At 30.5% G+C, this 72,089-nt stretch overlaps 6 protein-coding genes across 11 annotated transcripts in view; 3 read left to right on the top strand and 3 right to left on the bottom strand.

Annotated features, from left to right (window-relative positions):
- Positions 1-5,718: 5,718 nt before the first annotated feature.
- On the bottom strand, positions 5,719-12,063 carry LOC108324012 (pyruvate kinase 2, cytosolic). Its single transcript, XM_017556792.2, has 16 exons — positions 11,746-12,063; positions 10,770-10,866; positions 10,287-10,384; positions 10,003-10,158; positions 9,584-9,661; positions 9,196-9,327; positions 8,758-8,835; positions 8,483-8,554; positions 8,274-8,363; positions 7,949-8,093; positions 7,667-7,755; positions 7,264-7,359; positions 7,061-7,128; positions 6,725-6,824; positions 6,459-6,518; positions 5,719-6,114 (listed from the first exon to the last, which is right to left on the bottom strand). Exons 1-16 carry the CDS (start codon positions 11,812-11,814, stop codon positions 5,962-5,964), a joined length of 1,581 nt encoding a protein of 526 aa, XP_017412281.1. The 5' UTR covers positions 11,815-12,063; the 3' UTR covers positions 5,719-5,961.
- An 8,740-nt stretch (positions 12,064-20,803) lies between these two features.
- LOC108326262 (uncharacterized) lies at positions 20,804-24,525 on the top strand. Of its 4 annotated transcripts, XM_052874093.1 has the most exons (3): positions 20,827-20,965; positions 21,095-21,240; positions 22,351-24,525. In XM_052874093.1, the coding sequence occupies exon 3, from the start codon at positions 22,358-22,360 to the stop codon at positions 24,113-24,115; it is 1,758 nt and encodes a 585-aa protein (XP_052730053.1). In that variant the 5' UTR covers positions 20,827-20,965; positions 21,095-21,240; positions 22,351-22,357; the 3' UTR covers positions 24,116-24,525. The 4 variants fall into 4 exon arrangements, with proteins under 4 accessions (XP_052730052.1, XP_017415140.2, XP_017415139.2 ...); XM_052874092.1 differs by lacking the exon at positions 21,095-21,240 and having other exon boundaries at positions 20,804-20,965; XM_017559651.2 differs by lacking the exon at positions 21,095-21,240 and having other exon boundaries at positions 20,814-20,965; positions 22,292-24,525.
- Positions 24,526-26,788: 2,263 nt separating this feature from the next.
- LOC108326121 (phosphatidylinositol-3-phosphatase myotubularin-1) lies at positions 26,789-49,201 on the top strand. Of its 3 annotated transcripts, XM_052874195.1 has the most exons (20): positions 27,073-27,132; positions 27,225-27,293; positions 28,557-28,685; positions 32,123-32,197; positions 33,635-33,706; positions 34,435-34,504; positions 35,509-35,558; positions 36,823-37,112; positions 37,227-37,300; positions 37,443-37,506; positions 39,142-39,201; positions 43,036-43,135; positions 43,244-43,357; positions 44,222-44,391; positions 44,514-44,598; positions 44,792-45,019; positions 45,775-45,834; positions 45,934-45,998; positions 47,929-48,208; positions 48,403-49,201. In XM_052874195.1, the coding sequence occupies exons 4-20, from the start codon at positions 32,168-32,170 to the stop codon at positions 48,907-48,909; spliced, it is 2,319 nt and encodes a 772-aa protein (XP_052730155.1). In that variant the 5' UTR covers positions 27,073-27,132; positions 27,225-27,293; positions 28,557-28,685; positions 32,123-32,167; the 3' UTR covers positions 48,910-49,201. The 3 variants fall into 3 exon arrangements, with proteins under 3 accessions (XP_017414890.1, XP_052730155.1, XP_052730156.1); XM_017559401.2 differs by lacking the exon at positions 28,557-28,685 and having other exon boundaries at positions 26,789-27,132; XM_052874196.1 differs by lacking the exons at positions 27,073-27,132; positions 27,225-27,293; positions 28,557-28,685; positions 32,123-32,197; positions 33,635-33,706 and having other exon boundaries at positions 34,435-34,497.
- Positions 49,202-51,383: 2,182 nt separating this feature from the next.
- On the bottom strand, positions 51,384-53,366 carry LOC108325254 (uncharacterized). The gene is made up of 2 exons (XM_017558294.2): positions 53,000-53,366; positions 51,384-51,637 (listed from the first exon to the last, which is right to left on the bottom strand). The coding sequence occupies exons 1-2, from the start codon at positions 53,288-53,290 to the stop codon at positions 51,518-51,520; spliced, it is 411 nt and encodes a 136-aa protein (XP_017413783.1). The 5' UTR covers positions 53,291-53,366; the 3' UTR covers positions 51,384-51,517.
- A 2,106-nt stretch (positions 53,367-55,472) lies between these two features.
- On the bottom strand, positions 55,473-58,057 carry LOC108325150 (GABA transporter 1). The gene is made up of 7 exons (XM_017558164.2): positions 57,671-58,057; positions 57,311-57,541; positions 56,887-56,984; positions 56,606-56,792; positions 56,390-56,520; positions 55,975-56,211; positions 55,473-55,897 (listed from the first exon to the last, which is right to left on the bottom strand). The coding sequence occupies exons 1-7, from the start codon at positions 57,792-57,794 to the stop codon at positions 55,517-55,519; spliced, it is 1,389 nt and encodes a 462-aa protein (XP_017413653.1). The 5' UTR covers positions 57,795-58,057; the 3' UTR covers positions 55,473-55,516.
- An 11,406-nt stretch (positions 58,058-69,463) lies between these two features.
- The window catches only part of LOC108325239 (glucomannan 4-beta-mannosyltransferase 9), a 3,182-nt gene continuing 556 nt past the window's right edge, over positions 69,464-72,089 (top strand). Inside the window, exons 1-8 of the mRNA XM_017558276.2 lie at positions 69,464-69,784; positions 69,921-70,019; positions 70,460-70,712; positions 70,909-71,019; positions 71,106-71,242; positions 71,423-71,536; positions 71,646-71,845; positions 71,931-72,089. The exon at positions 71,931-72,089 is cut by the window's right edge and continues 36 nt beyond it. Coding sequence (XP_017413765.1) covers positions 69,464-69,784; positions 69,921-70,019; positions 70,460-70,712; positions 70,909-71,019; positions 71,106-71,242; positions 71,423-71,536; positions 71,646-71,845; positions 71,931-72,089 — 1,394 coding nt within the window. The remainder of the gene's footprint in view (positions 69,785-69,920; positions 70,020-70,459; positions 70,713-70,908; positions 71,020-71,105; positions 71,243-71,422; positions 71,537-71,645; positions 71,846-71,930) is intronic.

The raw sequence follows: 72,089 nt of genomic DNA, 5'->3' as shown, positions 1-72,089 counted from the left end.
TGTGTTTTATACATTAAATTTTTTAATTTAATTTGATTAAAAAAATTATATCTATTTATTTTTAAGGTTTAGAGACTAAAATATATCAAAATTTCAGTGACTAAATTTAATTTTGTATCAAAATTGAAAGACTAAAAATGTTTAATTTTTTAATTTTTCATTTGTTGACATGGAGGTTTAGTTAGTAATCTGGAAGGTGTAGTAAGAAAAACCTAAAAAAGCATCAAAAGATAGAGAGGTTTATTTTCTAAATATGGGTAGAAAATATTTCTTCTTGCACTCCTATAGTTTCTATCTGCATCCCTATGTTTTAAAACAACCACTCATAAATGGACTTCAAGATTACTTATTCAACAAGATTTTTGGAACAAGTTTTATGAAATTATAAGGACATGAATTCCATAATAGGATTTCTGAACAAGATTTTTGAAATAGAATTTCTGAAATATATGAAATACATTTTGTAAAGAGCTTTCTACACCAGAATTTTCAAAACAAGCTTTCCAGAACATGAGATACTTCTTTAAATGAATTTTTCGGAACAAGTTTTTTGTGTAACAAACTATTCAGAACTGTTAACACCCAAATTCGTCCGGATAAATAAATAAATAAAATTAAAAAATAAGAGAATAATAATGGTGGGTAAAGAAAAAAAGAAGAAGAAAATAATAAAATAATGTATAATTTTCAAACTTTAATACATGACACGTCACTAGAAAATATTTTTGAAATATTAGTTTAATATGGTAATAATTTGAATTAATATTATGTCAATAATTATAAGCAATAGTTAAAAAAAATATATTGATATAATTTGTTGCGTCAGTTTCTTTTAAAGAGAAAAATATGATTTTAGAAATGGACAAATTTTCTGACAATAATTATAATCAATGTCTTCAATATTATTTGATTTGTTTTTCGTGGAACCAAGACCTTTTCTTTTCCTATTTTGTTTGTTGTCAATTAATTTACAATTTAGGACAAGATTACCATAATATTATGTCTGTGTATAAATAAGCACCCTCTCATAGAAGAGGGGAGGAAAGAAAATAGAGAGATACACTCTAAAATAATAGACATAAAGAGAGTATGTGAGAGTATAGAGACCAAGGAAAAACTAGGGGAGTATTAAAAGCTGAAAATGTGTGTCATCTATGCACCCTTCTTTTTCTCTTTTTATTGTACGTTGAACTTTTTTTACTACCCGCAACCCGACCCGTCGAATAAAACTATACCCGCTACCCATGCGGGTACCCGTTTAGAAATTATCCGCGGGTATTTTAAAACCCTCAGGTATCCACAGATACCCGCAAAAAATTAAAAAAAAAATATATTTTATACATTTTTAAAATAAAATTTAAAAAAAATTACAAAAAAAATATATATAATATAATAGAAATTAAATGAAATATAAATTAAAATGTAAGTTTAATTAAATTTAACCTAATAAAATATAATTAATTTTATTTTTAATTAAATTTAATTAAAAATTATATAAGTTAAATTTTTTTATTATTTTTTGCGTGTAACGGATACCGCGAGTCGGGTAGTATACTATCCGTATCCGACCCGTTTAGAAGCGGGTATTAAAATACTCGTTACCTGTCACCTGCGGGTGGTAAATATCCGCGGATAATAACTACGCGTCGCGGATTTTATCCGCAGATACCTATGTCGCGGATTTTTTTGACATCCCTAATCACGTGGTTCGTGCGCTTCTCCATCAAATATCACGAGGCTCGTGTGTCTCTCCATCAAATATCTTGAGGTTCCTACACCTCTCCATCAAATATTACGAGGTTGAAGTATTTCTATATGGAAACAAATATTATTCAAGCAGAAAACGCGTTCAAGTATTTCTGGATGTCTTTATCATTCTCCTAGAAGAAAATATTATTCTTGATATGCTGCATTTATGCTGAGAAAATACTATTCTTGATATGCTTCATTTATGCTGCATTCATATACAATTAATTTATACTTTTTCTTTAACCGGATTTTTACAATTAAATTCATTTCCTTAACTCGGTTTTTAAAATTTGTTTTTGTTTTGATTGTATTTTATTTACATTATATTTATACTTATCCAAATATGATTGTAAATCAATATTAATTAATTTATTCAATTAAATTATTTATAATTTTGAAATTACAAATATTATAACAATTACATAAAAATGTATTTTTATAGAATAAGATTTTATAATAAACTTTAACCTCTCACAAATTTTCTAATTGAAATTTTTATTAAATTTTAATTTAAAATAAAATTTAGACTTCAAAATAAAATTTAGACAAAATTTAATAAATATTTCATTTAGTATAATTTTCTTTAAATATTCATTTGAATTAACATATAAATTGGTTTTTCTTTTTGTTTGATCCCATGAATTAACATATAAATTTTGTATATTCAAATGAAATATTTAAAGGAAAATATTTTGAAGTGTGCAGTGTAGGTAACTCTGGCCCTTCGCCTCAAACTTTGTCAAACCCTGCATCATGGATCATCACTGTTGGCGCCAACATTGTGGATCGGTCTTTTCTTGCTCCTGTTAAGCTCACCAATGGCACAGTCATTGAGGTAATTCGTTAAGTTTATCAAAGTGTGTTTGGTTTCATGTTTATGTTAAGAAAAATTGAGTTTAAGGTATGCATATTTATAGTACCTCTTAAATCTGATTGTGATTTTGAAGTGGTTATTAAAGAATCCTGCAACCTGAATGATTCATGAAAAACAAATAGACACTGATAAGACTGAGACTTGTATATATATACACACACACACTAACGCACATATATATCATCTTAATTTAACAAAAAAATTTAGAAGTTCATGTGTAGTATGAAGAAAATCATTGTCACCTATTACATTGCGATGAATCAAAAGCATTTTGTTGGAACAAGCTCCATCCCTTCATAGATCACCACGAGGCTTTCCAGTGTGCTTTGTCCTCACTCGCACACTTTCCGGGAAAACTTCCCAGAATGTCACCCATCCCAGAATTACTCCAGGCTAAGCACGCTTAACCATGGAGTTCTTATGAGTCAGGCTACCGAAAAGCAAATGCATTTGGTGATATGAGTAGTCAAATCAATTCCTTTAAGCTATCCTTCAACTGTATAGTCTCATACCTACACAGTCTCTGGATCCCTCTCATTCCGGTGTATGTTCGATTCGTCCATGTACCCCTTCCACTCGAAGCCTGCCAGGAGCCGCTCCTTGTCTGTGCCCCCTGCACCATGCCTCTTGCACTGGCAACACTCCCCGCCCTCGTCTCAGTGCCCGGGTGTCACACACTGCACACTACGACACTGCATTGCACATTGCACAACACACTACAACACTACATTGCACACTACGACAATGTTGTTCCTCAATAATTTGTGATGGCGTAATGTGCAGTGCACTGCACAATACGACACTACACTGCACACTACGACACTATACTGCACACTACGACACTATACTGCACAATGCACTACACACTACAACACTGCACTACACAGTGCAGTGCACACTACAACAATGTTGTTCCTCAATAATTTGTGATGGCGTAGTGTGCAGTGCAGATTGGAGTGCGGGTAACTCTGGCCCTTCGCCTCAAACTTTGTCAAACCCTGCACCATGGATCATCATTGTTGGCGCCATCACTATTGATCAGTCTTTTCCTACTCCTGTTAAGCTCACCAATGGCACAATCATTTAGGTAAGTTGTTAAGTTTATCAAAGTGTGTTTGATTTCATGTCTATGTGAAGAAAAAATGAGCCTTAGGTATGCATATTTATAGTACCTCTTACATCTGATTGTGATTTTGAAGTGGTTATTAAAGAACCATGTAACCTGGATTATTCATGAAAAACAAATAGGCACTGAAAAGATCGAGACTTGTATAATACTATTAATAAGAAGATTCCGATAGTGAAAATTGAAATCCTATTCATCCATCTTGTTCAATTCTTGTAAAATACAATGTCACAAAAATAAACTTGGACTACCTTCTTTACATGATCAAAAGAGCATAACCATTTTAGTGAAGGTAAACAATAGCTCAATATATCAATATTTCAAATCCAAATACTATAAATGCAATTATTTCAATATGTCAAAGCCAAATACAAGAAATTTACTAGTTTACAAGTGTAAAGAAGGTAGTCCATGTAGGAGGCATCATAAACTAGACCAGTATTTGTTGCTCTTTTTGGGACATTGAATTATATATGTCTACCGAAACTATATATATATATATATATATATATATATATATATACATATATATATATATATATACACTAACACATATATATCATCTTAATTTAACAAAAAAAAATTAAAGTTCATGTGTGATATGAAGAAAAGCATACTCACCTATTACATTGCGATGAATCGAAAGCAGTTCCATTTTGACATTCTCCTTTCCATTTTATTGGAACATGCTTCATCCCTTCATCATTGAAGCTCCTTGAGTCTTGCCATACACCTGCAAGTAAAACCAAAACAAACACACGCATGCGCGCACGCATACAGGCACACACATAACAGGTGGCATTTTCTTCCTACACCCTTTTTTTTCTTCGTGTACATCCAAAAAGTTGTAACCCATATTACCCCTTATTAAAATTATAATAAAAATTTCTACACCTCTATCAAACTTGGAAATATATTTTGTAACAATTAATTCAAAATATAAAAAACAATTCGGAATAACTATTCTGAAAATAATTTTTGCATATGGTGTCCTTGTGTAAGATTCTGCAGCGAGGAAGAATATTTTATTTTAGTCTTCTTGCTAACTCGGTAAATACTTATGGACAAAACTATCTAAAAGAAAGGGTAAATTAGTAAGTTGAGGAAATTGCAAAGTGTTACAATTTTTCATGATTGTAGGAAGACTCTTAAAACGTTATGCCTATTGAAGGAGCATTGCTTACTCCACCACCATCACAATTAGGTAGAAGAAGATTGAGTTGACATGGGGTGGAGGTGCAGCTGCTATGTTCAGGGAATATGAATGAGGTAAAATTAGGATTTGGAAAATAAATCAAAAATTCATAGTAAAAGTAAAAAAGTTTTAACCTTTGACCTAAGGATAGTTTTGAAAATAAAAAAATTTAAGGTATAGGGAGCATGCCGTGGTGGTGGAGGGAGCAACGCTTTAATATTTTTGCTTTTACTATGGGATGCAACTAGTAATCATGGGGTGCAGGAAGAAAAAGCTAGCAAAAATTCCAAATTTGAAACAAAACAACTAAAACCACTCCTTTCTACACCCCCATACCCTTTATGTGCACCTCCATGGGTGGTTAAAAGATCAAACTGCTCCTTGTTCGTTGTCACCTTTTGTCACTGTCACTCACGGCGGATTCAATGAAGAAAATGTTCCGAATTGCACATCAGAAAATTATTTTTCATAAAAAATTAATTCTTAAGCTGTATAACACAAAAGATTTGTTCTTGCGAAAACAAATTTACCAAAAACAAAAAATGATTTATGAATTACACCATCTAAAAATAATAGAATTAAAAAGTCATTTTCAAAGATAAAATGATAATTTTCAGCGGAAGGAGAATATGAGGTTGCAAAAAGAAATCCCCTACAACTAACCGAGATATCAATCAACACACTTCGCAGTAGATATCACTCCAATTATCAGCAAATAAATGAAAGAAATTTGGAAAATAATTATGTAAGGTTTTTCGATGTTCACGCCATTAATAACTCAAAACTGTGCTTGCCTATTAAAACAACCGCTCAACAAAATATCCTTTCCACTCTATATCACTCAGCAATGAACTGGATTACAGGACTCAGTTCAGCAACAAAATGAGTGGAGCAACCTCTACAATATCATCTCATTTGTCTATTATTTTTCTTTAACTAAAAATAAATGCTAAAATGAAGAGGTTCAGAAGAAGTTTTATTGTGCATCTGTGTGATCAAATTATGCATAAGTTGTAATCAATCTTCCAGCTCAATAATCTTCACAACTGAAGAGTCACCCAGTTTCTGGCAAACAACAACTCGGTCATGTGGTTTTACTATGCCAAAAGCCTTCCCATGGTCTAAAGCAACCTTCAAAATTGATTCATTTGTCCCACTTTTAGTCTCAGCCTGCACACAAATCACTAACCTTAATCACTTTTAAAACTATAAATTAGAAAGAAATGGAACATAAAATTAGAAAGAAATTGATTTGATTTTATAATAGGCGTCGTAGAGCATCTTTAATGCAGAGTTCATAGGGTCATAATTGGCCTTGGAATATCTTATTTCTGGTTGGATTAGCATTATTGTATTTCCTATTTCAATTTATATGATTTGTCTATAAGAGTACTTTGTTATATCTTCTGAGCTTTTTGAAATATTGAATTTGTACAATAAGAAAAAAAATTTAAGTGGTTTTGAATAGTTCTTTAGTTACATCATTATCTTGATGAACTTTGAACAATTCTTACCGGGTGGCTAGGATCTGCCAGCATAGGGAATATACCTCTCACAATAAGTGATTGCCTAGCCTGCCATAGGGTCACAAAAGAAACAGTTAGCAAAAAGTAATTAGTCTCAATCCAAAAAGCTAATAAAATAGTCATAAAAAAGAGAGTAAACTTTTGTATTAGTAAAGAAAAAAAAAGAAGATATGTGAAAAATAGTGGAAGGTAATGTCAAATGAGAGTAAGAAAATTTTAAATGTCAAAATACCATTATCCTATTAGTTATATACCTCAAAAGCACCGGTGAAAGTCCATTTGAGTTGATTTGTCCTCAACTGGGGAACTACAACAGATATTACAGGCATGGTTGGTCTGTACTTAGCAATCAATCTACATAGATACACAACAAACAAATAATTAATTATGTCAGCAAGACATCAAATGGCAAATACAGAACATGGCTGAGTAGTAAATGCTAATAACTTAATCTAACATATAAAAATGAAAAATCACCTTAGAACTAAAGTACTCAGAGAGAATTTGACAAATGTGAATACAAGTCAACAATCTCAGAAATGAGATGTCGTTTTAATAAAAGGAAATTATAAAAGGAGATAAAGTGAAACCTTGCAGCTCTTCCAGATGAAGTGAAGCAAATAATAACAGATGCCCTAACCTTGATAGCTGCTCGAACCTGAATGTTTCAACAAAAAGAAATTTACTTCCCAATATGTATTACTACTACACTACAAGCTAACAGAAGAATGTTGGTGGAAAAAGAATCATAAAACCAATAAAAAAAGTTTGATGGTTCAACCAAGAAGCGTACCGCTGAGGAAGCAATTGCTTCCAAGTGGCTCATTGGCTCTCCCACATGTTTTACAGCCTTCTTAAAATACAAATCTTGATTATGAACTTTCTCTGCCTGCACACAGCAGATATAAAAAACGAGGAAGTAATTATATAAGGAATGTGATTAAATTTACCATAATGAGAAAATCATAATATCATTTAACCGGCATGTTGAAAAAATAATTGTATATACACAGGGAAACTTTCAAAGAATAACAAGAAATCAATTCAAAAGCATAAGAGGATGAGATGGTGGACACTGGAAAGAATTTGAGTTACAAAGTTTTGGAAGAGAACGTCACCATAAATATCTCACAGGAATAGTTCCTTTAAGGTAAAAACGTTACAGGAATTTGTTTAAGCGAAAAACGCAAACTTACCTCAGCACATATTTTTCCAACTGTTGAAATGGTCTCTACAGGGTATTGTCCCCGAAGGGTCTCAGCTCCAAGGAGAATTGCATCGCTTCCTGATCATAAAGAAACCAGAAAACAAAATTAGACAATACTTGTGCATAATGTGATGAACATCTTAAACTAAAGGAATGTTGATTAAGACAGAAACATGCAAATGTACTAAATGCAGGAGTTCATATAATTTTCTGTTGCAATCTTTATAGAAAAATGAAGCAGGATTCACCAGTTATGACAAAAGGAATTTACCATCCAACACTGCATTGGCAACATCGGTTGCTTCAGCACGAGTAGGTCTTAGATTATCAGTCATAGAGTCCACAACACGTGTAACAACAACTGGCTTTCCAGCCATGTTACACTTGTAAATAGCAGCTTTTTGGAATAAGAAAACCTGTCATGTCCAAAGATGAATATGGAAAATTAGCATAGTTTTATTCTGGAGAGAGCAAGGAATGCTGTAAAAATCACAAGTAGACACAGATCTTCCTTCATGCTGAAAAATACTAACACACAAAAAATGGAAATATTTCATATATAACATTGGATTTTTCTGTCCAGAATAAACACTGACCTTCTCAGGTGGGAGTTCTATCCCTAAATTTCCACGGGCGAGGATGATGCCATCTGCTTCTTTCAATATCCCATCAAAATTTGTCAGTCCCTGTTATAATTTAACGGAAGAAAGATGCATTTTAGAATCACAATTAAGAACTCTACAGTATAGCATTTTTCTGTCAGAAGAGGAGAGTCAACTATTGAAAAGATTTTGAAGTTTCTTACTTCTATGTTTTCAATCTTCGCAAAAATATGCGTCTGCTTAATGTCACCCAAATTAGAGAGAAATTCACGCGCCTGCAAAATGAAAAATGTTGGCGTTTGGCCTTTTTTTTTCAAAATACTAAGGAAAACTAAACGAAAATTAATCATTGAATCACAGACGCTACAAAAACAAAGAAAATTCAGAAGCTGAAAATAGAGTCAAGAAGAATGTTAGAGAAAATAGAAAGACATATGATAAAATTGAAAGGATAAAATTTATCAGGAATGTTCCTTACATGGCAAATATCTTGAGCGTGCCTGGTATATAATGAAAGGATGTCTATATTGTTTCGAACACCCCATGTACGTATCACCTGAATTTCGTAAAACGAAAAGAGAACATTTATATTAACAAAGATAATAACAACAAAGGTATTTGCTTTATGAATGTAGGGGGAAATCAAACCAGTTAAACTCTTTGTTGTTAGTACATATAAATTATGCATTTTCTAGATTGACAGACTAACAGAAACATAAGCCATTGTACAACAGCATTAAGTAGTTTCTGCCATTGATCAACTAAAGCTAATATTTCAACAACAAAACACAGTTTAGTCCTCTCCATAAACAAGATAAAAATTGAAGCATTCAGTCTCAAAAATCCAAAGTATATTTGGTACTCAACTAAATTATATCAGCCTCGGTAATTTTTGCTCATGATTCTAGTTACGTACCTCCTTATCCTTATCAGTGAGACTAGGAAGATCAATATGAATCTGAGAGACATGGACAGTAAACAATGGTCCCGAGAGTGTGGCAGTGTTTTTTACGAGGCAGGAGATATCATCACCATTCACCTCACTGACCTGCATTTTGAAACCAGCAGCATATACATGTGGCAAGTCTGTTGTTAATGGATGATGAAAAAACCTTCTATTTTACTGCATTATTAGAGACTAATAGAACATATAAAGATAGAAAAACTAAAAAAAGAGGTTATGCAAGAAATGAGGAACGTGGAAAGAAATATACGCCCGCTAGAAATGATAAATCATTTCAAAATATATGCCAAATGCTTTTACATATATTAAGAATGTAATAATCAAACCTAGATTGCTTTACCTCCAGCCATACTGAAGCTGTTTCACTTCCAGTGAAGAGGTATTTTCCGATAAAAATAGTATCACCCTTCTTAATAGCCTGCGAAATTATGAACATATTAGTTATTAGTTAAGGAGACACCAGACAATATTTGCGAATCCTTACAGAGTATAATGGGCGTGATCCTTGTCAATCAATGCAAAGTGGTTTATGAAAGTAATGTAGAAGAAAGCCATCACGAGTCAAGAAACGCAGGAACTTGAGCGTTTGAACAATTTCAAAGTGCCATGATGAAAATTCAGAATTATCAAATACGGCATAAAAAATCATCATCCATTCTGGAGAGATATTAAATGTGGACTGACATGATTATTCAACACAACAATATTGCAAAGTGCAAACCCGGAAAACTACAAAGTACATGGAAATGTCACACTGACCTTCGATAACCCACTAAAATTTAGTGGCAAGAGTTTTGAACTAGCTTCTTTGTTTTGATCTGGAGTTAAGACAACCAATGTGTCTTCTTCAAGGGTGATTGGCTGCTCAGTCTTATTCACAATCTGTAATTCTGGACCCATAGTATCTAGCATAACCTGGCATTGAACCAAAATGCACAAGTAAATTTTTCACATCAATAACCCTCAAGAAGATATTTGATATGAATCTGTTATAAGCCACATGTATGCACAATAAATAAACAGTAAACATATGACGGGCATACCGCACAGAGTTTCTTGGTTCTTTTGATAGCAGCTCTCAAATTTTCCAATGTCTCCTGATGGTATTCTGGATCACCCCATGAGAAGTCTAACCTCGCCACTAGCACATGCGAAGAAAAAAAGAATGAGATAACAAAACACATAACTCAAGAAGATTGTAGACACGAACAAAATATAATTTTTTCATTTATTCGTAATGTGTATTTTCCCAAAGGCGAAAAGGAAAACTGCTACAAGCTAGATTGCAATAGGTTTTTGGTATTTCTTGCGCTTTTGGGAAACTACAAGGCCATCCAACACAGATAATTCTTGACTGAGCTGTTCTGTTTTTCTGACAATATAGCAAGAAAAAAAAATCAAATATGTCACATCTTATAATCCACTGCTGAAAGAGGACAAAAGATGAGATCCATATGGACAAAAATGTAACGCATTCAATTTTAAAACAAGGACCACAAGTAATAAAAGCTGTAATAGGAGAATACCAGACATTCCTGCATCAAGGCAACGGGAAATTATATCAACTGATCGTGACTTTGGGCCAAGGGTGCCAACAATTTTTGTCATCGCTGGAAAGAAAGACTGCATGATGCCATTAAAAAAAACTTCAATCAAAATCCAAATTGACAATACAAATTCCTCATTGAATATGACTAAAACTTTTTTCTGGAAATTGCATACGATTCATGCCCTTTTAAGATCTGAAAACTTTGTGCTTAAAATCCATAGCTTAAAAGACTAGCATATTTTTCTTTTGTTTTCATGGAATGAATTTGGTAGACGATGATAGTAGGACACCCCACAACCCCTCCAAAATTAAACCGATCCCACATTCCATAAATAAATAAATTAGTTATCCATTTAGCATGATTTTTCAAGTTCCTTTTCTCAAAGGTTGAAAAACCAACACCGTATCCTTGCCACAGAAACAAGCACAATTAATATTTCAAACCACAGAATCGCTTTAACTATAAACCAATATGGCTAGCAAGTTCAAACTCAATGTCATTGTCAAAATGACTTTCAATTCATCAATGACAGTCATTTTGCATATCGATCTGTTAAATTTCTTAGCAACAATCTAAAAGTTTATTAGTTTCTGATAATCACAGTGGTTAAAAGAGGATGACTTCAGAAAAACCAGCACAGCCCTTATCAACAGCAACATAGCCAGAGTAGAAATATCTTCATTTCGTCAATTATTCAACTTGATCCGCCAAATCCTCAGCATTTAGCAGTCAAAAGCAACATCACCAATTCCACACATATCAAAAGCATCATCACCAAAGTCACACATATTCCCTCCAAATACCAACACCACAAATGGGCCACCAAAAGTGTATAACTTTCTATCACAGTTCTTGGAAGTTACAATAACGGCACGGTGATTACCATAAAGAACAGAACACGCCACTTGAAAATGGAAATCAAAATGAGAGAGGGAGAAAAGGAAATGCTAACCGGCTTGGATGGCTCAAGCACGGATACCATCCGAATTGGTTCTTCGAGAAGCAAAGGACTTGAATGCATTTTTGATGAGCAAACAACACCTTACCACTGATCACTGAATCAAATCGATCAAAGCAGAAAGCAACTGTGTAATAGAGAAAGAATAAAGAAGAAATATAGAAAGTGTATGTAGTATGTATGTCTGTTCTTCAAATCTAAAAGAAAGCGATTAAAACGCCAGCTGCAGCAATCATGCAACACGCGTCCTTCAATTGCATTTACCAAAGTCTTCACGTGGGGACAGAAAGCCACAGGTAAAAGAACAGAACAGCTACTATCAATTATCAAACAGACAAATGTTAAATGGTATTCTAAGTTGAAGACTAAGAATAGTGATTTACCATTGTTTCAACTTACAACTGTTTTGCAGAAACTTGTGGTGGATTTCAGTTTAATTGTTTACTATAATTAGATTGTTTCAACTTGATGATTTTGAGGTCAATTCATGAAATCTAAGGTGCATAATGATTTTATTAAATTAAAGTAATTATACTTTTAAGTTTAAAACCCCTTATTACATTAAACATGGACAGAGAAAGTTTAATAAAAAAAATTGTACTCTTATAGAATTGTTTTCTATTACCAATACATATGGTGTAGGAAATTCTAGATTAAAAAATTAAAAACGTTAAACATATTACAAATGGAGTTGTATCATATTGCGTAAAAATCAAGGGTTGAAGGTTGAAGCCATCAAATCAATATCTGAGTGGTATTGTACTTTTTTTTTAGGTTACTTATGAATGGTATAGAAAGAAAAACGGTGGTTACCTGGAGCAATAGAAAAAGACTCCAAAATCAAGTTAGATTACATTATAAAAAAATAAAAGATAATATATTTAGAAAATAATTAAAGTAAGTTTAGATTAAAAATGAGATATAATTAAAAATTAAAAACGTTATTTATTCAAATTAAAAGTCTGTCTTATTATTAATAGATATCTATTTATAAAATAATCTTTGATTATGTCATTCATATTATAATTTTTAATTTTGTAGAATATTTTAACATACAAAAATGTTATAGATATAAATTAAAAATAAAAAATAGTTACTATAAACTTTTCATAAAAATGTATATTTTGCAATAAAAATAAAATCATTTCACAAAATTACCAAAATTAAATTATTTTATTAATTTAATAATTTTATTATTTATTTATTATAATATATTAATAAAATATTAAAAAATTATAAAGTATGCAGTTGATTTCAAAACAATGGCTGCATTGCCAATTGTATTTCTCAGATACTTTTGAATAAAGATTAATAAAAATGATAATGGATAGAAACTGTTCTAATTAAAAGTATAGCAGTATATGTATGATTGTTAGAGTTTCTGATTAAAACATTTAATAACGAATGAGCTTGTTTCAAAGTATATTTAATTAATACCTTATTTTAGTGATATAATATAAAATAATATTTTTAGTTGATAGTATTTTTTTTATGGAAGAATTTAAATTCACAATTTCTCCCACACTCCCTTCTAAATCAGAAATTGAACTTTACTACTGAAAGAATACTGAGAAGCATGTTGGATATAATTTCTGCATACAACAGTTATTTTTACTTAAATTGGATATAAATAAACTTCAATCACCTCAATCCTATTTAATGTCATTATTTTAAAAATAATTTTACTTTAAAAAAATTCTCAACGAATAAACTTAAAGTAATTTATATAAATAAAAATATTAAATATAATATTCTAGTAGTAGTAGTTTATATAATACATGTAAAGAAATGTGACAGTTTAGTGGTCAGTTACAGGTGGCGAGAGTGAGCGTTGACTTATTGACTCATTCCATTAAACAACGGCTGTCTCTGAAAACCAGTAGCCACTTTTTTCTTACACAGGAAAAGGCTGCTAAAACTCTTTCTTTTTTTTCTTTTTTTTTTAATGCAACTTTTGGCATACTTTTTGTTAGGCCAGACCAGAGAAAAACAGCAACTACATCCGACCCAATTCAACAGAATTTCAAGGTATGGATCGAGTCATAGAAATATATTATATTAGGTAAATAAAATTAATATTATAGTTGGATGAATTAGAATTTTACAGGTTTGCTTTAATTTAAATGTATATTTTAATATTTATAAATTATATTTATATTTTAATTTTTATTTCAAGATATATTTTTATTAAAATTTAATAGTAAAAATTATAGTTATTATAACAATTATTATTAAAATCATAAGTGTACTTTTTTGGATTAGAAATTTATTCTATTTTATTTATTTATTTATTTTAAAATGTTAATATAAATTTACATTTGAATAATCCATGCGAATCAATTTGTCAAGTAAATATCCGACTAATTTGGTAAATTAAATGATAGGATATAAATTTTTAAGTGTTAAATTCGAATTATATTAAATTTGCCGAATTTGATCCAACCTATAAATGTTTAGACATAGTTTTTCATCATTCACTTTTTTTTTTAATTTTTAATAAGTTATAAAATGAATAACTAATTATATATATATATATATATATATATATATATATATATTACATAATATTTTAGTAAATTAAATGGAAACGATAACGATGAGGGGTGGGGATTAGAACAGGGATGAGACAGATATATACATATTGATCATTATTTTTATATCTAATTGAAAACCTCAATATTACTTATACTTATATCCATATCCAATCAATTTGAGGATTTTCGGTCAAAACAAGAATGAATTTGAACAATATCATGAGGACGAGTTTATTTATCATTTCTAAAATATTATTGAAATATATTCTAGTACTTAAAAAAATTAAATTGTGAACCTATATATTTACCAGTAGTAAAAAATTTCAATAAAAAAACTTATAAAAAATAGTAAAAATACTAATAAAATGTTGTTTTTTGGTGGATTAGGAGTCAATCCACCTTTAATTCATCTTGAACCGTTTAACCTTTAGGTTAAGGGAATCTGACTCACTTCAATCCACTGTGAAAACAAAAACTAAATTTTTTTCATTCCAACCCCACTCAAATCCATGAAGAGTTGAATTGACTCACAAACTAAAATTCATTTTAGCATGTTATTACAAGTTGATATAATATCATTCTCATATTTATTTTTCACATAAAAAATGAAATCAACCTCTTTTGTATATAAGTTTTACACCATTTCCTTTAAGTTATAAAGATTTACATGTTCAGTCTTTTAAAGACTTTTAAAATAATTATATTACTTAAGCATTTTGACAGTATTTTTCTATTTAACTGTGCAAGTTTTCTTAAAAAATGGTTGCTTGATATCAACTATGGATATTTTATATTCTACATATTATACTAAAAGGAAGTTAAATCTTAATGATCATTTTACAGATTAAATAATGCAAACATTCTTACAAAAAAATGCACATTAAACAACGTCTTAACCTTGTATTGTAAATTTTATTAATGAGATAAATAAGTATGACGTGACAGTGTCATGTAATACCATCAATATGATGTGATGGTGTCACGTGTTAGTGCCACCTTTAAGTGTCATTCTTTTATATTCAATCTATCTTTATATTTTTGTATTCAATTCAGTCTCATGCTTTTAAAAGTTAAATTTTTTTTATCACTCCAAATTATAACTAAATTTATTTTTTATAAATATTATATTGATATTTTTATTAAATTTGACATTTTTATTAAATATTGTAAGAATTATTTTCAAACCAATTTTTTAACATATAATTGGATTCCATTTCAATGTAATAATATGGTAGTTTTAAATACTTACACTCTTTTTTAAATGAAACTTAAATGTATTTAATAAATAAAATAATATTTATAAATCATATTTACAGATATTTTTATTAGTTAAAATAAAATTTTATATATCTAAATTGTTTGGTTAATAATTACATATCTAAATTTTTTATCTATATTAATAAATTTAATATTTTTTATATACTTGAACATATTCAATCAAATTTGGACCAAACGACTAATTTAACTTTAACAAAAACTTATTTTAAGTGGCAATTTTTTTTTTGAATTTTCAAGTATTCATAGTTTAAGGTATTTTTTTTTAGTATTTTTCATCTATTTTTCTATACTTTACACTTTTATTTTAAATACCTATATTACTTCTTAAATTATGGAAATTTTTATTATTGTATTGTATTTTAGTTTTTCATAGTTTCAATAAAGAAAAATATGGGTGATTTTAAAAAAAAAATATCTACAATTTGACGCTTATTGAAATTTGTTAAAAAACAACAAACACTAATACGACGTCTTCTATTATAATGTTCAACCTTTAACAAATGTGAAAAGTCTAAAATGATACCTCAGAAAGATTTTTTTTTGTTATTGAATATTATATCAAATAAACCAATTTGAAAATGCATTTTATATTACCTAATTCGCAAAACTACCAATAAAAAATAATTAACTTGGAAAAAAGCTACTTTAAAATATATATAGGAATGACCAAATTTGTTAGACATTTTTGAATAGTTTTATGCATAACCTTTCATCTTTATTTTTACCCAATAGAAATTACTCATTCATATTTTAAAACTTAAACCTATCCTTAAAACCATTTAAGATTACTGTGAATAAAACTTGTTTTCTAAATATTCCTTAAAGACACTTTAGTCATTAAATAAGATACGTGGGTGTATATAAAATCTGAGGTACAATCCTAAACTAAACATTAAATGTTTGAACTAACCCATTATAGATTTTTCGAGTATGGTTTGTTGAAGATTTCATTAGTCTATTTATATTTTGGAGTTTTAGTTTATTGAAATATATATTTTAATTAAAAATGATAAATCATTATATTTATTAGAACTAGAATTCAAACACATTTAATTGATTGAAAAACACAATAACATAAGTCATACTTAAACAGAGATTTAATAACATTTAAATTCTATGATAATTGTTAAGAAATATAAAATTATAGCGGGTCATTTACACCTTGACTTGAAAAGAAGACTGATTATAAATTGTTGAAGAAAATGGAAGTCAATGTTTTGGAATGAGATAAAAAAATCGAATGGATAATATAAAATTTTGTGGGGTGGATAAATCAAAGGCAAAGTAAGCAGAAAAAGAAAAATCAAGGCACAGTTGATTAAAAATAATTTATGGGACCATTTTTTAATATGTGGGCCCCTTGAGGAGTACGTGGAGGCCACATTGGTAAAAGGTCACAATTCCGCGTAATTGCCACTAATGGTTGATTGTGATCTTTCGATTTCATCACTCTTACGGTGGTTTTTAGAAACTGGATTAATTGAAAATTAAGCATATGTGTATTGTTTAAAAAAAAATTAGGAAAGGATTAAGTTATCTTGTGTAATGACGATATAGGGGATGTATGAGTTTTAACCTATCCTGAAGTTACAGAAAGTGATTGTGACTTCTTTTTTTTCTGTAAATTCAAGTTAAATCCTTTTTTATAATTTGATTAAAAATATAATTATATTAAATGATAATTAATAAAAAGAAATCGTATTAAGGATTGGTGATTTTAGTTAAGATTTTTTATAAGAAAACTCAGGTTAGTTAGTGATGAATTTCATGAAATTTTTATTTTAAGTGAAATTTTGTTTTATACTTGATAACAAAGTTGTCACTTTTTAGTGACTGCGTGATTGAATTTTTGAGCTAAATTCAATGTAATAAAATTTAAACTGTAGTAATCATCCTTTTAATGGTTTTAGTTTAATTTAGTTTTGAATTAAAATTATTTGGTGTAATTTAGTTTTAAATTAAAGTTAATGTTTTCTTTTAACACTTTAGTGAAATTTGATTTTGATTTGAATTCGTAGTATCAAATAACTTTAATATAATTAAATTATTATTATTATTTATATTTAAAATTAAATTATTAATCGATATTTTTAACTATTTATCATCTCTAATATTATTTTTTACATATTAATTTATTTTAAATAAAATTAATAATTAGTTCGTATTACTATATGTTATTAGAAAAACATCTATTACTTGTAAATTATCTATTACTTGCATAATTTTCTTTTCCAAAATTTCTTAAAAAACAATTTACAAAAATATACTTGTAATTTTTATTGTGAAATAATATTCATAAAAATATATATAAATTACATATATTAAAAAAAACATTGATAGTAAATCACTATTAATATTGACATATTTTATAACATTAATAATAATATTATATATTTTTTTATCAATTTTAATAAAAAATAAATAAATTACACTTAACTCGTCAATAACTTTAATTCAAAACCTATTATTGCACTAAACTTGTCAAAAGGTGTTCGAATTCAGTTTAAAGCTAATTAACTTTGAAATCGCCAAAACCTATAATCATTTCAGTTCAAAATATTTTATATTAAAATTGTTAGAAGTGAACATAACTTCAAGTAAAATATAAAATTACTAACGACTTCCACGAGTTTTATTGTGCAAAAGTTTTAACTATTGCAAAAGTTTTAACTAGAATTACTACAATTTCTTTTGATTCCATTTAATTTAGTTACATTTTTAATCAAATTATATAGAATGAAATTGACTTGAACTTACATAAAAAACATGATCACATGTTTAATTATATAATTTTAGCAATAATTATATTCATGTCCAATATTTATTTACAAAATTTAAAACTATTCAAATTTTAAACTATTTAATTAAATAAATAATTAAAGACAAAATACATTGAATTAATCTAATATAAAACAAAACACATCCCAGGATGAAAACGGCTAGTGGCTGCATAAATATACAGGCAATCATTATTTTTTTTACACATAAAAGATGTGTATTAAGTAATTTTTCAGGTTAGGCATATTATATATATATATATATATATATATATATATATATATATATATATATATATTATAAAACATTTTAACAACATTTATTATGTATTATTATTTATTTTTTTAGTAGGTGGTGGATGGCTTTTAGATTATGTTGGATATCCATTTATATTTATTCATAAAAGAAAAAAATTATGGTAAAAAAAAAATAATCAAAATTGATGTCGGCTTTCACTCGTATTTGGCGAGCAGCAAGTTCAAACTATCTCTCTAAGAAAATGTATCTGCGCTAATTTGTTTTGAGTTTTTATTTGTCTTTTTAACTGCAAGTTGTATTATAGAAAAAACACTAAACAGTTATTTTTATTTTTCAACCTAATAATTACATAAATTTAGGAAGTTCTACAATTTGTATTAATTATTAAAATACCTTTTAAGTTACTTTACTTTCATTTAATAAATTTAAGCTTATTCTTTTAAGAGTGTAATAACATTCGCATTTTAAAAAAATATAACATGTATTTTGAATTAAATTGACGTGATATAATGAGATTTTAATTACTTTTTTATTCATTAAAAAATAATCTAAATCTAAATAATTTATAACAACTCACACGCTCAATTTACTCGCTGAGTTAGATTGTGTGATAATGGGATATTAATTGATTAAGTTAATTTGTCTATCTTCATCTTAATATTAAATATTTGTCTGATTAATTAAATTAACTTGTCTACCTTTCAGACCATTATACTATTTTTTCCTTTGTTTATATGATCAATAAAATATTTTTATATGAATTAAGTTAATTTATATTTATGTGTGATTTTTTTTATATACATTATACTTTGCTTGTAAATTGTTTTTGTATATATGTGGCCATTCCAATCTCCAGATAGAGATATAATTGATATATTATTGACCAACTAAAGTTAATTTATTGACTCGTGCAATACGTCTTCTGGTCTTTTTATTTTTCACTCTTTAAGATTAACTATTTTTTTTTTATCAACAATCTGCTTTAATAGTTATTAGTAGTAAAACTATAAATAACAGAGATAAATAACACATTAAAACTGTAAACATTTCTTATAAAAACAAAAACATTAACTATTTCCAAATGCAAATTAAAAAGTAGACGCAACGACAAGAGAAATTAGTATATTTAACATAACTATTAAACTAAAATTAATTATTCATATATCATATGTTTAATTATAATTTTTATTTCTATTTATAATTAACACGAAGTTTAAAATTAATTAGACATTATGTATAGTTGGTTTTAATTTAAAAAATATAATTATATGCTTTTATTTTTTACTATAACTCAAAGTTTTCACTGAATACACTATACAGAGAAAACGTTTAACTTCTATGAATACATCATTTAAGACAGTTTTACAAAAATCAGTAAAAGTAATAGAATAATAATACAAACATTATTAACGTATTATAATTCATTATTGAAATTACAATTTTTTATATAAATACCATTTTCTACATATTTTTAATTTGAAAAATTCATAAAAAGACTGAGTAAAACAATATAATGAATATTTTATAACATTAAATAAATAAACAACTAAAAAAATGTAATTTTAAAAATAAAAGGAATTACACAACAAATTACTTAAAGCAGTATATGTATCAATACAGTGTGTTAAACGTTACTGCTGTAATATTTAAATAAGAATAACGTTAAAAATTTAGATTCATAAGAGTATAAAAGTAAATGCAGGAACAACCGTGTGCACTAGATTCCAATCAATTGAATTAACAAATAGTAGACCAAAGTTTACTAGTCAAAGTCAAAATTGCAAAACTCAGGACTCGGTATCCTAAAGTATAAAATTGTAATTTACAAGTAGAAAAAGAGTGCTTAAGAAGATAAATCCAATAAATACAATTTACCATTTTTTTTGCAAAAAATAAATATAAACAAATGTGTATAATAAATAGTTAAAAACCAAAATTATAAATAAAATACAAAAACTGTAAAAAAAAATTTATATAAAAAAAGTATTTAATTATTTAAATTTCACAAGTAATCTTCCTAATCCATTTTAAGACCAAGTGGCATTTTAGTTATGCTTCATTTTTAAAAGAATTCAACCAAGAGAAAAAGTTTAAACTACTTTCTGTATGAGTTTGGGTAAATAATAACTGTGGAGGGTGTGAAGGGGGAATAGAAAAATAACCGAGAAAATGTGTCTTTAATTCATTTATTCATACACATACATACACTCGCTTTCTCTGCAATTTCGTCTTCTTTTCCTTTCACTGCACAACTTCCATATACTTCCATTTCTCTCTCTTTCTCTCTCTCTCTCTCTCTCTCTCTCTCTCTCAGCTCAACGATTTCTCTCGAAGCCCAAGTCTTCCTTTTTTTTTTCTTTTGATCGGTGAGTCTCTGGGTCTCCCACTGACACTTTTAATTTTTTTGTATATTAGATGCTTTAGAGCTTGCAAGCTCATTATTAATTGTGGTTTTATCTACTTTTTTTCATGGTTTCTGCCGTTTTCCTTTGTAGTTGCAGTGATAATTGGCGTGGAACCATTTCCACCCCAAAGTATATTCTTTTCAGCTTGTGATTCCAGAGTACTGTTTGTTAATAAAAAGGAAGTAAACAGAAAAGGAGGGATGGGGATAGAGAAGCAATAGAATCTCCAGATTTTGGTTCATATTCTCCTTTTTTTTTTTTAAAAAAAAAACAGTAAATATTCTTGAGCTGTAAGTGCTAGAATGAAACTATGGAGTTGATTTTAGAGCTTATTTCCTCCTTATAATTATACGCTTGGGCAAAATCATGTAAAAGGAAAGAATCTTCTTTTTCTCTTTGGTTGGGGCCTATTTCCTCTTTTTATTTTATTTTCCTTTTTTTTTTGTTGAAAATTCATGCAATCTCGCTTTGTTTTTTTCTATCGCTGTGGGTTACACTAAGGTTGATATCTACACAAGATTCTGTTGCGACTGATACTTGGTCAACTTGAACATTTTTTACTACTATTTGAAGTCAAAATTAAGAACTTGCTCAGAATTATACCCATTTTGTTTAAACCACAGTATAATTGCTATTGTTATACATCAATTTAATCTGCACAAGATATAGATATCCATTTGCATCTGCTAGATTTAGCCAAATATTCCAAGACATGGGAAAATTGGTAATTATACCATGAAGCTATAATATGATGAATTTATTTATCTTAGGCCCATCTATTTGCATCAAAATACTAAATATGACCGGATAAAGCTAAAGAGGATCATCCAATAGGCTTTCATGAGTTAGGTAAACTTCTAATAAAGCAGTCGAACGGCAAAGATAGCTTGGTTTCCAAGGGAAAAATATGCCTTTTAATTCACAAATTATCCATTGTTGTATTTGAAACATGTAGAATTTTCACAGTTGTAGAAGATGATATAATAAACTATAAAATCTAAGCACTTGGAATAGTTTGCTATGTTTGAAAGATGTTAGGTAGTCCACTGCATGCCGCATGCAGTAAGTAATAGGAAAAAACCATTTTGCATTTGGCCAAATTTAATAACCTCAAGCTCAATCTTCCGTGCCCCTTCCTTACCCTGCCAGGGGCCAGAGTAGCAAAAAGAGCCTTGTTCATATTTTGTTATATTATGCTGAGCACCATAAAGCATTTGATTCAGATTGAAATTTATCTGGATACTTAAAGCCCATTTTGACAATCTTATTTTTGTGTCATTTCTGGAGATTACTACAGAGCTATGACCAAGGACTTGTCTTAAAGAGCATTTTTTTACAATTCATAGGAAAGCAATGGTTGGTGCATCATGGTTTCGAACTCTATGGAAGAATCAACGGAAGGATGATGCTCATTCTGAGAAGGCAGTGCTTGGAGTATTAGCATTTGAAGTCGCAAGCTTAATGTCCAAGCTTGTTAACTTGTGGCAGTCTTTGAGTGATAAACAGGTTGCTAAGTTGAGAGAAGAGATAACAAATTCAGTGGGTATCAGAAAGCTTGTTTCGGAAGATGAGAATTTCATTGTACGTTTAATCAGTCTGGAGATGCTTGAGAATATGGCACACGTGGCTGAATCTGTGGCTAGGCTAGGGAAAAAGTGCAGTGATCAAAGTTTGAAAGATTTTGAGAATGCCTTTGATGTATTTATCACTTTTGGTTTAGATCCAAATCGGTGGGAGTTCACTTCCAGAAAAATGGAAAAAAAGGTAAGAAGGATGGAAAAGTTCATATCAACTAATGCAACTTTGTACCAAGAGATGGAACTGCTAGCTGATCTCGAGCAAACTCTTGGAAGAATGAAGGCTTACACCGAGTCAGATGGACCAAATTTAATTGACTATCAAAAGAAGGTTGCCTGGAAGAGGCTGGAGGTGAAGAACTTAAAGGCTGCAAGATCTCTATTTACAATATTCAGAAGGATCAACAATGTATTTGGCATTCAAGAGATAATAGATGTTGGTAAAATCAAGAATCGAAGTGCTTTGAATTCTGATCACGCTGATGGTAGTCGTTCAGTTTCTGAATCATTGCAACCTTCAGTCCAACCCTCCAGCAAAGCTCGGCCCACATTTGCTTCGGGACCTCTTGGCGCGTTTGCTGCTACATCTCGTCCAAATGGTCGAACAAATAAAGCTACCATGTTTCCTTTAGATGCTGGAGACTCGTCCACAAAGCCAGGGCTAAGTTCAGTAAAGAATAGAAGTGTCAGATTTTTCTCAGGTCCTCTTGGAAGAAATTCAAAAAAGCCTGTCCCAGATAATGGAACAAATAAAAGCAGCAAGATTTGGAACTTAAATGGCCACTCAACTGCTGTTAGTGGGAAGGAAATTAATGCAAGACATAGTCGACTGACTCAAGTAGAACCTTTCAAAGGATCTATACTGGCCGACAGTTCTTTGGTCACTGATAGCCACTCAAGCCCAAATGATGTTCTTTTAGCATCACAAAATCCCAATGACCCTAAGGCAAACCTTGTTACTCCTAGAAAAGAGGGTCATAGCCCTCAATCAACTTTCCATTACCTATGCAGGTTAAAGCCTCCATCTGAATCCCTTGGTGCTGCTTCTTTAGCCCTGCACTATGCAAATGTAATCATCATGATCGAGAAATTGGCAACATCTCCTTACTTGATTGGTCTCGATGCAAGAGATGATCTGTACAACATGTTACCGAGACGTGTAAGAGTTGCTATTAGCAGCAAACTGAAGCCATATTCCAAGGCCATGGCTTCAGCAGTGTATGATGCAGGTCTAGCGGAAGAATGGAACGAAGCAATGACCGGTATATTAGAATGGTTAGCCCCGCTTGCTCACAACATGCTAAGATGGCAATCTGAGAGAAGTTATGAGCAACATTGCTTTGTTTCCCGGACAAATGTGCTGCTGGTACAAACCCTTTACTTTGCAAATCAAGAAAAAACGGAAGCAATAATAACTGAGCTTCTTGTGGGTCTGAATTATGTGTGGAGATATGCTAGGGAGCTCAATAAAAAAGCTCTGCTAGACTGTGGCCATGGTGGGGTAGATAATGGATATTCCCAACTGAATCTATAAGCACTTTTAAGTCAAGTTCGTCGCAGGATTCATTTTTCAACAAAAGTGCAGTCCCTGCAATTGATTTGGATGAATCTTTTCAGGGAGACAAATCTTCTGGCTTCTTAGATCTCAGTGAATGTGAAACAGGTGCCCTGGAGCACGAGAGAAATACCCACATACACTGGTTTATTGTGTCAGAAATGCATTCTTGGTGAGAAATGTTCATTTTAAATATTCAGTATTATTTTTCTTTGAGGAGATCTTGCTGATTTAACTTGGATCGCATATCTCATCTTTGAATAGTTGTCCTAAGGGTGCATATTTATGAGCTTTATATGTATTAAATGTATAGTTTTTATCAGCCGGGATATTTCTATGTTGATATCTGTTGAATTCTATAAATTTCTACGTCGATATCTTTTGAATGGTGAGACACAAAGATTTCAAATTATATTTATGATATGTAAAGATATTTTCTAAATTTTATTTTTATTAGTATTTAAACAATTTTATAATGTTTTCATTTCATTTCTTGCTTTTAGACTGTTACAGACAGTAATTAAAATGATATTTTTATGACCAGTGACAGATCCAGGGGACAAGGAGGGCCCCTGCTCCCGCTATAGTTCAATCAACATTAAATTGTTAGTAATATTGCGATTACATGAAAGATATATTTTGAACTTACTATTTGATTATTTATGCGGAGAAAATGATCGAAGTATCATACTGATTCTATTGTTTGATTTAAAACAATCACTCCCAGACCTTATATTTTGCCTTCTTCATAATTTTTCTCTCCTTGTGATGCATTATTTAAGTCATAATCTTCTGCCATATCATTCCACAAATCTAATATTACGAAACTCATAGTTCTTCCCAACAAACTCAGTAGGAGTGAATTGCTAGAAACTTGATTCAATATCCATTTCACAGTTCCTTCAGGAATAAAACTTAAAGAGAAAGATTCAGTGTAAAATTTTTTCTTAAGAAATATTGAACCACATTTATTCTGTTGAGTCTATCAGTATCTTTAAACAGAATACTACCGACAGATGAAAGATTTTGTTCCTTGATAGTAGGAGTTGTTGATGGACAAGAAAAATAAGAAACTACCTTAAAAACAAAAAAAATATCATTTGACCTGTTCAAACTAAATTATAACTGGTCTAACAGCATACAAGACTTTTTCGCAGTGAGCATATTCTAAGAGCATTAATTAAGTAAACTTTCACTGGCTCAAACATCCGTTTTAGCTCAAATACAGAAAATGACTTGGTTGAGTGATGAAGACCAAGCCTTTTACAGCGCATTTCAGAGGCTCCTTTGCAATGCAAAATATAACACTACATTTATTATGTTAATTTCTGTATGTAAAATAAGTTAACACTATATTAGGAGCACTAAAAGAAGCAAGCTTAGAAACATATACAAAATTTTGCAGATAAATATGAATGCGAGAAACAACGGCAAAGTTATTTTTTCTCTTACTGTACTTTACAACCAAAAATTGATAACCACGTAGCATTTCTAAGATAAGAATGTATAAATCATATATTTAATCACTCAAGGACTTTGTTGAAACTTAGAACACCAAAGGGAGATTTATGCCGTGAGTAATGTATTTCTAAACGTACATCATCCGTTGATAGTGCATGACTTGGTTTAAATACTTCATATTCCCCTTTTGAAAGGACAACATAATACAAAACAGATTATATTATTTCAGCACTGATCTAATAAAAAATATTATACGTTTTCTATACTTTTAAGTAACGTTTTATTTTATTATAATGACGATGACATTTTATATTAGCACTTAATTTTTATTTTTTTCAACATTTAAGACTAAATCTCTCATCATAAACTTTATTCTACAATTAATGAGAGTATATCAAATGCGTGTCATGACATTGATTATATGGATTGATATCGAGGAAAATGTATAAGATATTTATAAAAAAAATAGAAATAAAACATTATTAAGTCTTATTTTCATTCAACCATCTTACACGTCATTCATTGCCAATACATTGAAAGCAATGTTGCCTTATTCATACGTTAAATTTCTATTAATTGTCGAATATTTTTTTTCCGACAAAAGGAAAGAAAACGAATGAAATTTGGAATGAGAATCTAAATTTTAAGAATTTAGATACTATAGAAACTAATAAGAGGATAAAAATATTTATGTAATTTACGTACTAAAGTATGGTACCATTATCTAATGCACTAAAGTTTTTATTTGAGTCCATCAAAAGTAAATTATTTATTTATTTTAAAAATATGCATAAACTAGTTTCAAGCACAAATAATTATCTTAAATTAATTTACAGATTCGTTTTAAAAAAATCGCGGACAGTTAGAAAACGAATAATTTTGTTTAAAATGAAAATAGATTATTATTTTTTATATAAAGAAAGAGTAATTACTTTTTTAAAAGTAGAAGTTGATTCAGGTAATATATTTTTGTTAAAAGTAATTGATTTGAAGAGAAACTGTTCTGAATAAACCCAACATATAATTAGATTTTTAATTATTTTGAAAAGTCGTAAAAAATGCATAGAAAAGAAAAGAAAAAAATTAAAGAGAATTATTTGATAAAAATTTAGAAAAACAGGGTTGTATGAATAATAGTGGAGATGGAAATATTAAAGGATGTTTATAAAGAGAAAGATAACGATAGCTTGGCTTGGAACACTGGGGCGGTAGAAGCATCACTACTAACAAACACCAACACGTTTTGTTTGGCACAACGCAACTTAATAATGTGACGCGGGAGCACGAAACTCACCATACTACACAACACCATAACCCGCTTGAACGTTTGGTACTCTTCGATTTGACGCAACCCTTTCTCTTTCTCTCTCTTTTCCTCTTACATCACTCGCCGGAGTCTAACCTCCTCCGCCATTTCTGGCATGGATGTGCCGAAGCACCGTGCCACTCGAACAACCTCTCTACGGGACGTCTCCGACTTCTCCAAGATGGAAGTAACCGGAAGCTGGGACGCCCTCGAATGGACCAAAATTGAGGTTCCTTTTTTTTCTTTTTCTTTTCTTTCATTTAACCTTGTTCATTTCTCGATTCAAACTGTTATTCACCTCTCTACGTAATTTATATGCAGCCAATTACGCCCTTCGTCTCGAATGCGAGTTTCGATTTCTTGATCGAGGCGGAGCAAGTTGTCGCCGAAGTACGCAATAATTTCTTAAACTCTCTCTCTGTTGTTTCATTTGTTTCCAAGATTTTTGAGAATTCACCGTTTGTCTTTTTTGTATTGGTAATCTTGGTTGTTTCTAGTGTTATTTGTGGAGAGGTTGTGGTTTTGTTGTTTAAAAGTTTTGTTTTGGAACGAATTAGCCTGGTTTTGATCGTGTGTTGAGTCTGCGAAAGTGTGTGGAATGTGGGGAATGAAGATAGGACTGAGAATGGTAAGGATGATTGGTTATTTTCCAGAAGTACATGTAGGGTTTAGTACTAGCTCATCAAAGATTCGTTTGAGAAACTTAAGTTGTATCGAACTCATCACGTTCCTTACCCAACTAGATAGGTTCTTGAATTTCTTGAAAATTTTATTGGGCTTAGTGGCTCTGTTGTCTTGGTTACCTCTGTATGAATACCAACGAAATAGCTTTCAGAATTTCTTGAAAATTTTATCAGGGTTTGTAGTCTTGTTGTTTTTATCACCTCCGTGTGAATGTGCAATACATTGTGGAATCACTGCATGCTGAGTTTGATGCTTGTGACCTGCAAACAATCTTCCAATTTAATATCTATATGAAAATTCTTTCCTGCAACTGATTGGCTCTGAATCATTACTGTCATGCACTCAAAATATGATGGTGCAGATATTGATTGTTATGTTGTGTGATACATCTGGTTTCTGTTTTGATTGGAAAATGTGCATTGTAATTTCGTGTTTACATGGAAACTTGTTCATAGATATTTGGTTGAGATTGCTCTGGAAATGTGTAATAATAATACACAATGAATCTTGGCTTATTACTCTTTGATTTGTGATCACGTGTTATTAGAGAACAGATGTAACACATATTGCAAGGAAAAATAAAGGGAAGCAATAAATCATCCAAGTGGGCATGTACTCAGAGCCAGGCCTTATTAAGAGCACTCAATTTAGCACCAGTACCAACACCGCTTGTATCCATGGAAGTGGCAAGGATCTACCCCTTTTGACCCTCATTGCTCTCTAGATGATAGGGTACCAGGGATGTGGGGTAAATGACTAGGATGTCGAAACTTCCTTACAGGGTTAGGGTTTCAAGCATGTCTCTCACTCTTAGGTTTCTTCCTTTTCTAGTGATGCTGATCCCTTTTCCCTCAGCTCTTTTGGGGTGTCCCTCTTGTCTTCTAGGGAATTTTGCACCTAGCATTTAAAGGCTGATTTAACTAAATCTGTCCTGTGTCAGGCCACACTGCTTAATTGCCAAATTTTCAGCTTATGTTTCAGGATACAAAGAACATTGAACTATGTGTATTGGAGGCCTGTGGGAGGAGGGTTTCATGTCATCACTCATCAAGGTGGACCTATGATGACTGAGTGTGTTGGCTGACAATGGAGTAGTAGGTGAGAGGGAGATTAATAATGATGCGTGAAATGGTGATATCACTTGCTACCATATAATAGGCTGCTGCATGCAAAGAGCAATGAAGCTGATTATCTAATCTTGCATTAATTATTTTTTAAACACCTTCATGGCTACATTCAATACCAATTACGCTATATTAGAAATAATTTCACAATTAAATTTTGAAAGAGAGGTTTAGAATTTTTACCTTTTCTTAATATTATTAAAATTACACTTAATCTTCTCTTTTGTTCAGTTCATCCTCCTCATACATGAAACCCGTTGCAGGTTTTATATCTAACTCTACTAATCTTAGTACCACCATAAGATTGAGGCATGTGGAGACATTCTTCCAAAACTAATTATCTAATACCACATAGAAGTTCTGAACTTGCTTATTTAAACTCTTTAGAGCTAAACATGGTCAATAATGATGCTTTTAATTCATAAAGACAAACTATAGTCAAATAAGTCGTGAAAAATTTAGTCATACCCGGCCTTATCAATTCTCTTTCTTTTTGAACTTCTTTGACATGGTAATTAACATTAATCCATCACAGAGTAGGTGATGATATTTCTTCTCTTGAAAGTAATTTGATGGACCTTCATGCAACGGGCAACAAATGGGGTCAAATACGAATTTTCCCTCTTGTGCATTAAAATTCTCCAACTGTCTTGTAATTTGCAGCATTATCAGTAACCACTTGCACTACATTTTCTTCTTTAACATATTCCACAACGCCATTCTGCATCTTAAATATTTTTCAGCCATTTTTGAGGTGTCTGAAGTGTTCATTGAATAAAGAAAAATAGTCCCTTTAAGACTATTATTCACCAAGAAGTTACAAATAGAAAGCCTTTTTTATCTGTCCATCGTTTAGATGTAATTGTACAACCTATTCTCTTCCGGTCATCCCTATATTCTTGAAGGATTAAGTCCATGTTGTTCATGGCTGCTTCTAGAGCTTCTTTCTAACATCATGATAAGAGATGGGGTCTTATAGTCAACTCCATATTTCCCAATCATCTCTCATTTTTTCAAAAGCTGGAATTTGAATTACATTGAATGGAATGACACTTGTGTAAAAAATTTCAGCAACTTGAGCATCAACTTCTTCTTTATTGTCTTTTTTGATCATTTCATTTTATAGTTACTTTAACTCCCCCCTTACTACTACCAACACTTTCTTTTCCTCCAAAAGAAACTATACTTTGTCTTTCTTCAACCTCCTTACTTTTTTCACGGTCTTCATTAGTTATACTCAACCTTTTCTTCAGTGAAGCTTCCTTAGCTTCTGCTACAACTTTTATTATCAGAAAATAAAATTTAGTGGTTGAAACTTGATTTTCAAGTATGTGCTGTGTTGTGGCAGTCTATAGAACCCAATATTGTGGGTTATATTAGAACTTTAAGCCTTGTTCTTTTAAAAAGATGGTCACGAGTATTTTGGCCATTACTGTTTAACGTTTATATGATGCAGTAGTTGAAGATGTTTCTTGAAGCTATTCATTGGAAGGAATGAAGTAAAAGCACAATCAGTTGAATGTTAATTTTATTCTATGGGCTATGAATCCAGACTTCTCTGTGTCTGTTATTCTATGGGCTATGAATCCAGACTTCTCTGTGTCTGGTCATGAGATCCCTTCAATGGAAATTTAATTACATGTCTTGTCCATGTCTCTACTCTTAAAAAAGAATGAAAAATTGCATGTGGAGTTAAAAATGGTTTACCTCAGTCAGTCTTCTTATTGTAAGAAGATGGGGGCAAGAAACATGTTAATCCTTGCGTGGTTTTCCTGTGAAAACAACCAGTGTATCCAAGTCAAAAAATTGAGCATAAGCTTTCTGAAGATGAGTATCAGGAATATCTTGGACTTAAATCCAATAGCCAAGCTCCATGACTAATTGATTTAGGTGCTTTTGATCATATTTTTAGTAATGGCTCCTTATACATCTCAATATCTTTCCAAAATTTCCCCATCTAATTAATTGAGCAAATGATTCCAAGGTTCCTCTCCTATTCCAAATTGTAGCCTTCTTTTTTGTCTATTTACTCATTGCTGCTTTTTCGACACATACTTGCACATATAATACACACAAACATATAATATACAGCTGAGCACCAACGTGAGCAACTCGGCCTTTTCTTCTCAATATTTGAAGTAATTATGGAGCCAAACAGGATGTAGGATAGTTCTCGGGGGAGTGGGGACTGGTGGATAGGACTCTGTGTGCAAAGTGTGGGTCAGCGTTCTGTTCCTCTCTTCACATTATCTTACTGCAAGCTCAATTTGGTAGATGACATTGCTTCCGAAAACAAACATATAGAGTTGAAGATATTTGACCTAGATATGACATGTTAAGCAATGGACTAGTGGGTTGAATTTTTTTATGTAAAAATGAACTAATATACATAAACATCTGATAAATGGTCTCCAGTTATTGGGAAAATAAGATGTTGACTAACCAATGCCTCTTATACATTACTTTATTTGATACTGCCCTCTTTAGTGCAATTGGGTTGCTAAAGAGCTAATATTTTTTCTCAACTGTTAGGTTTCTTATATACTCGCTCCATTACCAAAATTTAATGCAAATCACACTTCTATGTAATAATAAATTGCAGATCACACTTATACGTAAAAATAAAATGCACTACACTGAAAACTTTGACTAAAATACCCTTATTTAAAGGAAAATGAACACTCTATTGATTTGCTGAAGTGGAACATATTTTGAAACAAATTGGATGGTTATTTCACTATTACTTAAATAGGAAAAATCAGCTTATGGAAACCACTTCCTTTTTGTCAATAGATGGAAGATTGACTAGCCATGTATTCTAGTCTGGCAGCGGAGCGATGATAGATGTCTGTCTTAATTATGATTTTTGCAGTGATATAATAAAAGTTAAATATTTAGTTCAGTATATGCATTTTCCTGTTAATTTCCCTTGCCTTTATTTTGAGTTCATCTCTCTTGGTTTAATTTACAGGCAATTGTTTTTTCTTTGAAATCATGTTGAGCTTGAGATGCAAAAGTAATGCTTGACATATTAACTAGAATTACAAAGGATTTTTGAAAATATGTGATGCATAGAAAATGGTGCAAGACTTGGAAAGGAAAAAGAGGGATAGAGAATCTAAGCATTTGTGTACTGATAATTAAAATATGATCTGGAATTGGTTTTAGAAATCCTGACTTGCATGTACTAGAACAAAGTATACGGAAGAAAGCAACTGATTTCTCTTCAATGTGGACCTTCAGCAATGAAACAGGATGATAATATACCTGGAAAGCAAATGTTCTTAGAAATTTGTCTTTGGTGTGAACCTTTTGCTAACTTTTAATACAAGGCTTTAATATTTTAAATTCACACTTATCATGATTGAATATATTGAATGAAACTAAGTTGGTGTTGGGGTTTATTTTCAGGGACATGGTGTTGTTCTTGTTAATACAGATGATGCTGGCACATTGATGGTAACAAATTTCCGTCTTATTTTTCTGGTAAGTTCAGTTTTGTAGTACTTTCTACATAACTCCTGGATAATTCTTTACGAGGTAGTATGATGCCATAGAAGTCTTGAATTTATGATTTGGGAATGCCTGCGACCTAGAAATGCAATTAATACTCATAGGAAAGATAATATTAATATATTCGTGTGATAATTAAGAATTTTGGTTGACAAGATCATGGTATGCTGCTGGCTGAAGAATTGTTGAATTTTTATTCGGCCTGACCACTTGATAAAGAGGAAGTTTTGGAGACAGTATTAACTCTTCAGAAAAAAGTTGCATTTTAATTTCCATGTTACCCAAACCTATTGCTTTGCTGTCATAAAAAATTCACCTTACCATAGTTTTTTGTTGATTTTTTCTTCTTTCTTCCCAATCTTTTGACATTCAAATATGTATGTTGTTGGTACTGTTCATAGCACCCGACCCGACCATCAAGCCTGAAACTATAGCTAATGATTAAATCTTTAGATATATTAGGAAAAGTGGCATTTTAATTTCCACGTCACTGAACCTGTTGTTTTGTTGTCATTAAACATTCTCCTTACCATGGTTTTTTGTTGTTCAATTCTTCCTTTTCCAAATCTTTCAAGCCTGAAATATCTATGCTGTTGGTACTGTTCATAGCACCTGCCTGACCATCAAGCTTGAAACTGTAGCTAATGCATGTGTGTGAGCCTAGGCATAAGTCGTGATTACCTTTCTAGCCATGGTCGATTCCAATCTTAGGTACACCAACTTCAATTTTTACTGGTGTTAGGCTTGGATTTGTTCTGACAAGGTCAGTGCCTGCTAACTCACTTTAAAAAGGAAAAAATATGGCGAGTCCCTGAACTTTTTGTCAAATATGATTTTGTACCCAATTAAATTTGACCAAAAGTACAGGGACCAAAAATACTTTTTCCACAGAAGAACTATAAAATACAATATCAATTGTATGAAAATATGTAAAATGATTAGAAAAAGAAGACTGAAAACTGCCACTAAAAAACTGCTCTACCTAAAAGAAACTGGTTTGGAGTGTTGCATTTAATGGAGAGAGGAGAGAAAAAAATAAAGTCACTGACTGAAAGAGGAAGAGTTTATTTTTTATTGTGTGCTGGTTGATGACCCTTGATTAGTCATTTAAAATCTGACTGCTTAGTTATTTATCTTCTTTTGTAAGTCACTTATGTATAGCACTTGCAGAATCTAAAGTATGGAATGTGAATTATATAATTAGTTTATGAAACATTATTTTCTGGTGCCAAATTCTGTTTCTTTTATTGGATACAGTTGGTGGCAATTAGTTGCCTCACCTTCATCCAATATCAGGCTTATTAAGCTCCTGAGTTCTGTTGCGGATTGGTGTGCCTTTTTTGTTACCTGCCTAGTTATTTGTAAATAACCTGTATTGACTTTATTCTTTGATTTCCTTGTATTTTCTAGAGTGAGGGAACTAGAAAAGTTATTTCCCTTGGAACGATTCCACTAGCAACCATTGAGAAGTTTAACAAGATAGTAAGTTCATGCAATATTTTCTGCAAAGTATTTTCTTTTGTGTGTATATTGTTATCTACTTTAGTTATGCTGCATTAGACTGATCCAAACTTTCTCTTTGCTTGCTTCACATATATGTTGACTACAATCAGACCTATGGGAAATGAAATTTGAATAGTAATTTGGAGTGACCTTGCATAACCCTTTTGCATGCATTTTTTCAGCCTCCATTTTAATCCCATGTATTTCTTCACTTATTTTTGTTTTATTCTTTGCTTCCCCTTTCAATGCACAAATGTTCACGTGTGGACACACTTTCATAGTATTTTACATTATAATTTAGCAATTGGTCGTAGAATATATATGAAGTCTTGAATTCATTACTAATTGTTGTATTTACCACAAATACCCAAAGTATACTTAGACTGATTCATGAATGGGAAATAGAACTTTGATATTTTAAATGGTTAGTTCTATAAAAACAATTTTTTTGAATGATTCTGGATTTTTTTATTTGATTGACTTTTCAATGAGATGGATTTGCGTCATTAGGTGATATGCTCATATGAGCTCAGCAACAGGAATTATTATCTGTACTCTTTCACATTCTATTAATGTTGTGAAAATAATTATATTTATCTGGTGTTATGACTTATGAACATATGAGTGTATTTTTTGTGGCTTGATTCTGGTACCTTCTTTTGTTGCAATTATCTGGAATATCATACACCGCTCTCTTATAAATCTAGGTTGTAAAGGTTCAGTCAAATAATCGTTCTGTAGACAAGACACCAGCTCAGAGACTGCTCCAGGTGATTGGTATGCAAAAGCTCCTCTAAGTCAATATTTTCTTTTAAATATGTAATTAATGAAATAACTGTACAAGATTTGTACATAAACTATTAACTATTAAATAGAAGATTAATCTTGCAATTGATTGGAAACCTAAGTTCCCTTCACGGTTGTCTCTTTACATTCAACAATAGGCTCAAATGAAACAATGTGTTAAAGTAGCCTAAAACACATTTACAATCTTGGTTATAGACCTCTATCATACCCTGTTACTCAAGATTCCTTCAGCCTTAAAGCATGGACAGTATACATGCTTGTTCTACTTTTTGCTTAAATTCAACATATTTTAGTAGAATGAGGTTGACAAAGATTGCAATCGTTCCCCACTTAATCATATATGCTTTGATACCATGTCAAGCACCAATTTTCCTAGAAATTTTAGTCGTTAGGGAAGGCACACAAAATCGGTTTTATACTTCTGAGAACTATTGATATGTTGCAAATTTACGAGCACCATAAATTGCTTGCTCTTTTGGTATATGCATTACATGTATTATGGTTTGAAATGTTCTAATGTAATCTGTGATGACAACTTTTATTTGGAACAATGTTGTTTTGAGTTTGGGCTAAAACTGGGTATAACATTAAATTTTGATGCCTTAATGGCTAGCTAGTTAGTTCTTTCTGTTTGTGTATTTATTTTTTAATTAATACTAGTGTACATTGTGTGCTGCTTCTGTTTGTGTAAAGTGCATGGCTTAAGGATTTACTTTATGATATATATAAATTGAGCAGCTTTCTGCAATAATATTTTTTGCTTTACTTTTTTCCTTTTTTTATTAGGGAGGGGATTCTTTATACTCCACATTTGTAGAATTTTAAATCTAAATAGCTTTTTTTTTCTTTTTTTTATTTTAACTTTATTTTTTATGGAAGAATAATAATATTCTTGAATAGCTTTTTTTTTCTTTTTTCTATTTTAACTTTATTTTTTATGGAAGAATAATAATATTCTTGATTTGCTTCTGCAGGAAAAGATATGAGAATTTTAGTCTTCAGTTTCAGACCACGTACAAAACAGGTAATTCTACCTTGACAGTTTGTGTGACCTTGTAAAATGGTGCACATTTCACTCTTAGCGTGATTTTATTTACACTTTTGAAGTTAATCTTTATAAATGGTAAAAATTTCATTGACATCTCTTTCAAATGGCTGTTGTGAATACTTATAATGTATCAATTTAGTTTTCCTTTTTCCCTTCATTCCTTCATCAGGAACTGCAACCAAACACAGAAAAGTTCTTCACATGGATCCTATGTGATCATCATAAACGACTCTGAGACACACGTAATTTCAGCGAACATGGGTAGAATGAAATATAAACCTCTGTTTTCTTTTCAGTAGGTCTTTGTAGATGATCCATAGACAGGATAGATGGTTTAATTTTCTTTAGCAAGTTCTCTTCAAGATATATGCTTCTACTAATGAATTAATTGATTTTTTCATTGATATGCTTTTGACCTTATAAATTTTAGGGGCCTCAACATTTAAGGTTAGTTTTTGGTTTACGTACGTGGAGAGGGTTAACATGCCCTAGAGCCTAGTTTAAATGTTCTCAGAATTTAGAAATAATAATATATTTTTTCTATGTTACAATAATGAAGTCATTGGACCTATAGATATATGAGCCTGCTATTTATTTTAGGAAATATAGGGGCTTTATTCTTAGGAAACAAATCCTTGTAATTATGGGATTGTTTTTTAAATACATAATCCTAGTTTTAATAGCAAGATACACCTGTAATAAAGATTAAAAATATAGACATTATCAAATAAAAACTTCCTAAAATAAATAATGAGCAGCATGGTTTTGACAAATATAGAGCAAGTTTATCTTCTTACTGACTATATTCAGGTTTCTATTAACCTCTCATCGAGTTTTTTTTAATACAAAAGTTGTGGCGGTGCATGAGTTGTTTCACAACCTAGGTAAAGTGCACAACAATTAGGGGATACCTACTGATAGTGGATCATCAGCAAGAATCAGATCCAAGTCCTATACATTTGTTCAGCTTAAATCATGACTGTCCCAATTGAGCCAACTTTCATTGGCAGGAAAAAAACAAAAAATATAAGAGAAAATACGGAAATTTAATTATGTCATGTGCTAGTTTGAATTATTGGTACTCTATTAATAATTTTATTGTATTTTATGACAGAAAATATCTGAAGTAGTTGGTACACTTCACTTTAAGAGTGTTGTAGGCCTGTGAGGATGTCAGTGGATGCTTTTTATTTTCTTATAACATGTTTGGGATCTAATGTTAATTATGAAAATTTTACAGAGACGTTTGGTGTTTGATGCGCTACTGAGGTGTACAAAGCCAACAAGATTATGGGATCTTTATGCTTTTGCATCAGGACCTTCTAGGTTTAAGAACACTACTCCACTGGTCCGTTTACTAGATGAATATTGTCGGCTTCTTTGCCTAGGTTCTTATCATGCATCAATCGATATAATTGAAAATGGGTCGTTCACCTGGTCAAATGAACTATGGAGAATAAGTAGCGTGAATTCCAGTTATACAATGTGCCAGAGTTATCCATTTGCTTTGGTTGTTCCAAAGATCATTAGGTAATTATTGAGGGCAAACTTTCTACTTTTGCACTAGTTGTGATTTTTCTCTATATTGACAAGCTTGAGACCACTGAACCACTATATGTTTACCACGAATTGTCTCAATGCTAGTGATGAAGAAGTGCTCCAGGCATCCAGCTTCCGTGCAAGATGTCGACTGCCTGTAGTTTCATGGTGCCATCCATGTATGTGCAGAATCTAGGTTTCATTAAATAGTTGACACAGTTCTATGTTTCTTATTTTCCATTCTTTTCTTTTCTGTACTTTTGCCATTCGTTATTATAATTTGAGGATGGTCTTCTAACTCTATGGAATTACTGATCACAGTGACTGGAGCAGTTGTTGCACGATCTTCTCAACCCTTAGTTGGTATTATGATGAACATGAGGAGGTAATGCTTTCTGTTTATCAAATATGCCCTCTTAAAGGCAAAAGAAACGTATTGTTTTGTTCTAGGTGCATTGTCAAATGGCACTCTGGTGTAATACTGTTGTAAATTTTGTGTAAACACCATGATAAGTGCATGTGTTGCAGCTTTTGGTGGGCACAGTGTGGCGTCCATGGTGGACATAATTCGCTGGGTGCACTATCTTGTAAATTTCAAAGGGTGCACTATCTTGCAAATTCGCTGCAAACATAATTTTGTGTTTTTATTGAAAAACTTGAAAATGTCACAACCTACATGACCCATGTTTCGAATAGTTAAACTCACTGCCATTTTCACACAAACATTCCTCTAAACTGTCAGCCCATGGCCCTCTCTGCTCCATATTCCTACTCTCATGCCCTCTTTCAGACATTTATGCAAGTTTCCAATTGTTCTCAGTCAATAGGGGTCTTGCTATGTTTTTTCTGTCTATTTTTTACTTTCCATCATTTCCCTCTTTTTCCTTTTCTATTCTCTGTCGTCCTCTCCTTTCTGTTCTTCCCATCAATCACACTTGTTTGTTAACAACATTCACATACTATTTTTATAACAAAACACATACTCTACTCTCTGCTTCCTTGTTCTGTTCTAATCATACACTTTTCCACTATTTAGTTTTGATAATTTTGCTTTTTATTTATAAAATTGTTTTGAAATTTTGTTCTTTCTATTTCTCTTTCAACAAAGGCATTGAGATTCTGTTGTTCTACAAAAGTCAGTCTGATATGTATGATATTATGCCATGAGTGATACCTTTGCTATATTTCAAAGGTTTGTAGTTTATTTTTCTTAGGAACCTAAAAATTGTGATGAAAGAACAAGAAAAGAAGCAAAGATAAACCCACAAACTGACTTATTCACTATTAGCTAAAAAAACCAATGTTTACAAAGGAAGAACTTCCTTTCACACATGGTATTCCCTGTCACCGAAGTCAAAGACTTTCAATGCCAAAAAGATTGATCCTTAACACCTTCCAAAGGGAAAGTATTTTTATAGACTTTCTGAGAGTCTCTTCCCCCAAAAAAACTAACCACATAACCCCTTTTATTTCTAAGTTCATTTCTATAATACACATTCCTCTCTTTCTCTCTCTCTCAATATTTCCCTTCCAAACATCACTAGATTTGTCAACTCCAGTCATTAACTGATATACAAACATATTCACCAAATCTCTAGAGAACCAAGGATCAGTCACATGCAGCAAGCTGAGCAAATATGACTTATATGCTCCAATTTAAGGAGGACTGTTACAATTATAAAAATAAGAATCATATTTATATAATTATAGATATTAGAATCTGATTTACTTCTTTTTTACTGCATAAACAGTGAGTATTTGTTCTCTGTAGATGGATGGATTACAAGTCCATGTAGTATTGTGTTCGCTTAGTGTGTTATATTGTGAATGGAGTGAAATGTGATTTCTTTAGATATGGTGTAGTGATTTCTTCATTTATTTGTTTTATGGGGGAGAGGCGACTGTTTAGATCTTTTCTTTTCTTTCTTTTTTTCTGGATGATGCTTTCTTTAAATAAGTTCTTTTATCATAAATGAAATGAACAGAACACTGACAAGCTTTTTCATGTTTTTTCTTCCAGCAACATGGATGAAAAACTTGTGGCCGGACTCTGTAGCAAGCTAGATAATGGCTCAAGGAGGTAAGATGTATATTAATATTATACTCTTGCATTGTGTTATGCAGGCAATGTACATCCCCATTTTACCTTGTTGAATCTTCATTATAACGAATAACAGTAAGCATGATTATCAAAATCACGATTCAACTAGTAAACTTGACTTTATTTCTCACTCATTTAAACCTGTTAACTCGTTCTTAGAATGGTTTTTAAATAGGCTCATGAAAACTCGAGCAAACTTGGTTAAACTGTGAAATTGCGAGTTTAGAGGCAATTTAGTGAGTTGAGTTGGACACTAGAAATTAGCCAAAACTGCCACTAGCTTTGTTTGTTCCAGGTCAAGATATATGCAAAATGCACCAAGGGAATGATTTCATGGTTCATTGGTTCTCTTGCAATAATCTGGCTATTTTGGGTGTTGATGTTGCAATCTCCTATTACACCAATAGATCTCTCTTGGTGTCTTTTCTGCTCCGCTCTGTTTTTGTTTTGATTCTCCACCACACTTTGCCATCTTACTACTCCCATTTCTTTTCTCCACCTCAGTTTTAGGGTTGGAGGCACAACATATTAGGGTTTTATCTCTTTCATTTTTAATCCGCTCTTACAATGCTGGACCATTGGGCCTCCTTTCTTACTATATGTTGAACTGTTGGGCCAACATTTAAGTTCAACAATATTTTTTTATGTAAAGTATAATATATCATATAATCAATTAGAATAATGATAAAAGAATAATATTATTAGAAAAAGATATTTAAAATATATAATATGATAAACTAATAATGATATGAAATAAACTCTTACAAGTTTACTATGAGTTTACAAAGCTCCTACAGTTTATGTAAATGCACCGATACATGGATCAGGCTTCCGTATCCATGTCCAGGATATATCTGACACAAATACATTTGGATACGTTTCAAATACGTATCAATAAAGTGTCAGTTAGCAGTTAAAAATGATAAGAAGTGCTTCAAAAAAGTGTTGCGAAGCTAACACTATTGTTGGTGTACAGCTAATAATCCTGTTTTATGAATTTGTATTGTCCTTTGGGTAAGACTTTATTACCCGATTCTCCTAAAGTGGCCTCGGACAATTCAACTAATATATATATATATATATATATATATATATATATATATATATATATATATATATATATATATATAACGGACACAATTTTTTCTTGTAGTCATTAATTTCTTTTTAGTATTTAACTATCCTTATTTTTATTTTTTATATTATTCCAAACATTAAACAGACATAAAATGTATATTTTTTATGATTTATTCCATGAAACCAATTTCAGGATTTGATATTTGAGTACCACAATTAAAAAAAACTATGACAACAAATGTAGATAGAAATAATTCTCACTCATTATTTATAAATACATTTATATAATATTTAATAATAATTTGCAATTTTAATTTGGATTTTAAAAAAGTTATAATAATATATTGAGGATCATGTAAAGTGGGCAACAAGGGAAGTTTAATTGTTGTTATACTTGAACCTTATATTCCCAACACTTGTGCTATCATTATTAAAAGATAAACTTAATTAGTAATTTGGTATCCCTATACTTAGGACTATGATTTACTTTGTCCCTATGTTTTTTTTAACTAAATTGAGTCTCAATATTTGTTAAATAGAGTCAATTTAGTCCTTGGAAGTGTTGTGTGTCAAAATTTGATTCATTTTCTACTTGAGAACCCGTGTTTTATTTCTTCGTCTTCGTTTTATTTTTCTCCTTCCACCTTTCTTTACCTCCTACTACCTCCCATCACCTCCTTCCACCTCCTATTGAATATTCATTTTGCACCATTTTCAAATAAAACACTATTGCTTCAAAAGGTTAACCATATTTATGCAATTCCAAAACACAAAGTTCTCACTATAGCACAGCAGAGCGGGTGGGAAATGTTAAAATCTCAATTTTGTTTTTTTAACTACACCTAGTGGATGAAGGCGGAGGAAAACAAAAAAGGAAAAAAAGAAAAATAATGGTTCCAAGGTATAAGATGAAGTTGATTTTGATATGTGACACTTTTAAATAACATTAAGGTCAATTTGAAAAGGCTCAAATTGACTCTATTTAACAAATATTGGGATTAAATTGAACTAAAAAAGAGTACAGAGGCCAAACAACTAATTAAGCCTAAAAGATATCAAATCTATTTATTGTTAGTTTAAGACTGAAAATATGAGAAACAGAGCTTAAGAGATTGATTATCTCTAGAAGAAAATTACATTAGGAATATCTAGGTAATTAACGCTAACAATTCATAGGTACTACAACTGCTAACCACCTACATTAAATACCTATTTAATATGTATTCTAACTGTTCTCATTGAAGTTGTGCATACAAATTGTATGTATCAAGATTAAAATAAGTAATCTTGTAACTTAAGTCATTAACACCTATAAATTAAATTTTAATTATTTATTATAATGGATAACATATAAAAGTAATGTTTATTTTAATTTATCCAATTAAAAACTTAAAAAACATTTACATGATTATAGATGATTTTAATATATATATATATATATATATATATATATATATTTGTTTTTTTTTAAATAGAAATTAAAAAGAAAAGTTGGTGGGCCAGCCCACTAGCCCTCCCTTTGGAGGGGCAGGTCAAGATTTTTGACCCACTTTGCTCTGGCTGGCCAGCCTGCTCTGCCGTTTTTTGCAGGCCAACAACGAGCTGGGACATGCTTTGGCACCCCTAGGTCAGTAGGCTATAGACGCTCCACTTTAGGGTATTGTATTCTTGTTGGAGGTAATTTAATATCATGTAAAAGTAAGAAACAAAATGTTGTGGCAGAAGCAAAATATAGGGCAATACACTAGTTACTCATGAGTTCATATGGCTGAAAACTCCTCAAAGAACTTAAATTGGGAGAAACTTCTCAAATGCATCTTATCTGACAACTAGGCAGTGTTATTCATTACCTCTAATCCTGTCTTTCAATAGAGGATCAAACATATTGATATGGATTGTCATTTGATAAGAGAAAATTTGGAGCATGGAGACATCACCATTAGATTTGTCAACTTTAATGAACAATTGATTGACACATTCACTAATCTCTATGATGACTGATGGTTGATTATATTTGCATCAAACTAGGTACATCCAACCTATATGATCTAGCTTGAGGGAAAGTGCCGTAGTTATAGAAATAAGGAGTATCTTATCTAATCAGGGTAATAAACAAGGAGCTGATCCTGTATAATGAAGAATATCTAAATTATAAATGTATTATTAGGAATATTTTTTATTTCTTCCCGTATCACATCTTTGCTATTGGAGGATATCAAATCCCTCTATTTATTGCATTGATTTATTTTTCTCCATATAAAGAAGGTATCCGCCCTGACTTAGAAACACACGGTTTCATCTTAGTGTTTTTCTCTTCCCTACAGTTTAACACTTGCTATAAAAGGGGTTTAATGGGATACTGTAGGGGACATCCGTGAATTAGAAACTTGGGAAGAGTTGCTTAGACCTCTGGAAATATCTGGAGCTTGTGTCATTCTCATAGGGAGATATTCCCTATTAGCCAATTAAAAATTGCATTTCCTTCTATCTTTGTCAAGAGTTCTATCAATTTCCTTCCCTATCCTTCCTGGTAAAAACCACCTGAATATTTTGGCCTTAAGTAAAGCATTTCCATAAGTAATTTTACTGACATTTAACTATTCTACTGACAGAATATGTGATTATTTCTTCAGGTAGTTGTTTCTTCTTTGTGTTTGTGAGGGAGTGTGCTGGTTGTGGTGTGATTTGGTCCAATTTTCTGCATTTTTTGAAACTGCTGTCCAAATTATATTTCAGAAAGTTATATATTGTTGATGCACGGCCAAGAAAAAATGCATTGGCTAATGGAGCCATGGGAGGTGGTTCAGAATCATCGTCAAACTATTTTCAATCTGAGGTTTTGATAGGCTTGAACTGACCAGTTGTGATTTTTTGCTTTGTCCACTTATAATTATACATTTGACTTTACTTCCAAAGTACCTGAATTCTTGTTTTATATTACCAGGTAGTCTTCTTGGGGATAGACAACATCCATGCGATGAGAGACAGCTTTGTTCGGCTCCGAGAATACATGGACACTCATGGCAGAGCGTCATCAGATGGAATGTCCTCTTTCTTGGTTAGTCTGTAAATGTTTGAACATTTTACCTGTTGCGGCATTAGATGAATTGATTGGGCTATTAGAATAACACGCTTTGGAGCTGTTAGAGTAAACTGTTTTTAAAATTGTTGCGTTGATGAAAAGTTTAACGTGAATCATGATATATGCACAAAAGTATTTCTCTTATACCTCTACAAATCATCCAGTATGGTTAAACAATTTAAGAATTCATACTGGTGGCATTTCTCATACTTTTCTACTGAACTGTTTTATGTATGGTTGTTCATAAAAATCAGTGCAAAAAACTGAAAAAAAAAACTATTTTTTGTATTGGAGTTTGGATTTGATTTAAAAAATCAATCTAATCCAAACCAATCTTATAAGTACGCTGATATTTTTATTTATAAATTTATGAGATCACTTATATTTACGTTTATTTTATAAAAGTATATAAACATAATTATCATTTTTCAAGTTGTGAATTTAATAGTGTAGATTTGAAAAGTTATACAACTATTAGCTCTATAATGCTTGTAGATTAGATGCTTCATGTTTTTAATTTTTTTTATATTAATTACATATCTTAGTAATTTTTAATACTTCAAAGAAAAATGAAAGTAAGACTGAAATTGAAAATTGATCCAATCCCAAATGCTTTTAATTCGAGTCAATTGAATTGGATTGAAATTTTAAACCAAACTATTTTCATGGTGAATTAATGATTGATTGGGTCTGATGATTTTTCTTTTCCAAACTGATTTAATCTAATATTAGATATCCTCAGTTTATGATTGGCTAGGTTAATTTTGCTGGGGATCAATTAACATAGTCTGTTTCTAATTTTTTCCGAATTTTATTCTCACTGTTTACGAGTTTATTTAGAGACAAGGTGGGTCTACGTGGGGTGGTGGCAATCTAAGTAGTATGTCTGCTTCGGTATCAACCCTTGGGGACATTGGATGGTTACTGCATGTTCAGAATGTGTTGGCTGGAGCAGCTTGGATTGCTGCTCGTGTTGCAATTGAAAACTCTTCTGTTCTTGTGCATTGCAGGTGGTAGTCTGAAACTGTGGAATCTAGATTGAGAATTATCAATCTATTCCTTCTGATGATATTAAAGTTTGTTTGGTATCTAGCAGCCTTTCACCCCCTCAACTCCCTTTTGTTTAATGCAGTGATGGATGGGATAGAACAAGCCAGTTGGTTTCACTTGCTAATTTGTTGCTTGATCCATACTATCGGACATTCACAGGGTTTCAGGTAAGGGATTGGCATCACTCAACTGTTGAATATACTTCTATTTCAATGTCACCATATGAAGATTAGCAAGTTTAACTATTTGACATTCCGTAGTCAAACTATCACATTTTTTTAACATTTTGGAAAATGAATTTTGCTTTTCAAAACTACATGTTCTATTTAATTTTGCTTCAGATTTTTCTTCCTTATGCAGGCACTTGTTGAAAAAGACTGGCTTGCTTTTGGTCATCCATTTTCTGACCGGGTGGGAATGCCATCTGTCTCTGGAACTGGCAACATGCCTTTTGAGTTATCTAGGCAGCCTTCAACTGGAAATTTTGCACCATCACCCATGCACCAGTCAACAGGAACATTTTCATCACAACCTCCAGCTTCATCTCACTCCCATAACTCCAACAACTATTCTCCTATTTTTTTGCAGGTTGGTTTCTTATTTTAGATATGGATTAAATGGTTTAGGCATTAGCCCACTGCACCCAGTGGGAAGAAGGGTTCTGTTGTTTATGGGCTTCATTTAATCAACTATGTAGTTTATAAAAATTAACTGGGTTATGTTTTCTCGATTTTTCCTTCTTTGAAATCTCATTCAAATAGAGGCTGCAGTAAATGCTTCATTTTCTTTTGTAATGGCTTAAGCTAATTCTTTCAAGGTTCATATCACTACAAATATGATCGTATTGTTGTAAGCTACGAAGTACATACATTTGCCTTGCTTCAAGAATCAAATTGTGGGACATGTGTCCTACACCTATTCCTGTATCTGTATGACACGTGCTGGACAATCTTTACTAAACTTCATTTTGGTTTTCCATGCTTTTAAAATTGTATCTAACAAGGACGCTCTTCATTTTTAAATCATTTTTAAGGATGATTTTGTATTATTCACTTGAAATGATGGTTGGTTAATTTGCTTATAGTATTACACTGTGAGTTAGCTTGTACTCAAATTCATTTAATGCCATTATTGTTATACTGGCATAAAATATATTTTTCTACCAATTTCAGCTTGGCTTTAATTATGTGCAAAGTTGCATGTTTAGATTTGGAGTTTGGATGGCTATTTTGTTCTTTCTTTTTGCCTTCTATAATTGGTGCTTTACTTCGATTTGAATCTATGTTTTAACAGTTATCTTCAGTGTTTTTCTATTATGAGCTTACTCTCTTTTATTGTTTCAGTGGGTTGATTGTGTTTCACAATTATTGCGGATGTATCCTTTTGCTTTTCAATTCTCGGCGGTATGCACCCTTGAATATATATGTATTTGTTTCGTTGCATAGTTTTCTTTCTAATATCTTTTCTTTTAGTAACTTCTATTTTATTTTTCTATGACATAGGCTTTCCTGGTGGACTTCATAGACTGCATGCTTTCTTGTCGTTTTGGAAACTTCTTATGTAACAGGTACTTTGTTTGATACTTGTCTTCTCCATGGAATGGTTGTGGTCATTGACACCCTTTTTCTAACTCTTGTCACTATGAATGCAGTGATAGATAACAACGTAGTGTGAGTAGGTTTCACAAGCAATACGTAGTTTAGGATTTAAGAATGATAATTTCGTAGCAATATGGGCTTTTTGCTCATAGGCTGACATATAGTTAACAATTGTGAAAAGTTACGCTTCATTTTTTGCAGCAGTTATGTTTCACTTATCCCTCAAATTTTGTTATTTTACTGCGACAAAAGTATTCCCATAGAATATTTATAGCTGTAAAAATGGGCTATCCAGTGTACTGAGTTGGTTCACCTTTACCAACCTTATAAATGTGTCGGCATAGCCCAACTCACTGTGATTCAAAAATATTAGTTTAGAGCGGACTACCATAAGTTGGTGGATTAAACAAGTTAATCCACCTAAAATTTAAAATGCTTATTTTAAAAATAAAAAGTTATATTTTATTTAAACTTTTAATATATTTAACAAAATATACTGCAAGAAAATGAAGACTCCGTAATTAAGAATTGAAGATTGCATATAATACATAATTAAAAATGTCATAGCAACTCACTAGTCAGTCCTCGTAAACTTCATGTTTTCCAGGTTCGTTTTATCTATCTATCTATTCCAAGTTTTTACGTAATACATAGTGAATTAAAAAAATTAAAATTTTCATTTAACAATATCTTTGACTTTAGGTGATTTAATTTTTTTCTTTTTTTAGATAGGTTGACACCATGGTTCAACCTAGGTGGAAGGTGGGTTGAGTCTAATTTTTTCCTCAATTCTAAAGATTTTCATTCCAATCCTGTCTCGTCTGAAACCCATAATAGGCTGCGTTGACTTGCAGGTTCGGATCCCTCTGGGTATATTGTTGCTAATTTGCTATAGCTACCATCATTACTTGACAAATATAAGTTTGTGAGAGAATCTCAAATCATAGTTTTTCTCTATCCATTATATCAGACTGCATCTTGTTATATTTACATGATATGATATTCTGTTTTTTCACTTAGTCAGCACTTTCTGTCGTTATTCTCAGAGATACTTAGTTTCTGCTATCCTCCTTTTCTTTGTGAGCTCTGTAACTGCCAACCCTTTTAATTTTCATTCAAAGCCATTACCCTACTCAGTAGTATAACCTATAGTAGCACATCATACTGGTTTGATTATTTCCTTTTAAAACATGAAATGCTTTTCATTATTAGAAATGGTTAGTAAAGGAATATTTCACTTCTTTGTATTGAGATTGGCAATAAAGAAGCCCCATCTTTGTGTCTCTTTTAAATGATAAAGAGGAAATTACACCTACCTCTCCTGAAATCGTGTTAATTGACAATCGCTTCCCCTCTAATTTTAAAATTGAAACTTATCTTGTTAATGTTTTTGATAAAAAGACACGTATATCCCCTATAGTTTTTAAATATACATTCACATTCCTTATGTTTTTAATAAATAATGACATTTACATATCTTATATTTTACTAAAGTAACACTCGCCTCTCTAATTTTAAATTTATAAAATCCTTTGATCTTTATATTTTAAAATTTTAATTTGTAATTTTTCTACTTTTTATTTATGTTTTAGTAAATGTTATATTTAAATAAAATAAGGCAAGTGTCACTTTATTAAAAAACATAAGGGTGATGAATGTCATTTTATTTATTAAAACTATAAGGTAGGTGGATGTATGTTTATTTTGTTAAGAACCAAAGTAGTTGTATGTTTATTTTAAATCTAGAGGCCGTAAATGTCATTTAACATGACCTCAATAGAGGTAACAATGATAAATGTACCTGGGGATTAAAGTATTGAAAATCTGAAATAAGTATCTGACAAATTGCAGTTGTCCTGATTCTAGTTATTGTATTTGTTCTGATTACAATTCTTTTAGTGAGAAGGAGAGGCAGAAATGCAATGTTTTTGAGGCATGTGGATGTCTGTGGGTTTATTTAGCTGATTTACGGACATCAGAAGGAGGTTCCCATGTGCATTACAATCCCTTCTATGATCCACTCAAGCATAATGGTCCTCTTCTACCCCCAGCAGCAGCATTGGCGCCTACGTTATGGCCCCAATTCCACCTTCGTTGGGCATGCCCAGAAGAAGCACAAGCTGGGGAGATTGAAGCGCAATGCAGGAAGATAGTTATGAAATGCTCTGAGACGCAGAAGGTAGTTATTTTCCTCTATTTTCTGATTTTGGCTATGACCCATTTAATTTTCTTCAATCTTTTTGGAAAGTCACTATTGATTACTACATGATTGTAGCTGCCATCTACTTTTTTCCTGTCAGTTGTCAAAACAATTATTTATTTCCTTACAATGCCCTCTGTGGAACTATTGATCTGTTCGGATGGTAATAACAGGCTAAAGAAATGGCAGAAAGAAAAGTTAAAGAAGTTACAAATTCCATGGAGTCACTGAATGCTGAATTACGACGTGAGAAGCAGATAAACAGCTCAGCTATGAACATGGCAAAGAGTGTGAGCAAAGAAAATATGGCTATAAAGCGTGCAATTCAGTCAATGGGGTGCAAGGTTCATGTCTCTGGTAGTGGTGAATGCACTGTTGACATTGAAAGCAACCCAGACATTCTGTGTTGTTCCTCAAGAAAAGAATCAAATAGTAATGTGCGTGATGACAAAACGGACCCACCTGTTTCAGTACTAGTTACAGCAGATGATGATGATGATGGAAACAATGGGATTGTTAGGGTATGTGAAACTCTATGCCCATTTGGCTCTGGAGGTGGAGGCTGCAGGTGGCCAAATGGTGGTTGTGCTCAATTAGGTAGCCAGTATGTTGGCCTCAAGGCAAACTTTGATGCATTTGACCAACTGTCAATTAATGATAGTTATTTCAAGTCTGAGTGAGCAGTGAACAGTTGCGTAACCAATTTTGGTTTCTTTAAACAATGAGAATGGTCGTTGATTCTTTTTTCCACTCCTCGTGACGAAAAAAAGGGGAGAAGTAGAAGACCCTGTCATTTTTATAGGGTCTCGGAAATTGTACAGGTTATGGGTCATCAAGCTGCAGACATCTCTATTTGAGAATACTCGGTACATTCATATCTAGAATAGTCACTGAATCATAATTGTTCTTCAATAAGATCAATTTTGTACAGATGATCATCAAGCTATTGAATTTTATATCTAGAGGGATCAATGTATATAGCAAGTATAATTCGTGCCTCATTAATGCAGAATACGCTGACTTGGTACTTATTATATTTCACTAAAATAAGACAGGAATAGGTTTTAGAGGTTTTATAGGTTATGACATGATATGTACGTTGAAGTTCCAAGACACGAATACTAGATTGTGAAAAAAGACAAGAATACGTACTAACCAACACCTATAATAGTTAACTCACGCTAGTGGTTTCTGAAGAAGGAAGCAGTTGAATTTAATCACAGTGCGCAATCTATTCATTCAAATATCCTCAACAACCAATATCCAACGAATGTTTAACAGAACCAAAAACCAAACTGCCACCTAGCTGTCAATGTTTTTAAACAGAACCCTCTGCCATTTCAGATTTGACTCCGGTTTTGTTTTAACAGATAAACCAGAACGAAGTTGCAATGAAAAAGGTAATCCAAAACACTCATAGCAATCACAAACTCTGTTTTTTTATCTGTAAAGAATTCATTTGTCAAAATATTCTCTATTTTATTAAGTTTGTCATAAATGTGTTTATATTACGCTTGTTTATATTTTTAATATGTCATTTATGTTTTTATTTGTAATTTATCATTGTATATACACAGCATTTTTTTTTCTCTATAGTTTTTTTTTTACATAATTTTTTTTTTTGAAAATATTAAAATAATATAGTTCTTTTCAATTATTCTTTTGGTTTCATTTTACTAAAAAGAAATAGAGTAGGTAATTAACAATTTTCATAATTAATTTTTATGTAGACTTTTTTTCGTAATTTTATTCTTATAGTTTTGATAACTATTTATTGTCATGCTAGATGTTAGTTTGGATAACTATTCTTTATCGTGCTAATTGTTAGTTTGTTGAGATAACATTTTTTTATAACGTAGATGCGGATACACAAACGTGTTATACGTCTAAGTTTTCAGCAATTATTATCCATATTTATCAATATATAAAAATTTCACTAATTATTATTCATACCATTATATACTTTTTTAAAAATTTGTGTTACACTATTTTTTTCAACAAAAATAAAAATAGTTTTACTTTCTAATAATAATATAATTATTATGTTCGTGTAGGTTCTACTCCCTTCAAAATTTTGTCGCCAATCAAATTATATATAGACAAAAGTGTTTTCGTTAAACTTTATTTGAAAACAAAAGTTCAATATTTCTAGTGCTACCACTAACAAATCACTCCTCCAAACAACTATCCATATTCATTTCATTTGATACCTGCAAACAAATTACCCATCTATAGATATCCATTATTATTAATAATACAAGATTTAAATTTGAATTTAATATAACTATTAAATTTGAATTCAACAAAATAAGATAATAAGGTCAAAATGACTAATATTTAGTGAGATAAAGTAATAAAATCCTGAAGGACCATATACATTAAGGGAAAGGTAAGTTTGATCTGTTTTACGGAAAAGATCTATTATACGAGTCCGAATAGTCCTAAAATATACTAATAATATTAATAATATTTAGAATCAAATGGATATTATTTCTATTACTAAAAAATAAATATAATGTGTAAATATTAATTCGAAAATGACGACTTTAGACTAAAATGAAAATAAATTAGGTTCTCCATTTAGAGGAGTTCTTTTATGTTTCTCCTTTTGCTAATATGTCTTTTTTTAGATATTTCTAATAATATAAAGTTTTCATATCTTAACATTACTATTTTGACAATAGAAATTTTAGCTCCCATTAAAACTAGAAAAACCTTCTAGTTACGAATCCGGAATAAAATCAATAGACAATAATTGATTACAATTTCGAATATGTTATTATATATTCGGTTTCATTTTTATTTGAGTATGAATAAAAGAATCTTATTGTACACCAACGGTTAACAACACATGTCAATTTCAGAAATGGAATTTTATAAAACCAAATTAGGTCTGATTGGACAAATTTAAATATTCAGTAGTAAAGGTTGTTAAAATAATATATATACCTTAGTTGTTAAGTTTCTTATAAAATTTTGTTGCAAACTTTTTTGGATAAATTTTAAATATTAAAAGCCACTTTAAATTCTATTTCATTTTATTTTAATTATCCAAGATAAATATTTGAAGGAGATCGCAAAACACTAACTACTAAGTTTTATCCTTTATAACCAGACCGGATAATGGGTATCGGAATTTAAAAAGCCACGTGAATTACAGAAACCATTAGCATTTTGAGAACTAGAATCGATGCAATTATTTGAAATAAAAGAAAATATATACTTCAGCAAGTAATGAAAGAAAGAAACGTAATATAAAAATGTGAATTTGTGTTGATTGCCCGAAGCTCAGTGATTACCATCATCAGAATGCCTTTTCTCATCATTGGGAGACCCTCCTCGTCCCTTCCTCTCATTCCACCTCGCCCACATCCATGTTGAAATCGCGATCGCTCCTAATGCGTAAATCTACCAGTCAAATCATCTAAACTTGTCAGAAAATGCAAATTCACTGAATATCCTAATTCATCAAATCTATAGAAAGCTAGCACCTGGGAAGCTCGTGTGTATAAAAAACAGTGAAATACATACATACTACGTAAAACTCCAATGCACTTCTCGATAAAATTAATTAAAATCAGCTGATGTGGTATATACAAAAACAGCACTGGATTAAATACGTTACTCTCACATCATAAGTCATATTCAGATTCAACAACCCTCGAGAATGATAAGAATAATATATGAAAATGAGAAAACTGTGGTAAAACCATTTGCAGGGACTTCTTTCTTTCAAACTTTCACCATAACACCACCACTGTCAGCTAAATAAAACTTAAAATCAAACGGAAAGGTCTCAATCTGATAAGTCTAACTCAATGACCCTTTCCCATGGGATACATGCTACATCTCTCTGGACTTAGAAACCGATGGCCTCTTATTCCAAGACTATTTGGCTGCCTGTCAGTCTTCTCGACAGTGGCTAAGGAAATTTAAGGAAAAAAATCTATGTGAATTTGTCTCGGCTGGAACAAGTAGATATACAGACAAGTGACCACAACTGTGAAGATCCTAGAATCAAAGGATATTTAAAATACATTGATCAGTTGTATATGATGATCCAAACCTATCTGATTTTGATTACAATATTACCAAGTACAACTGGACTATTTGATTAGACATCAGAACATAACTAACAACCACCCCTTAATATTGCCAGGTTTGTTTTCAGATAATAACAGCCCTCAAAACAAATCCTTTAACAGTTAAAATAACTAGCTAAGTCCTATAGAAACAAACCTAAAAAATATTATGAACCTTGAAATAATTATAATATATCTTTTATAAGAGTGTTCATGAAGTATTTAGCCAAGAATTATCATGCCCAAAAAGTGTAAGCCACATTAGTCTAAGAAATTCACTGAACAATATTTTGGTTATACAACCATGAAATTTCCAAATTCTAAGGTTTCGCTTATGATTGCTGGCCTTAAAAGAACATATCATGATTCGTGGCCACTCAAGGAGCAGAAACAAAAAGACAAATAAAATACAAAGCCAGAAGAATATTTCAGTCATCCAAATCCAAACTAAGCACGTGGAAGGATAAAATCATGCAAAATTTCAAGGATGTAAATAACGCTTGAGGTAAAGTACAATTCGACGATTAAGGGACCACCATCAATCTGACTATTAACTAAACTTCAGAAACAAAGAGATAACATTCGTGAATTAAAAAAATAACTGTCGCAGGCTCCAAGAGAATCCTCAAACCCTAATATGACAGATGTGAGCGAAATTTCAGGCTTAGAAAGAGAAACAAAAATTTACCTGCCACAGTAAAAAAGGATTGGTAGTCCTGGCGGCGGGAGAGTTGGCAGCGTCGATTTCAGCCTGCAGAGGCGTGGTAGAAACCACCGTAGCTTGGTTTTTGGGAAAAGTCACAACGTTGCGCGTGAGTTTGGGAGCTTCATCCTGAGAGTTGGATTGTGGAGGTGGAGATGAAGGTGGTGGTTGCAACAGGTGCGGGAAAAAAGGAAACTGAAAATCAAATTTAGGGATCAAAGATAAGAAATTTGGTAGAGAGTGTTTGGGTGGTTGTTGCTCTGTGTCTGTGCTCATTGTTGAAGGTACGGCGATAGCAATGGGAATTAAAATAAAACCCTGACGTGTTTATATAGAGAGAAAATCAGGTTTGGACCGTTGAGTATGAAGAACCTAATTGAATATTAGAGTGTGCATTTGGGTTGTTACAACCATCTAACATCATTTCTTCATCACTGTTACGCTCCTTATCTCTCTCACTAATTTAAATTAACTTTAATTAATCATTATTATTTTTAATTCTTTTAAAATTAGTAAATTTTATTTTTAGTATATATAAATTTTAATTTTATGAAATTTGGAATTATTATCTTATCCTACAAAATATATTTAATTTTTGTAACTCCAAAATTTCAAATTAGTATTTCTAATTTCCAATATTAATTTTAGGATAAATAAATATTATTTATTTTACTCATGTGAAGCGTTTTTTTTAAGAATGACACGGGACGGACATTATTATTATATCATAATATCATTATGAGTTGAAATGTCGACTAATTTTCAGTTTTCATTTCCATTAAGATACATTTCATTAGAATTAAAAAAAACACTAGACTTGGTTTTATAATTAAAAATAAACGATATTTATTTCAACTCATTAATAGCAATTAATACACATAATAGTAAGAATAAAAAGTACTTGCTTCCGGTATTAGAAGAACAAAAATAAAAAGAAAATTAATGAGATGAAAATAAAAAACGTACTCATTCTAGAAAAGATAAAAATATATTTAAATTTATTCTATTAAATAAAAAATTGTGTATTTTTTATAATAATATTCTGTTCATTAAATTTTGTATAATTATTAGTAAATCATCAATTTATTTTTTTAAAGAAAGGTAAATATCTTTTACATGGACAAAAATACTCTGAATATCACTGTTCTAATTAATTTTTTAAAATTTTTTATAGACAAATTGTGTAGTCTTACACGACTTTAGATTATACAAGGTAAAGTCGTGTATCTCACACGTTTTCTACTCTGATAATCGATTACAAACATTTATAATCGATTACAAAGTATTAAAATCATGTAAGAGTGCATGACTTCTGTGGTAATTAATTAAAACCTGATAGTAATCAATTATCAGTGGATGAAATTCAAATTAAGCATGTAATGATTACCAGTGAAAAAATTGGATAAATTAAAATATAATTAAGATATAAATTATTATAATTTAAGTTTTAATTATAATTGATTATGATTTAAGCTTTAATTATAATTGATTATAATTAAGATATAATTTATTATGATTATAAGGTATCTATCCATTTTTCCTAATTATAATTAAGATATAATTTATCATGAATAATTATAATTTAAGTTTTAATTACAATTGATTATAATTAAAATATAATTAATTATGATTGATTATATCTTAATTTATTACGTACAACCCATGCAAGTAAATATAACAAATAAATAACACAACTGCAAATATGTGTCCAAAAATTTTATTTAGTGAAAACAATTCAAACTTATTAATTTTTTTGTTTTGAAATAATATTTCAATTATTACAAAATATAGAAATATTAAATGCCAAAATTGCCACAAAAGGAGTGCTAATAGAAAAAAAAAACACATTAGAGAATTACCTATATAGGTATAATTACAACTATGAGGATGTGAAAATTGTTGTTTGATAAATGATTTAGAAGAGAGTGAATGCTATTTGATTTATGTGGTTAGGAAAGTTCTATCCATACTCTCATTATGGACATCAAATATTCTTATTAAAATTTGAATGTTTTTGTAGTGGAGTTTTTAATGAAATAAAATCTTTGGTCTCTTTATGTGTGGAAAATGATGAGAAGTGATCATAATGTCAAATAAAAGTTTACATGCAAACAACACTTTAATGCGCTTAAAAAAGAAATAAATAAAAGCATAAAGATAAAAAAAAATAAACATTAATATTAATAATGAGTTCAAGTGTCTCTCATGGATTATAATATATGAGCTTTTGGATTTTAATGTTTTTAATACAAAATAGTTTAGAGATAGTATTGAAGACAAGCGCATTTATTAGATATTATCTCTTATTTGAGATTTGTATCGTAGTAGAATATTCTTGGATGTTTGGGTTTGTGGATCAAACTAGTCAGTGTGATGATATCGTATCTCAACCATAATGCTAAGAAAATCGATACGGTGGAAAGAATTGCTTGATTTGAGATAAATGACAGACTTGCAATGAAACTAAGTACTGGTGTTTGTATGTATATTGGTATAAACTCTTTACAGATCTGCAAACAAATTATATGTTTTGGCATCAAGAACAATTTGTCTAATAGATGCTATTCCTCCAATTACAACTAAAATAGACGATGCTCCTGCAATCAATGTGTTCACCCAAAAGATAATGGTGTTTTTTGAGGGTTTGAAAGTCATATTATAAAAAACCATAGGCAAAATGAAATCAAGAGGAATGCATCCAAATGCCCCAAACAATGCCATTATATCTGGAAAGAATGGCAACATTGCTGCTAAAACCGTGGCTGCTGCCACTGCCACTGACCGAAGTACCACCCTGGGCACAACATTGCGCATGGAGAATTGTCCCATTTTAGGGTCTCCAAAAGTTGCTTCAAATATTTCATTAGTTGGTTGCAGATAAACCTGTAACATAACCAATCTATGGTTATTCATCATTCGAATTGCAAAATTAACAAATGTAAACAAGAGCCTTTTCTTACCGCAGTCAGTGCCATCACTTGTAGAAGAATGAAAATATTAGTCATCAAGAAAAACCATTTGGGAAGCAAAGGCTTTTTCGCAGGACTGAAGAAATTAGAAAGAACTGAAGCTTCAGAGTCATTACCAAATGCCCAATAACCTGATATGGCCACACTAAAATAGGTGGTGGCTATAACAGAATAACAGACACACAGTCCCTTCAACATCTTTCCCTTCACAGGAGCCGCTAAAGTTGCCTGCAAATGGTAAAAAAATTCTACTTAATGACTTCATATGATGCATTGGTGTCTAATTGGTGCTTATTCGGTCAGAACTGAACACAAGTTTTAACTGAAGTTTCCGTACTAAATTGCTTTTGATTGCATATCTAATATTTGTTTCTCTGAAAAATGAATGCCAAGATGCTACACAAACCTGTATTTCAGGAATGATTCCACTGGCATATGTTGTTGCAATGATAGAGATACCATTAAAGACACCAAAGAGTTGATCAGCATCAGATCCTCTAACAGAATAATGCCTGGGTGGCGCGTCTTTTGAGTGACCTGTTGTGGATACAAGCAAGAAAGACATCAAGTTGATTACAAATTTGCCAGCCAACGCCATTGTGTTTTCCTTAATTTTCCTTACCTATGTATATAGAGCCGATCGTGAGACATGTGGCATACAAAACACTAAGAATCAGAGAAATCATATTCACGTGCCTCAGGGAGTGAAAAGATGGAAGTTGAGCCAAAATCAGTGTTATGACTCCACATATAGTAATAAACTGATAGAGCTTCATTGATCCCTCTGGGTTGTAGAGATAGTAAATTAACTGCAAAAAGGAAGAAAATGTAGCTTCTCAACAAATAAAGTAACATGAGAGTGGGAGATTGAGATACTGTAAAATGACAACAGTGATTAATTACTTTGAGGCACTTTCCTCCCACTAGAGGACCACCAATCACTGTGCCAAAGCATATGGCAAATTGAAGCGGGCCAACATAGTATTTTGCCCATCCAGGTCCTGCCACAACATTCAAATTATACCATTAGCTTTGAATGCCATAAACATATTTAAAGGGGAAAATAGTAACTACCAACTACTCTCTATAAAGGGGGAAAGAAAAATCAAGCTAAATTAGTGGATAACACCAGAAATCAGAAAGTTTCTGCAGATGACTGGTTGCTATTGTCTATACTCTCAACATATTTTCTCTCCAATATTTCTGTTATATAATCAAGAGGCTAAAGCAACTACTCAAAGCTGTGCATAGCCTCTTCAAAATTAGAAGTATAAAGCATGCTGATCTTATGGCACATGAAATGAAGCAAAAGAGGGTGAAGAATGACCTAAAATATCTTTAGCCATGTCCCTGAAGCGAAACTGGCGACGCCCGAGTTGTGCATGATATTCTAAGACAACAGATAAAAGGTTGTAGGAATAGAATGTGATGACGGCAGCAAGGGTCAACCAAAGCACTCCTCCGACCCAACCCAACAGAGTGAAGGAGAAAGGAAGAGTAAGAAGCACCGGAGCCACAATAGATGTAGTCAAATGATACCCACAGTGCAACCATGATCCTGCACACATCACAGTAAGGTGGACAATTCATCAACGAACACTCTTTTCTCATCTTCATCGAAAAGTCAAAATCAAAATCTGTTTTTTCTTTTTTTTTTTTATAGCAAGAACAAGAAAAGCAGGCTCACCTCGAGATACAAGAACAAATTTTGCCCCTGCATCTAGCTCTGGTGGAGTAGAGTGGTTGATCGCAAACCCTTTTTCACTGTCACTTGTATAAACTTCAGAGGAGCTGCGAGTAACGTTTCCCATCTTTGTCCCCAGTTTCTCTCTCTGTTGTATGAATCAGTTCTTGAGTGCTTTTTTGTTTTGTTTGGTTTTTCCGCTGCAGCTAATATTATAATTTGTATGTATGTACCTTGAGCTAATAATAATGATAAGAATCACAGTGTATGATCTGAGAGAGAGAGAGAGATAAATAAGAAGAGATGCAAGTTGACATGAACGTTGAAAAAGACCAAAAACAGTTTAGGTGAAGAAACATGATTGAGTCAGGGTGGTCAAAGAAACATAACTACAGTGAGTTGGAAAATGATAATTTTGAATGGTTTATGGGACATTGACACACACAGTTAACAACTTGGTTGATGATTAGTTTATTAGGAATGCTTTGAGTTAAATTTGTGGCATGTTTGTGAGGTGTGCTATAGGGTGCCAATAAAGCAGTAAGGTGGCTCATCCAACATCAATATTGAAGTCAATTTAATCAGCTGTACTCAATTATATTATTATATTTATACATTTTAGATGGCACATTCTATGTATTTTTGCAACAATGGTTGACCAGATCCAGCCTGGCACCATACTAACATTTTCATTTCACACATGCAGGAACCTGTCACACCTCAATTCTCTCATTGCTTTCATGCTTATAGTATCCGCTAAAGACAATAGTAGTTTCACATCAAAATTTTATTTTACATTCATATGACTTTTATTATCTTATTTTTTTTATTTAGAAATACAAAAATTAACTTTTATTAAAATCATTTTACTTTTGTAGAAAATATGAATGGTAATCAAATAGTATCTAAAGGTTATATTATTGATTATTTGTATTTTTGAAAAAAGATGAATACTTTTTTATATTTTAAATAACTAAAAAATATAAAATTTTCTTTTTAGGTATTTCTTCAAGGTTATCATTCATATGACGATAAACTAATGTACTATGTATATTTGAAATCATTTTGGCCTTTATATAATAATTGTATAGCCATGTAATGATATTTTAAGACTATGTCAGTGAAGTGTTTCAAGAGTCATCTCGGTTTTAACATGTTTAACTAATAATAGTTGATAAATGTTCTTAACCACCTTAATGTGTGACCTTCTACAATGAACATCAAATTGACCTCATTACAATCAACCCTATGTTTATTTCGTCACAATCGAGATAATCTCAAACTCATAAGCTTTCAATATATGATTTAAGATGATTTAAGTTAAACTATTTTTCAGTATTTAGACAAATTAATCATCATACTTATCTTTAGGAAACATGTTCAATTATATAAGAGTTCATGAACTTAGTATTTAATATCACCATGTTCACTAAATGGTTAGTAAATTGGTCATTATTATTGTATTTTTTTTTCATTCATTATGTAACGTTAAAGTATTCTTGCAAACAAACTCTAGTTTGATGGAAAATACACACCAAAAATCAAGATAAGAACTTTGAAAAATAATTATTCAAAAATAAAATAATAATGATAACTGATTTTATATAGGAAACTCGATCATGTAAAGAACAATTCTTATATTTCAACTTTTAATTTTTTTTTCCTTCAAGAAAACAGAATCGGAGAAGCTTTAACGGTATTATCGTATTAAGAAAAGAAAACCTTAACGGTATTATTATATTTTATGCACAAAGTCAGGCTGCATCCAGTCAAAGCAAAACCTGAATAGATTAAAACATCCATAAATTTTATTTCAAATTATAATTGATCAAATACAAAATTTATTAATTTATCTAAATTTAATCATAAAATTTGGATTAGGTTTTGTAAAAAGATTCGCGTTGTGTTCACTTATAAGATTTTGAAACCAAGAACAGAGACTAATTGAGTTAGATATTTTGTAGAATTGTAAGAAAAGAGAAGATATTAAGTAGAATTAAAAAAAAAAAAAAAAAAGCGAAAGACAAGATATATTGAGTAGAATTTTTTTAAAAGAGAGAGAAGATATTACGTGGAATCAAGGCATAAATGAGTGGATAGAATAATATTTTCTTACGTGGTTGTTAGGTTCTTATTCATTATGATTAGGGTTGGATTAGGGCTGGGCATAAGATACTGAACTATACTATATTACAATTAACTATATTTTTAATAAACTAAAAAAAACTAAACTACTTAATATAATATTTAAACTATATTATTTAAGAGTTCAGTTTTTAAAAAATGAACTTATATTAGTTAACTAATAACTGAATTGAAATTTGTAAGGATACTATCAACTGCATAATCGTATTCCCACTGTTGTTTGTTATGTGTTAAGTATTGAAAGGTTATATTGTTTACAATATTAATAAAAATCAAGACAGTAGAGTTTCAATTTGAATTTAAATTATAGGTAAATTCACCTAACAAATATAGTTGATGGTTAAATTCAAATGTTAAAAGTTCATTGTGCTTCATAATAATTTTTTTTATAATCTAAATTATTCACCAATTAAGACAGTGAATAAATTGGACAAATAAAGTAGATATTCTTTTTTAAATACTATTTATTTTATTATTTTAAATATAAAACAAAATCTTTAAATATACCATTTTATTATTTTAAATATAAAAGAATATCTTTAAATATACCATTTTATTATTTTAAATATAAAATAAATAGTATTTTAAATAATTTTTTCTACAATTCCACAATTTAAAGTTTGTAATCATATATATTTTATTTACGGCCTTTTGAAACTGACTATGCTTATGTTTGAATACCAGTATATTTATGTTTGAGTACCCGTATATTTATGTTTGAATGCAAAATTTAGTTTATATATATTTTAGTTACTATTTTTTAAACACAGTAGGCTTATGTTTGAATGGATAGTATAGTTTAGTTATTAGTTAACTGATAGAAGTTCAATATTTTAAAATTAAACTATAAAACAATACAGTTTGGATATTATTTTAATTAATTTAATTTTTTTTAGTTTATTATAGTACATATAACTATAATTTAGTACAATTTAGTTAATTTTTTCCTATAAGAGACACAATTTTACCTTGTTAGATTCTTATGCGTTGTTCACTGACATGGGTATTTGTAAATTTAATTTTTTGTTTAATTTTCGCATGCGTTACATTGTATGGGTACGAATTTAGAGAGAAGAATAATCTTCTAGTTTGAAAACAAAATTCTCTGTGTAATGATTAAAAAAATTGCTATTTAGCAACAGAAACGTGATAATTTATGATTATTTGATAATAAATAATAAATTGAAATATTTTATTTATTTAAATTTGACTGTTAAGAAATAGTTTATAGCGTTATTTTAATTTGACTTGAATTTGGTAATAAATAAATAAAAAGGTCACTGTTGATCTTGATTCAAACTTTGTCTTTCTAGAAATAGGATAAACTTTAAAATTAAACGGAGACTTGATTTTGTTAACTAAGATTTGGTGATAAAAATTGCCTACTTATGTTTATCCTTTTTAGATTTTGAGAATGTTTTTAAATAACAAATATAAGATTTTGGTTTCTAGGAGTGGATACAAACGTTAAAAATTAGAAATATATATAATTTTATATTTCAGAATTCGAAAAAGATTTAAAATTTAAATTTGGTGTTTTTACGATTTGTAATAAATAATAAATATATTTTCTTCAGTCTTAGTTTTATTTTAGTTATTTTATATTATGCAATAAATAAGCTACAAAATTATTTTTTATTTAATATGTGAATGTGTTTTTTACTAGTTATTTTCTTCCTACGCTAAATGTTGATCTAACTATAATACTAATACTAACAATAATAACAATATCGTAATAATAATACTAATAATGCATATTATTATGATAACAATACTAATAATTACTATATTTTTACATTTACATTTATATGTGCATAAAAAAATCCACGTATATTAAAGAAATTAGTTAATTGCATTAAACTTTTCAAATTTTTTTCTAAAATGTCTTTTCCATTAAACAATAAGGTACATGGGGCAATGATGTAATTACATGTCATACATTAATTAAAGTTTTAATATTTTAAGAAGAGTATCACTGAAAGAAAGTAAAAATAAATAAACTTTACTTATATTTATAAAAATCTAACGATGGCGTAGACACTGTATAGACAATAATTATAAGAGTAAGAAAATGATGATTCAAAATTAATAGTGTATAAAATAGTTAGATTTGATTATTTTATTAATAAAATTTTAAAGTATAAATAAAGTTTTTATAAATGTTTTTCATTGTTTTATATGTATTGTTTTTTTAAATTTATTTTTTCAGAGTTTTTTACCTTTTTTTTCTAGACTTTTTAATATTTTTTAATCTATTTGAAGATTGAAAATAGTTAAAATATTTATTGAGACAAGATTTTTAATTATATTCTATTAGCTTCTATAAAATAGTAAGTTGGTTTTGTGATTGGTAATTTGAGTTTTCTCTTAAAAGTTTTTGTTAATTAGTGATTCAAATGGCACGTCCTAATAGTAATTATGTTGTTTATAATAAACATGTTCTTCGTAATCAGGGTTTAAATATATGTTTTATTATAATAAACATTTGATTACATAATAATTGTTTTCGAAATAAGATACTTGTAAAAAAAAATATCATCAATTTTATAGCAGCATCAAACTCTACAACCCAAATTGAACATGCACCTGTAAAATTTATCCAACCCTTTATAACGAAATTTTAAATTTTAAATATTTAATGTTTAAAAAATAACATCACACACGGAAAACAGTTAAAAGTGTAACAAACTCATTTTTCGTGTGTTACATATCAACGTTTACAAGGTCAATCACGTACTGGCAACAATATATGTGAAATTCGTGCCCTATTCTTTATACAAATATCTAAAACTCAAATAAAAAAATATAAATGTCACAAATCAAAAGCAAAATTGACCAACATACACATATATTCTTACAAATGTTAGTATTTGGATCTTAAATAGGCGCATTAAAGAATTAAGAAAAAATATATATTTAAATTTTTATCACCTTTACATTCTTACATATCTTAATATTTCATAATTTATTGAAATAATATCATTATAATCAATTAATACATATAAGATATTATAAGAAAACTACGATCACATCGACGGAAAAACTTACATTTAAATCTAATTGCACTCTTATCATTTGTCTTCAAATAAAAATGAATCAGAAAATTGACTTTTTTTTAAACAAAAACAATTAAATTATCCTATATTGTAAATTATATTTTCTTATTTAGTTTAAAGTTAAAAGGATAATAGAAATTTGAGTAATATTTTGCCACCGTCCAAAGCAAGGATGGAATGAAGTTTGAATTTTCCTTCTCCGACGGCTACTCATAAACCACATCATATTCCAAACTCTTTCCAATTAAACCTTTGAAAATGACGCTAATACTAATAATAATCCACTATCTCCTATTCATGCATGCACGTTTACTTTATCCCAAAAACTAAACCAATCGCTTTGAAAAGTCTCAGCTCTGCTTATTCGACACTCTTCTTTGACTTCCTCATCACCAAAAATATCTTCAATGTCTCAAACTTAGACCAAAAATAAAACTAATTTTACACTTTTTCCGTAACATTTTAAAACAATATCCATTTTATTCCGTTTCCTAACGGATCCAAAACCTACAAACACAGTAAACAATCAATTCGTCAAGAATTTCAATTTTTTATTTTTCCTGAACCTACCTAACCTTTTTTTTTTTTTTATTTCTCCCTCCTTTGTATTTGTTTATACCTTCTTTTTCTTTTTAATATCTCCTTTTTCTTTTTACTTATCAAATATTTCCGCGTATGCATAATTGCATCTGTCTGGGTGTCTCGTTAAAGTAAGATGCTATGCCCTTTTTCATTGAAAGTGAAACGGCAACAACGCATTTTGGTAGAAAATGGAAGAAACTGTGTTCACTTGCAAGAAGCTTCTCCTTAACGACCACTGCCATGTTATTATTCCTCGTAAGACGCAATGTTTGTCGACATAATGCGGCAAAAGCAACATTCTTATGCTGTCTTTCTCCTGCTAGGAATTGGGGTTTATTGAATTTGTCTTGTAATTACAAAGGGTATATGGAATGGAAGTTTCTCTGGAAATGTGTGATAACGGTCGTAAAGTGGATTTTGTTGTGGATGAACAAACCAAAAAAGTGCTTATGTGGGAAATGGAAGGTGTTGACCATTGGGTCTGTGATAGAAGAGGTTTGGAAAAAACGAAATTTAGTGGATTGAGAATTTTATAATGGATAATAATACTTTAACAATACTTTTTCGACAACATTTTAACATCATCTACTTGTTATTATGTGATTGGTTCAAAATTACTCCACAATTAATAATAATAATCATAAACATCAATATCAATTAATCACATAATGACACGCAAATGATGTTAAAATATTGTCAAAAAAGTTTTTTTTTTTTTTTATAATTAAGTTCCATAAGAAGGAAAAGATGAAAAAGGTGGTAGGAATTATACAATACATGAAAGACATTCCAACTCAACAAAATTTATTAATTGCTTAATTCTTACGCAAAAGATGTAGACGCCGCTTTATTAAAAAAGCAAAATACGTGTTATTCAAGTTCACAAAAAGGGGTAAAGTGAGAATATACCAAATCATAGGTAGATTCAAAATCCCAAACCCGCAAACCAGACGGGGGCACGGAGCGCCAAGGATTTCCTTATTTCATATTCATTTCTAAAATTAAATTTATTCATATTTTTGTGATTTAAAATTAAAATTTTGTTTAATTCCTACTTTTATATCTGTATTTTAATTTTAATATTAATTAATTAATTTTGTAAATAATTACTATAAATTATAAAAGGAATATAATAGTATTAAATATTTGATAAAAAAATGTATTATAATTTTTTTAATATCAAATATTTAAACAAAAATTATATATATATTAAATTAGAGTATCAAATAAAATTTTATGACACCAAAATATTAATTAAATCTGTAAAGTTAATGAAATAAAGTTGAAAAATATTTTTAAAAAATTAAAAGAAAAATGGATGATCGAATTTTAAAATATTTTAATTTTTTCTTTATTTTCATTCTTTATATTCTAATAAAATATTTTTTTATATATTAATAGAAATTAGAATACATTTGAATGAAATCCTACAAGGAATAATTATTAAACTGATAATAATTAAAATTTAGTATATATATAATTCATTTTTTAAACTTTGATATATGTTGATCGATAATAAACAAATTTTATGATGATGACATTAAGAATTCTTTTTAGTAAAAGAATTTTTTTATATACAATTACACTTACAATAATGACTTAGAAAATAACAATTATATAAAAGCATCAAAACAATATTTTATATGATAAAAATAAATAACAAATAAAAATATTAAAAATAAGTTAAATGTGTATCTTAGAAATATTTGTATATATAATTTAATAGAACAGTGCAAAACAAAATAAATGTATAATTAAGAGTATGATAGATAAAAAATACCTAAAAGATTTAAGAAAAGTTTCTAAATATCAAACTAAATGCACTGTTGGAAATAATGAAAACTATTTTAACAAAACAGATTATAATGGAAACGAAAATTGAGGCAAAAATAAGTAATAGAACAAGTATAAAAATGAGGATATAATAATGAATATGTAGATATCGTCCAATCTCCATACTTAAATAAAAAAATCAATATTATTTATACTCATACTCATCCTGTCAATGCAAAAAATTTCTATTAAAACGAAATAAATTTGGACAATAGGTACACAGACAGGTTTATTTATCATCCTTAAGCAACTTTGTATGCTTTAACATTCTCATTACACTTTTAACTCTATATAAACCAAAATACAAATGTTTATTATTATTATTATTATTATTATGATAGTGCAACAACACAGCTTTTATTGTCATACAAAACATTGTATATTATTGTAAAATTAAATAAATAATTAGATCCAATATTTTCCTTCTTTCTTTTCATAGTTTAAACATTGTTGTAAAAATTGAATTTTACAATAGATGTGCGAAATTTAGAACATCTGGCCCATTTGTTGTCAGTATTTTCCTTCTTCATCCCATGATTACTACCTTCACCCCTACCGCAAAGTAAAAAGACTAAAATATTCTTCATCACTATTGCTACCGGCGTTGTATTATCTGAGAGAAAGAAGAAAAGAGAGTAAACTATATATGTTTCAATAAATACTGCTATGGAATGCATCTTGTATGTTTCGAAAACTTTATTTTTAGAAAATTTGTTCCAAAAAGTATCACATATTTTTTTTTGGAAAGTTTGCTTCAAAATTCCTATTCTCGTTCTGAAACGTGTTTCATGTGTTACGAAAGCTTGTTCCGAAAACCGTGTTTTGAATTATTATTTTTCTATGAATTATGATAAAAATATTCTGAAAAACTTGTTTCGAAAGACTTTTACAATAATTTAGTTGGAAGTCACTCTTATAAAAGATAAAATACTCATTTTAAAATTATGGGATGCAATTAGAAATTATAGGGTTGCAGAAGAAAAAGCCTTGTTGATATAAGCAAGCCCTTCATGGCAGCTTCTACCTGCATATCTCATATAAAATAAATTTCCTATTTTTCTTTTTTGTATTGTGCAATTCAAACTGAAAAATATTTTAAAATTATATAATCTCAAAGTCCAAAATTTCATAATTTAAAAATAAATAAAAAATTGAATCATGTAATCTACAAACAATATATTTTTTAAAAGAATATTTCTGAATTACGCAATTTGAAAGTCAAAAATAACTTTTACATTTCTGTATGTAAAGATGAAGGAAAAAATTTATGGAGGTGCAAGAAGAAACTGCACCTTTCATTAATGAAACAAGCCCAGGTTAAAATACAATTTCATTGGAAAGATTTTAAATTGAATAATTAAAAATGTTTCAAATTGTAAATTCCAGCAAATTAAAACATTAAGCAATATATTTTAATTTGTATAATTTCAAATTATTTTATTTTTAACATTATTTAATATTTTAAGTTATGTAGTTTAAAATGTATTTTCAGGTTGTGTATGTTACCTCTGTTTTATTTTACTGTTGCAAAAGTGTGGTTTGATTACAAATATTTTGTAAGATTTTTTTCTTTTATTTTTGAACAGAACATCATTAATTTTCTTCAAAAATATTGATTAATGTCATATACATGTAAATAAATTTGTTAATTTAACCCTAATGAGTGATGTATTGTTGAGAAAGGAAAATCTATGGTTGAAGTGTTGCCTCCTGTTTCAGAAACCAAACTGTAGACACACTGATCACAATTTTTAAAAAGTAGTTCTTTCATATCATAAAGCAATTAATGTGCATTATAACCAAATTCATAGCTTTTTAAAACAATTCATATAATTATTAATTATCACAATTTGGAATCTCTTTTCCAAGAGTGTCAACAATTACAATAAAATAAGCAAATTACCACTATACAATAATCAATAAACAATGACCTAACACGTCAGCATGTCCCCAAATTTTTATGTACTACTACTAGGAATACATAACTGCTAAGAACAAAAAAACCTTTTACCATATTAATCATGTTTTGTGGTGTTTATATTAATCATAATATACGCAGACTATTAAGGTTTAAGTAATTTTAATTATTTATTTCAATAATATTATTCAGTTATGTTCCTTTCATATTTTTTTAGTATCTTACTTAAGGGGTTTCTCATATATATTTCAATAATAAGACTGTTATTTTTAGATATTTTTGAAAACATATTTATCAGTTTATATATATATATATATATATATATATATATATATATATATATATATATATATATATATATATATATATATAAAAGGAGTTTAAAAAAAATAAAATAAAGTTGTACTGAGGTTGGAAAGAACACCTCTCATTTTATTTTTTATGAAATATGGCATTCACCCTTCAGATTGAGAACAAAAATTGTTCAATTAAATATGTAACTTTTTTAGAATATCCAAAAATATATATATATATTTTAAAATGGTCTAATGAAACATATTCTAAAATTGTGAAAAGAAGATTCCGTGAACCAAATGCTTACTTAGAATAACTATATTTTTTTTTCTCATAAGGGAAGTTACTAATTAAAATAAACGAAAAATAACTCTTTAAAAATTATTCGTCCTCTATAATATTTATATAAGTGCCTAAGATAAAAACACATTTAACCTGAGAAATGTAAACTATAAATAAAAAATATTGTATTATAATTTTAAATGGTTCTTTTTAGTTGATACATAGATGTTTAAATTTTTTTTAAAAATGTTAAAAGTGATTTTTTTTAAAAAAAAAAAACATACGTCCTCTAATTCAATTTAATCTTGTTAGTTATTATTTATTTGGATTGAAATTAATATCTTATAAGGATAATTTTTCTTCTTCTATAAGTCAGTTAGCTTGATTATAAATGAATATATTATAAGTAAATTTTCAAGTTCCCATTTTATACGTTTTTCTCATCTTAATTAAGAGAATTAAACAACTGTTTTAATATATATTTATGATGATACCAAGTGGCCTTTCAATGTGAATTATGACATCGTCATAATCCGTCAAGTTCAATTAAATTCATTTGGAGAAAACAGATGGTCCATATTAATTATAATTTATCATACAATTTGATTATTATGCTTATAAAGTGCCAAAAACATCATATATGTCAATTTTCATGTGTACTGTTTTAGCATGAAATTTGTCGTTACAAAGTTAAGGTGAATAGAACTTGAGACCTATAGAATACATGGACATGTCAACCACCAAGTACATGGTTTTTGTTGGCTGTTCTTTGTCTAATTTAACAACACCTTCTACTCATTCTAATTGTGCACATGTAAAAGGAACCAAAATAAAAAAATTACAAATTTTCAAGCTTCTTGCCAAAAACACCAAACCAAAGAGTAAGATAAATATTTATTTTACTGAATAATTTCATACACTTAGAATAATTTTTTAAAATATTAAATTTATTTTTATGACCAAAATGAAGTTGCCTAAAAAAAATCATAGTCAAAATCTCAACTTTGGTGATAGTGAATAATGAGTAGCTTTGTAGAAAGCACTGCTCCATATTTCAATATTCTGTTAGCTGCAAACGCCACTGGATTGTGACACTCTTTTCTGGTTTGAACTCTCAAGCAAGCTGTGTCCATAATCCATTCATCTATCATATCATAATCGTTTTGCAATTTTTTTCTCCTTCCATACAAACTCTGCAATTTATGGAATATAAATAATAGTTCACACTTTGTTCTTTCATTACTCAAGGCATCCAAATACCCTTCTTCTCTATCTCTCTCCCATTGTTCATAAACTATAAGAAGAGAGAGAGATAGAGAGAAAGCTTGAAAAACATTGCACCATACGTTAGGTTGGTGTCACAAAACCTTGCACATGGAGCTGCTCTAGCTAGTGCTCAGTGTAAATGCATTGTTACTTTGTTAGTACTGTGCTATAATAGTGCCTTCTGACTCTACTCTCTTGCTCTTCCTTGTTGCCTTAACGTAACTCCTAAGCAACAATCACTGAGTGAGTGGCCAAAAGTGAAAAAAAAAACTACAAACAATTCGTGTTCTTTTCGCAAAGCCATCGAGCCACCAAGACCAATCACAAATAGTGAGTCAGTGATATCACATTGTTCTATATAGTCACACCATTCCATCACTGCAATTTGTCTCTCCAAAGGAAACCACAGAAAGCCACCAGATGGATCGGCTTTCATCAGCAGCTACGTTTGAAAACATGCATTACGATGGCAGTGCAAGCCAAATGGGTCTGATTTGGCAGCAAACCAGGACACCCCTTGTGGTTCCAGCGCTGAAATTGCTTGTGGCTTTGTGCCTAGCCATGTCAATTATGCTGTTTGTGGAGAGAGTTTATATGGGTATAGTCATAATCTTTGTGAAGTTGTTTAGGTACAAACCAGATAAGAAGTATAAATGGGAGCCTCTCAGAGATGACCTTGAGATTGGAAACTCTGCATACCCAATGGTCTTGGTACAAATTCCTATGTACAATGAGAAAGAGGTACTACTGAAAAGTTATCACATTTAACAGACTACTTTCTTCTAGAAAGGAGATATTGCTCTCACATGCATTGTTTCTTGGAAAATAATTTTTCTTTTACTCAAGTTTTTTGTGGGTACTGTTTCATTGCTTGCAGGTGTATCAGTTATCGATTGGAGCTGCATGTGGGATATCATGGCCTTCTGATAGGATTATAATTCAAGTTCTTGATGATTCCACTGACCCAATCATTAAGGTTGACATTATCCATCCCTAGAATAAAGTTAACTGAAAATTTGCTCCTTTATCTTTCATTAGCTAAACCATGTTAAATATTTCTAGATCTTTTTTTCCTTAGTCATCAAAAGCCTATTTTCGGATACTTTCTACTCTCTAAGGACTACTAGAAAGCAGGTTTACTCATTAGTAATGTGCAAGGTTAACTTGCATGGAAAAATTTCCTTCACAAAACAACATTACTTTCTGTCAGAAAATCCAAGGATTCTTGAAACACGATTGTGCAAGTCATGCTTCTGATTCTTAATATTTAGATGGTAAAGAAAAATGGCCATCATCAATTTGTGAAAAATAAAACATTATCAAGATCCGTGTAAAAACTAACTCATTCATTTAGACCCTTGACTTTTAGTTTGTGCTCACATGACCTTTCTGTTTCTTTTAACCAAAAACGCTCAGAAAATGGTGGAACTGGAATGCCAGAGATGGGCCAGCAAAGGCATAAACATAAAGTATGAGATCAGACAGAACAGAAATGGATACAAAGCTGGAGCTCTTAAAGAAGGCATGAAGCATAGCTATGTGAACTTGTGTGATTATGTGGCCATCTTTGATGCTGATTTCCAACCTGAGCCTAACTTCCTTCGGCGCACAATACCATTTCTGGCTCACAACCCAGAAGTTGCACTTGTCCAAGCTCGATGGAAATTTGGTAAGTTTTTTCTCATTAAACCCTCATGAAACTCCTTTCTGCATGCTTACTTTAAAACTTCAAAAATCAAAACGGTGTTCTCCAGCAAAGGATCTGGCATCTGGTGTCAAAGTATAGCTGTTCGGTTAAAAATACCTTAAGTTGCATCTGGTTTATCTAGTTGTGCTTCATTTTTAATATACCTTGAGTGTGGCAGTTAATGCTGATGAATGCTTAATGACAAGAATGCAAGAGATGTCATTGGACTATCATTTCCTTGTGGAGCAGGAAGTTGGTTCCTCAACCTATGCCTTCTTCGGTTTCAATGGTAAATCATTTCCCTAATAAACAGTACAAATATTTTCATTGGGTAGTAGAAGCAGTCATGTGAATAATGTAGATGATATGTTGCAGGCACTGCTGGTGTGTGGAGAATTTCAGCATTAAATGAAGCTGGTGGATGGAAGGCCCGCACAACAGTGGAGGATATGGATCTGGCTGTGCGAGCTGGCCTCAAAGGAGGGAAATTTGTGTATCTTAGCGATCTCAAGGTACGATGAATCTTTTAATTGCATGTCTTGTATGTAATAAAGAGTTTGTTGAGTTAGTATTTTAGATAAGAAGATTGTACAGAAAGTAATTTCAGTAACACATCTACTTTCTGTTGAGTCAGTCTTCTCTCCTATACTGAATTATTTGTTTTCTATAACAATTTATCTAAACAAATTTAGGTGAAAAGTGAACTGCCAAGTACCTTCAAAGCCTTTCGTTATCAGCAGCACCGGTGGTCATGTGGCCCGGCTAATCTTTTCAAGAAAATGGCAATGGAAATCATGAGAAACAAGGTATCTGTTTCCTTGTAAAACTCAATTTCCATATATAGTTTGTTTGAAGAGGTCAAATGATATTACTATCCATCTTCTCTTGTAATTCCTTTTTTACCATGCCATGCAGAAAGTCTCCACCTGGAAGAAGTTTTATGTGATTTATAGTTTCTTCTTTGTCCGGAAAATCGTAGCTCATGTGGTCACATTTGTATTCTACTGTGTGGTTATGCCAGCAACTGTTCTAGTTCCAGAAGTGGAAGTTCCTAAGTGGGGTGCTGTGTATATACCTTCTATCATCACACTTCTCAATGCAGTAGGAACTCCAAGGTAAGCATTATAAGTTAGCAACTTTTTGAAGGCAAGGTTTTCTGGAGTTGATTTGTGAGTAACTTGTCATCTACATCTTGTGCAGGTCAATCCACTTACTCGTATTCTGGATACTCTTTGAAAATGTTATGTCAATGCACAGGACCAAGGCAACACTCACAGGTTTGCTAGAGGCAGGGAGAGTAAATGAATGGGTAGTTACTGAGAAATTGGGAGATGCCCTTAAGACAAAATCAGGTGGCAA

The sequence above is a fragment of the Vigna angularis genome, chromosome 3 (genome assembly GCF_016808095.1).
Source record: "Vigna angularis cultivar LongXiaoDou No.4 chromosome 3, ASM1680809v1, whole genome shotgun sequence".
NCBI lineage: Eukaryota > Viridiplantae > Streptophyta > Magnoliopsida > Fabales > Fabaceae > Vigna > Vigna angularis.
Note: the sequence above shows the minus strand (reverse complement) of the source record. Positions and strands in the feature narration are given on the sequence as shown.

Coding starts and splice junctions, on each gene's coding strand:
- LOC108324012 (XM_017556792.2), bottom strand. CDS start 11,814: ATGCATTCAAGTCCTTTGCTTCTCGAAGAACCAATTCGGATGGTATCC. Junction 8,836..9,195: donor TCACTGATAAGGATAAGGAG/GTACGTAACTAG, acceptor TACGAAATTCAG/GTGATACGTACATGGGGTGT. Junction 7,129..7,263: donor AAGCAATTGCTTCCTCAGCG/GTACGCTTCTTG, acceptor TGAAACATTCAG/GTTCGAGCAGCTATCAAGGT.
- LOC108326262 (XM_052874092.1), top strand. CDS start 22,358: ATGGTTGGTGCATCATGGTTTCGAACTCTATGGAAGAATCAACGGAAG.
- LOC108326121 (XM_017559401.2), top strand. CDS start 27,019: ATGGATGTGCCGAAGCACCGTGCCACTCGAACAACCTCTCTACGGGAC. Junction 39,202..43,035: donor CTAGATAATGGCTCAAGGAG/GTAAGATGTATA, acceptor ATTATATTTCAG/AAAGTTATATATTGTTGATG. Junction 44,599..44,791: donor GGACATTCACAGGGTTTCAG/GTAAGGGATTGG, acceptor TTCCTTATGCAG/GCACTTGTTGAAAAAGACTG.
- LOC108325254 (XM_017558294.2), bottom strand. CDS start 53,290: ATGAGCACAGACACAGAGCAACAACCACCCAAACACTCTCTACCAAAT. Junction 51,638..52,999: donor ATCCTTTTTTACTGTGGCAG/GTAAATTTTTGT, acceptor TTTGACTGGTAG/ATTTACGCATTAGGAGCGAT.
- LOC108325150 (XM_017558164.2), bottom strand. CDS start 57,794: ATGGGAAACGTTACTCGCAGCTCCTCTGAAGTTTATACAAGTGACAGT. Junction 57,542..57,670: donor ATTTGTTCTTGTATCTCGAG/GTGAGCCTGCTT, acceptor TGATGTGTGCAG/GATCATGGTTGCACTGTGGG. Junction 56,793..56,886: donor TGGGAGGAAAGTGCCTCAAA/GTAATTAATCAC, acceptor TCCTTTTTGCAG/TTAATTTACTATCTCTACAA.